The sequence below is a fragment of the Rana temporaria genome, chromosome 3 (assembly GCF_905171775.1).
Source record: "Rana temporaria chromosome 3, aRanTem1.1, whole genome shotgun sequence".
Classification (NCBI taxonomy): domain Eukaryota; kingdom Metazoa; phylum Chordata; class Amphibia; order Anura; family Ranidae; genus Rana; species Rana temporaria.
Window position 1 is genome coordinate 448,674,891 of NC_053491.1, and position 72,089 is coordinate 448,746,979.

Sequence of the window (72,089 nt, forward strand, 5' to 3'; positions counted from 1 at the left end):
TCCCTGTTCTGGATCACTGGTTTGGTAGTTTCAAAGCAGCTTCAGTAGGTGTTAGCTGAGAGACTACAAGTCCCAGGATCCTCTGCTTCAAGTCAGGAAAGAACAATCCTCCCTCTAGAGCAGCGATGGCGAACCTAGGCACCCCAGATGTTTTGGAACTACATTTCCCATAATGCTCTTGCATTCTACAGTGTAGTTGAGCATCATGGGAAATGTAGTTCCAAAACATCTGGGGTGCCAAGGTTCACCATCACTGATCTAGAGGCATCAAGGCGATGCAATGATTTAACCCTTAGGCATAAAGGGGTGTCTTGTCACATTCGGCTCCCCATCACAGATTGCTCCGGAAGTGACGTTCTGTCGCTGCCATCTTGCTACACCCCCACACCATTGCACATTAATGATGGAGAGTGAAGGGGGCAAGCGGACATCTTGTTACACCCACCAGAGTTTTACATTTCACAGTTATTTTCAACACAAAAACGGAGCTTATATGCTTAAATACAGTGTTTGGAAATCCAACGCCGTCGCTCCGCATAGTTATTCAAAAAAGATAGTTTATAAAACTATGTCCACACCGTTGTCATTTTGCTTGTGGGCATTGTGAAGCCCACAAGCACTTACTTCCTGGAAGTCTTGGATGCGGAGTGATAATTGGGTAGCGCACTGCATCCTAGGAAATGATGACACACATTTCCCAGGAGCATTAGAGGGAGATGATGTCAGAATCCTAGGTGATTTCAAAGGCAAATTTCGTGGGACTGCATCGCAACAGGCATTTCCAGATGAGTAAAAACATTTTTTTTTTTTCGGTCTAATGAGCACAATAATGAAAAAAAAATTGGGATGGAAACTCCACTTTAAGCATATAAGCTCCGTTTTGTGTTGAAAATAACTGAAAACGAAAACTCCGGTGGGTGTAACAAGATGTCCGCTTGCCCCCTTCTCACTGTATCATTACTGTGCAATGGTGTGGGGTTCTCGCTCTCTGTAACGAGCGATCGTGGGTGCCCACAACCGCCAGGCATGCGCGCGGGAGTCAGGAGCGAGCGGGAGGCACTATTGGCTGCTGGGAGAGATGACGATCTCGCCCAGCAGAGCCGACCTGCCGCCGTAAAACTGTGACGGCTGGTCGGCAAGCAGTTAAATAAACATTCCTAGACGCGAACGCAGCAAAACGCGGGTTAAATGGACATCACACAATTCCTGTCTGAAAAATCTGATCAGTACATGTACACAGGGTCATTTATTAGTTGTTTCTAGGCAGCTGAATTTAGGGGCTTTTTGTGGAACCCAAAAAATGTGTTCAGAAGCTGTGTTTACAGGCATTCCAAACGCGGTAACTCGTGTTTAGCTGCATTTCGTTTACAGGCGTTTCTCATTTTTGACTATTTAAAAAAAAATATTTAGACACTGCATGTAAACACGGCAAAAGTGATGTTTTTAAACGTGGGTTACTATCTGTCAAGGTAAATCATTCAGGAGAGGTTGTAAAAACGTCCCGTGTACATGAAGCCTTAAACTGAGAAAATTTACCATTTTAACCAGTTAAGACCCTGACCAATATGTAGGTAAAGGACCAGGCCCCTTTTTGCGATTCGGCACTGCGTCGCTTTAACGGACAATTGCGCAGTCGTGCGACGTGGCTCCCAAACAAAATTGGTGTCTTCCCCCCCCCCCCCCACAAATAGAGCTTTCTTTTGGTGGTGTTTGATCCCCTCTGCAGTTTTTATTTTTTGCGCTATAAACAAAAATAGGAGCGTTAATTTTGAAAAAAATGCAGTTTAGGCCGATACGTATTCTTCTACCTATTCTTGGTAATAAAATCGCAATAAGCGTTTATCGGTCGGTTTGTGCAAAATTTATAGCCTTTACAAAATAGGGGATAGTTTTATTGCATTTTTATTAATATTTTTTTTTTACTACTAAATCTGCGATTTTTTTCCTGACTGCGACATTATGGCGGACACATCGGTCACATTTTTGGGACCATTGTCATTTTCACAGTGAAAAGTGCTATAAAAATGCATTGATTACTGTGAAAATGGTAGTGAAGGGGTTAACCACTAGGGGCGCTGTAGGGGTTAAGTGTGACCTCATGTGTGTTTCTAACTGTTGGGGGGGGGGGGTAGACGTGTGACGTCAGTGATAGTCATTCCCTATATCAGGGAATAGATGATCACTGACATTGCCACAGAGAATAATGGGGAAGGTGCACAGCTCTCCCCGTTCTTCAGCTCCTGTGACCCGATCGCGGGACACCCGCGGCGATCAGGTCCGCGGGTCCCGCAGGCACGGTCACAGAGATTTGAACCGGGTTGCGTGCTCGCGACCCATGGCTGGGCTTTTAAAAGGGGGGAGATAAACGTCCCTGTGCCCAGCCGTGCCATTCTGCCAACGTATATAGTCATGCGGCGGTCCTTAAGTGGTTAAGAAAAAAAAAAAAAAAAAAAAAGATTTTGAAATTTGATGGCAGCAACATGCCTCAAAAAAGTTGCGACAGGGCCATGTTTACCCCGGTGTAGCATCTCCTCTTTTACCAGCACGGTGTAGATGTCTGGGCACTGAGGGGACCAGTTAATGCATACCTTCTCAACTTTTTTGAGATGGGAATGAGGGACACCTACCAGCAAAAGTATGTAGGAATGGGACACACCAGCGGATACGCTGCAAAATCACTTTTATTGGTGGCGGGAGAGGGCCACACTCCTGCCACTCTCCAGTGCCCTCCTCAGCTTACCGGAGCCATCGGCAGTGGCAGAGGCGATCGGATCCTGTCCCTGCCTATGTATGGAGATGAGTGAGGGGAAGATGGCCCCCACCCGTCTCCATATCATTGCAGGGTGGAAGCGACGTCAAAATGTCACTTCCGCCTATAGCTCTTAAAGGGCCAACTTTTTATTTTAGAATGACATAAAAAAATAAATTTTATTGCATTTTAGTGTAAATCTGAGGTCTTTTTGACCCCAGATCTCATATTTAAGAGGTCCTGTCATGCTTTTTTTTTTCTATTACAAGGGATGTGTCGTTATGCGATGTTTTTTCACCTTAATGCATAGATTGCATTAAGGTGAAATTTTTTTTTCATTTACAACTCCTTTAACTCAAAACATGCAACCTGTAGAATTTTTTAAATGTCCCCTATGGAGATTTTTAAGGGCAAAAGTTTGTCACCATTCCACGAGCGGGCTTAACTTTGAAGCGTGACATGTTGGGTATCAATTTACTCGGCGTAACATTATCTTTCACTATATATATATATATATATATATATATATATAAATAAAAATGGCTAACTTTACTGTTGTTATTTTTAATAAAAAAAAGTGATTTATTTTTTCCCAAAAAAAGCCCACTTGTAAGACTGCTGCACAAGTACGGTGTGACAAAGTATTGGAACAACCGCCATTTTATTCTCTAGGGTGTTAGAAAAAATATATATATAATGTTTGGGGGTTCTAAGTAATTTTCTAGCAAAAAAAAATTTAAAATCTGTTTTAAACACCAAATCTCAGAAAGAGGCTCGGCCTTAAGTGGTTAACTTTCAGCAGAGGGAATAAAAAAAAAATAAAAAAAAAAAAGAAATGAATGTGCTCTCTTGTTTATATACAATATATCTCCGACCAGAATGCGCGATATACAGTTGAGTTGTGAGCCACACATACAGCTCTATCTGGCAGGACAAGAGAGCAGCTATACAAAGGCTTTATAAAGCGTCTCCTGTATATTGTCCATCTCTAACAATTCTCCCTTGTCAGGCAGGCCTTGGGCATCCTACACATGAAAGCTGCATGTAGAATTGCTGTGCACACCCCAATGAGAAGATTATGTGTAATACAAGAGGATGTAGACTACATTGTGAGGCCCTATAGAGGACGCCGTTCATGTTCATTTTAATGCTAACAAGCCCATTCTCTATACTGAGCCCTCTGGCAATCCATCTCACCTAAGCCTCCATCACTCTATACAAAGCCTTATGGTGCCCCCTGATACTGGATCACCAATAGGGGACAAAAGAGAGAAATCTTCATGTGTATGGCCACAGCTGCCTGAAGGTGATTAGATGCTTGCACCTCCAATGGTTACCTATTGTATATGGTAAAGGTCCTCAGAAACAATTATTAAAGTTTTTAGAGTAAGGCTGGCCATACACTAAGTTCATTCAAAATGTTTCATTTATCAGAACATTGTCTAACTGTTAGCGGGTCAAATCGATGTTTCTGCATCTACAGATGTGAGATTATCATGAATCCAGACAAAAATGATGGTGTCGGTCTTCTGCACCCACTGCAAGAAGGACAGTTGTAGACAATAAGCTCTGTGCCATGGCATGGACTGCTCTGCCACCTGCTGGTGCTCTGTGGAACTTACATATCCCCTTTCATATTTGCTGCCATAGCTCCCACGTTGTACTACAGCTTGGAATAAATGCCTCAGTTGTTGGGCTCTATCTTTACTCGAATAGCTGGATTCAGGTAGGGATACGCCGTCGTAACTCTGAATCTACGCCGGCGTAAATTTAAGCATATTCTGGAAACCAGATACGCTTAAATTAGTTTAAGATACGAGCGGCGCAAGTCTCCTACGCCGTCGTATCTTAGGGTGCAATTTTTCCGCTGGCCGCTTCTGTTGAGTTCGGTGTAGAATATGTAAATTACTAGATACGCCGATGAACGTACGTGCGCCCGTCGCAGTAAAGATACGCCGTTTCCGTAAGAGGTACGCCGGCGTAAAGATAAAGCTGCCCCCTAGGAGGCGTAGCCAATGTTAAGTATGGCCGTCGTTTCCGCGTCGAAATTTGAAATTTTTACGTCTTTTGCGCAAGTCGTCCGTGAATGGGGCTGGACGTCATTTACGTTCACGTCGAAACCAATACATCCCTGCGGCGTACTTTGGAGCAATGCACACTGGGATATGTACACGGACGGCGCATGCGCCGTTCATAAAAAAAAAAAAAAACGTCAATCACGTCGGGTCACCAACAATTTACATAAAACACGCCCCTCATACTCATTTGAATTAGGCACGCTTACGCCGGCCCCATTTACGCTACGCCGCCGTAACTTAGGAGGCAAGTGCTTTGTGAATACAGCACTTGCCTCTCTGACTGACGGCGGCGTAGTGTAAATACGATACGCCGCCGCAAAGATACACACATATACCTGAATCTAGCTATAAAGCAGCAGTTCTGGGAAAGGAGGAGGGTTGCCACCTTTTCTTCATGTAAAACCCAAACACTTTAGCGGCATGTAGCAAACATTTTTATTATAGTATAAACTATACATATATTTTGCTATTAAATAACATTTCTAATCATATGAAGTTAATAACAAGAGCACCCCTTTACATCAGAATTCACAGAGTTCCCCTTTTACATCAGAGTCCACTTCCACTGTAAGGAGGGGGGGGACTCTGCAGACTCTGATGTAAGGGATGCGCTGGGAACCCTGATTTAACCACTTAAGGACCGCCTAATGCCGATATTCGTCGGCAGAATGGCACGGCTGGGCACAATCAGATACCTGTACGTGATTGTAAAATGCCCAGCCGTGGATCATGGGCACGCGCCCGCGCCCCGGTCCGAAGCTCTGTGTCCTGCGATCAGTCACCGGAGCTGAAGAACGAGGAGAGCTGTATGTAAACACACCTTCCCTGTTCTTCACAGTGGCAGTGTCACTGATCGTCTGTTCCCCGATATAGGGAAAGGCGATCAATGATGTCACACGTCCAGCCCCGCAGTTAGAAACACATATGAGGTCACACTTAACTCCTTCAGCAGCCCCTAGTGGTTAACTCCCAAACTGCAATTGTAATTTTCACAGTAATCAGTACATTTTTTTATAGCACTTTTTGCTGTGAAAATGACAAGGGTCCCAAAAATGTGTCAAAATTGTCCGATGTGTCCGCCGTAATGCCGCAGTCATGAAAGAGGAAACTTTCCCCTATTTTGTAAACGCTATAAATTTTGCACAAACCAATCGATAAACACTTATTGCGATTTTTTTTTTTTACCAAAAATATGTAGTAGAATACGTATCGGCCTAAACTGAGGAAATTTGGGGGATATTAATTATAGCAAAATAAAAAGAATATTGAATAGCCCCTGTGACTTCCCATCATCAGATTGGGTGGATTTTCATGCCTACTTGACCCCATCCAACAGGGGGTCCAACTGATCTGGTAAGAGCAATTACTTACCTTTTTACCTGGAGTGACTCTGGGGAATTTCTCTTTTCAATCAACTTGCATTTGAATCGTGGTGTATTGTTTCCTTTCCATTTTTCACTGTCTGGATTATTTTTGAAGTCGGACATTTTTATTCAATGTTTAAACTTAAAGCGGAGGTTCACCCTAAAACAATTATATACCATTCCATCCAGCATACTGCCAACCCGTACAGTATGCTGTTTTTTTTCTTCGCTGTACATACTGTTTAATCACTCTTTTTCTGTTCAGACGCGGGGAATAGGCGTTCCTATAAAGAGGCGTAGATGATTGGCGTGCGGCTAAGGCGCGTTCCGAAAAAAGCTGAACTGGGACTCAGCTCTATACGGCGCCTGCTCACAGACTAGGAGCTGACTGCGCAGGGACTGTATATAGCCAAGTCTCAGTTCGGCTTTTTTTCGGAACGCGTGACGTGCCTTAGCCGCACGCCAATCATCTACGCCTCTTTATAGGAACGCCTATTCCCCGCGGGAGTCTGAACAGAAAAAGAACGATTAAACGGTATGTACAGCGAAGAAGAAAAAACAGCATTCTGTACATGTCGGATGGATGGTATGTAATTGTTTTAGGGGTGAACCTCCGCTTCAACTCTAATCGTTCAAGAGGTTATGTCATTGATCTCTATCACTTAGAGGAACATTTGTATTCATATATTTAAAAAAAAAAAAAAATTAAAATTTTTCTTACTTTTTATACACAACGGTCAGGTTGTGTTGATTTTTTTTAGCACAACATATCCCCTCCTGGTTTTTCTATTCTGTCACATGTATATCACATTTTTTTTAGGTGTTGCAGCTTGATTTATTGATTTAATATATTTATCATTAATTTCACTTATCAGTTTTTATATTTCAATTTACTTCCTTAGCACAATATATTTCCCCTTGTTGATTACATTTACCAAGCTCTGGAGCCAAGTGCACAGTATATTTGCCTTTAGTCATAGATATGCACAACCCAAAGCTCAAACACACGCCTTTCTCTGCCACCTCAGATGCACTGGACAGTGAACGGATGGGAAGTGCTCTGTGCTGAGCAGCTTCCAGTTCATTCACAAATTGAAGCATAGTGAGGACAGTTTACTAGGATTCAGTTATGAATGGACACAGTGAGTTTGCACACCATGTTCATTTAGAAAAGGAAGGGGCGGGTAAAATTACATTCCTTAGGGGTGCACAGAGCGGCGATCGGGCATGAGGCTTGTCCCACCAACACAGAATGTAAACAGACTGCGGTAGGGAGCCGTTACCGGGTTCTCCTCCTCCTCACACGCCAATCATGTGTCAGGAGGAGATTGCGGTAACAGCTCGTTACCGCTTACAGTGCACACCAATTGGCACACCCACCCCAAGTAATAGAGGACCTGTCACCAGCCCATCAGAGTACCTATCTGCAGCCCATCAGAGTACCCAAGTACGGATCTGCAGCCCATGCCTCATAGAACATATACATTGGGGTGTTTGCCCACAAAATTGCCTAATTTTGGAAAGCCATTTCATTGTCCCAGGCCTTCAAAACTGTAATAGGTCATTATATGTGCAATTTATGTTTCTAGAATGCCTAAGGGTGCTCCCTGAATGTTGGGCCTCTAATGTGACTAGGCTGCATAAAAAAGTCACACACGTGGTATCGCCATACTCAGGAGGCATGAAGAATGTATTTTGGTGTTTAACCAAGTATGCATATGCTGTGAGAAATATTTTAGGACATTTGTGCCTGTGTGAAAATTTATATTGAGATAGAGATTTATATAAAATTTCAGCCTCAGATTGCAAGCATAATCCGTTCCAGGAGAATGCTCGTAATCCAAAGTACTCGCATATCAAAAGAGAGTTTCCCCATAGAAGTCAATGGAAACGAAAATAATTAATTCCGCAATTGACTTCAATGGCATGCAATACTGCATGTGACCAAAGGTGGGGAGGGGACGCTAGAGAGCCTCAGAAAACACCCAGAAAGGTCAGCAGGACAGCTCTGTTGAACTTAGGAACAGAGTATTTCCCAGGTTTTCCCGAAGGGCTTCAGGGCACCCCTACCTCAGGCCAAACGCGGTACTACACACCGCTTTGGTTTGAATCCTGCTCATTTGGTGAGACTCGCAAACCAAGTCAGGATTTTTTTTTTTTTTTTTTTAAATACAGCACTCCTATTGCGAAATGCTCGTTAACCGCGTTACTCGCAATCCCAAGTTCCACTGTAATATATTATATAAAAAAAAAAATTACAACTTCCAAAAACTCACCATGCCTCTTAATACCTTGGACTGTCTACTTTTTTTAAAAAGGGATCTTTGTACAGTCCTGGCGTTTCAGGGCTTCAAGAAATGATAGGCCGTCAGTACATCAGGTGTGATCAATTTTCAGCGATTGACACCAACTTTCACACAGACCAAATAATATACACAGACACTTGGATGGGGTGGAACAGACAGACGCTCTTGAAATGTTTTTGGTGATAGAAGACTTGGTTCTCACCAAAACATTTCATGCATTTTGCAGAAAAGAACTACAGTCCATGTAACATGGTTTTCTACGGGACACGTTCACATACACTATATTACCAAAAGTTTTGGGACACCTGCCTTTACTCACATGAACTTTAATGGGCGTCTCAGTCCGTAGGGTTCAATATTGAGTTGGCCCACCCTTTGCAGCTATAACAGCATCAACTCTTCCGGGAAGGCTGTCCACAAGGTTTAGAAGTGTGTCTATGGGAAAGTTTGACCATTATGTTAAAGAGGAGTTCCACCCTCAAAATTGACCTCCGCTTAACCCACTCCTCACCCCCTTACATGCCACATTTGGCATGTAATTTTTTTGGGGGGGGGGTGGGGGCTTCAGGAGAAGGGGGGACTTCCTGTCCCACTTCCTCCTTCCGCCGAGGGGCTGCAAAGGTGATACGTCATATCGCCTTTTGGCAGCCCCTCCCTGTAGGCAATTGCCTAGGACACATGACAGGTCCTAGGACACATGACAGGTCCTAGGCAATCGCCTGTCCAATCAAACAGCGCAGGGCCGGGCCGCTCGCGCAGTGGGTGCCCGGCCATGAAGCCGAAAGCTGTCACGGCCGGGTGCCCACAGTGACAATGAAGACGCCGGCCGGGGGGGGGGGGGGGGGGGGACGGACGAAGGCCTGACTTGCAGTCTCTACTCTAATTCATCTCAAAGGTTTTCTATCGGGTTGAGGTCAGGACTCTGCAGGCCAATGAATTTCCTCCACCCCAAACTCACTCATGTCTTTGAGGACCTTGATTTGTGCGCAGTCATGTTGGAATAGTAAGGGGCCATCCCCAAACTTTTCCCACAAAGTTGGAAGACTTACATTTTCCAAAATGTCCTGGTATACCAACCCTGAAAAAACAACCCCCACCATAACCCCCTCCCCCCAATAAAAGTTGGGTGGGCCAACTCAATATTGAACCCTCTAGGCCAAGACTGGAATGCCATTAAAGTTCATGTGCGTGTAAAGGCAGGCATCCCAATACATTTGGTAATGATGTATATGCTTTAATTATTATTATTTATTTATTTTTTTTACGCAAAATGGCGAGTTTTGGTTCAAAATGAACTTCAATGGAGAAGCTGCAGAAAAGCATGTAGCGTGTTTTGGTCTGATTTTAGCACGGTTTGCATTTTTAATCCACCAAACAAACAAATAAAAAAAAAAAGGCAACACAAACCACATAAGTGTGAACCAAGCCTAATGCCGCGTACACACGGTCATTTTTCGTCATGAAAAGAAAAAGAAACAACGTTTTTCGGCATGTAGAAAAAAAAAAAAAGTTTTTCCCAACTTCATCATTAAAACGACGTTGCCCACACATCATTTTTTTTTTAAAACGCTCTAGCGGTGACGTACAACACGTACGATGGCACTATAAAGGGAAAGTTCCATGCGGATGACGCCACCCTTGGGGCTGCTTTAGCCGATTTTGTGTTAGTAAAAGACGATTCACGCTTTGTCTGTTATAGCGTGATGAATGTGCTTACTCCATTACGAATGGTAGTTTTACCAGAACGAGCGCTCCCGTCTCATAACTTGCTTGAGTATGCGCGGGTTTTTAATGTCGTTTTAGCCCACACACGATAATTTTTTACAACCCGAAAAACGGCAGCTTAAAACGTTGTTAAAAAATGCAGCATGTTCAGAAAAAAAAATTTCGTTTGTCAGAACCCGAAAAAAATGTGAAGCCCACACACGATCATTTTAAATGACTTTTTTTGCAACAACGTTTTCATGTCGAAAAATGATCGTGTGTACGCGGCATCAGAGCTACTAGTCAACGTAGGAGAAAGTTACCAAAAACTGCTGCACACAGAATCTGGTGTAGCTGTGCATAGTAACCAATCAGCTTCTAACTTCAGCTTGTTCTATCAATAAGCCGATTGGTATGCACAGCTGCTCCAGTTTTATTAAATCTCCCCCATTGAGGCTGGGTTCACACTACTACACTACTTTCATCCTACTTTGCTCTGCTACATTGGTCCTACATTTATCCTACATTGGTCCTACATCCATCCTACTTTCATGAACAGGATACTACTTTGGTCCGACTTCAATGATATTCAATGGGCCTGAAGTAGGATCAATGTAGGACCAAAAGTAGTACAGGGAGCATTTTCAAAGTCGGACCGACTTGTGTAGGACGCTACAAGACGCTCTCATAGGGAAACATTGAACACAGAGCAAAGTAGGATGAAAGTAGTGTAGTAGTGTGAACCCAGCCTTAAATCAGCTCTACCATTGCAAGGAAACCAAGATTTCTTGGAAAAATTCAGCAGCGCCATCACTGCACTATACATAAAAGATCATCATGGAGCTTTTCAGCAGAAGCACAAAATCCACAGAAATCACAAGTGATCAGAACACAGGTTTTCTTTAAAATGTATTTGTCGTCATTAAAGTATTACAGAGCAGTCAATAAATAAAACAGCAATAAAGTCATCATTTTTAATAGATCAGCTCCCTCCCCGACAAAATTATATTAATCAGCGAGTCGCTTTCATATATTAGGGGATTTAAACCTTCATTTGGGGGAAACTTGGGGGAGGGCAGAAAAGTGTAGAGGCCCTCCCCCGAGGAATGGAAAGGAAAGAAAAAAGCAGAGTGCTGTGGAGATACCAAATGGACAGCTTGTATTTTCCTGAGTTATATCATCAGCGACATATTATATCCAAGCGATTTGGAAATGAGGAGGAGGATGTTGAGGTATTAAGCAAGGTCACCCCCTCCAAAATCAGTTCTTTCAGTGCTACCGAGACTAAAAATGTGTCTCCTGTGACTTCTCCCTACCCTGAACAGTCTAATAACATGGGGTAGTGCTGTCAGTGTTAATACATATACATTACACACAGAGTAATATACACAAAGTATACACAGCAAGCTGACCACCAGAAATACCTTCACAGCAAATTTTGGTCAACCATCAATCTCCGATCTACTGCCACGCCACGGAAAACACAGGCTGATCCAATACAACGGGAAGGACAGGAATTGGGAGATCACCTTAGGCCTACGGTCAATGGATGGCAGCCATTTTGTCTTACAACAATGCGTACGATGCTGCAGCCTTTCAAATGCTGACACAACTGAGCCACAAAATGGCCTCCCACTGACATATGCACCCAAGGTTAATTGGAATGACAAGTTTACCTTATTACAAGGTATTCTACTTTTTGGTCATTTCTTTAAGTTTTTCTTCAAGTCTAATCAAGCACAAGTGGCCATTAAAGTAGTATCAAACATTCTTGCTCCCCCATGTGGCAAGGTGCATATAGGATTTTGTTCCCATCTTTCTAGGCATGTTAGTCCTGAGATAGCATGACCAGTGCGTTATGCTTCCCCCCAATCACATTCTGCCCATGCACCCAACAGGGAAATATTTTTTGAATGACGCTTGTCTCAGACACCAGGCACTTTCTGGCAACACGTGCCGTTAGTAAGAATGCAGGGGAAGGAAGGTTGTCAGTTCCCCTGTTCCACCCACCTAGTCTTTTGAAGCAGCGATAGGCTCAACTGATCCACCACTTGGCGAACCATCTTTAATGGTTGCTAGGATGCAGGCAGCAAGGTCTTACAGCAACCTTGGGCGCTAGGATGCAGGCAGCGTTTCCACGGTGTGGGAGGCCTATCCACCATCATAGCAACCAGTGCCGCTGCATAGGTCAGCTGTCTGCATCCTAGCAACCAATAAAGCTGGATCGCAAGGTGGCAAAGCCAGTCAAGCCTGCTTGAAAAGGCTTCCAAAAGGCTCCATTCCACTATAGAAAAACTACAGGGGGTGAGGCAAGACCCGTCACTGTGCAAAAGGAGAAAGAGCACCACCTGATAATCCATCTTCAGTGGTTACTAGGATGCAGGTAGCAAGGTTTTACAGTGTTCTTGGTTGCTAGAATGCAGGCAGTGTCCCCATGGTGTGGGAGGCCTGTGCTCCATAATAGCAATGACACTGCAGAGATCAGCTGCCTGCACCCTAGCAACCAATAAAGCTAGATCACCAGGTGGCAAATTCAGTCAAGCCTGCTTGAAAACAGATAGGAAAGGTGGAACAGCGCTCCTGTCAGGTGCATTTACAGAATAGGCTTTAGTAACACCCCCAAATTGGGGGTTCTGTCAGGGAAGGAGTTGGAAAGCAAGAGATGTTCTTCACATTTCAATAGTGGTTCAACGGAGAAGCCAATACAGATGTTTAGACATGAATGCATTTAATTATTTTAATGCTCATGATAGTTCTTCTTTAAAAACCGGCCTCTTGTCTACACCCCCAAGCATCAGTGACCATTTTTTGGGCTCAGGCTATATCCAGCACATCTGTGAAGGGATAACTAAACATGACTCACAATAGCCAAGCTACTTCATGTTTAAGTGACAAAACTAAAAATGGGAAATGACCAGTGCCCATACCCCTCTGGTATGAGCCGATCCTGTTTTTACGTGAAAAATCAAAGCCAGCGTCATACAAAATGGCTGCCTTTGGCTTAATACTTGGTTCAAGCCTGTTAAAGCTTAGCTACGCTATAGATCAGCGGCAGCATTTTGGAGTTAAGCGGTGGAGATGTTTTGCATCAAACACATAAAAATAAAAAAAAATTATAGACGCTCGATTAGATTACAAGTCAGACTTAATCATACAAAAAAAAAAAATTATTAATAAGTTAATACAGAGATTCCTTCAGAAATAAATATATAAATTCTGCTCTTTGCAGATCGTTCCGCTGTCCCGCACACGAATGCGCCCACCTCCACACAGGATTTCTATGTTAAATACATAAAAAGTCAAAGTGGGCCACAGACTGGGATTAAGTTCCTGCAGTTGGGAAGAGGAGAGGTTTCACCAATATTATAAATAAATATAAGTTATTTAACAACAAAAAAATAAAAATGCACAACTTCACCCGGAATTCCCAGGCGATTTTCTTCAAAATTAAGTTTCCTTCAATAACTAAAAAAAAATGTCTCCACCTGCAGGAAGGGCTGTCCAATGGAGAGATACGAGGTATAGGGGAACCTCTCCCCTACTCGTTTATCTGGACCCTTGGTGGGGGAGCAGCAAGTCTTTATTATTTATTATTATTATTTTCTTCTTTTTTTAAACGGTGGAAATCGCCTTCATTGTTTGCTCAGCCAAATCTTTCTCTTACCAAAAGCATTAATTTTTTTTTCCCCTTGTAAGTCTGCTTAAGATTATCCAGAAACTGGGAAAACTGCCGGTGCCCGTCTGGTGCCAACATGAAAGTGTCTCGTGCCTTGGCCAGGAACTCTATAAATTCGCCATAATGGCGCGGGCTGATGTGTGTAAGACGGGAGTGTGTGGTGCTGATGTACGCTCCAACGGCGGCTTCCAGAAGCTGGCAGAGGGGAGGCTTATCAGCCCGGGGTCCGGTTCCTCTGCCCCTTGAGGCATTAGCAGCAGAGAGAGCCTGGGCTAAGCCAGGAGGAGCCAGGCTACAGCGCCGTAGTATGTCCGAGAGGACTGGGGCACACTGTACACTTTTGATCACTAGGGGCACCACGGTGCTCAGCTCCACTTTACCCAAGGAATGTGCCAATGAACAAGCCCACAGGACGTCGCTGACTGCCGGATGAGAGTCCTGGCTGAAGCCAATGTTTAGGTTGGATAGGGCCAGCGTTGCAAGGGTAAACGCCCTCATGGGCAGACCACGGTGCTCCATGTAACGGGCAACGGTGAACAGGTGAGAGTGGGCACCAGGGCCAGAGCTGGCACTGTCCAATACGATTTGGTAGGCAGCTTCAAATGATGTGTGGTCCTTTTCGCACAGAGTCAGAGCAGGCAGTGCACAGCTCTGCGGGTCCTTCATGGCGCACTGTAGGGCGAGCGCCCGGGCACACGAACATAGTTCTTCTCGTTGTCTGGGGTCAGTGCTGAAACGGAGGAGGGTGGCGGGGGATGTACAGGATACAGCGACGATACTTGTGGCTTCTATGGGAGTGAAGAGGGTATACCAGTTCTGCATGATGCTGATCAGAGCCTGTGCCCCTGGAGAGAAGACATGGAGAATAAGGGGTCAGTTATGATCATGGCACAGAACATAAAGGTAAAGTCATACACAAAAACTATTATAGCCCCTTACCAATTTCTGTGGCACACGACACCAGCCAACGCACCATTTCCCTGCGCCTCCATGTCAGAGTGGTCAACGTCATCCTCATAACCTGAACGGGACAAATCTTGTTAGCATGCAGCCTATTTAGCTTAAAGAGCATTCTTATAATAGAAATACTGTCGGTCAGTAACACACGGCTCACACGCATTATACAAGTGGAAGTTTTACCAGGTTCAGATCTTAACCACTTGCCGACCAGCCGCCGCCGCATGGCTCGGCTGGGCGAAACGACATTATGTTACGTCGCTTCGCCCTGTGGCCACTAGCCGATGCACGTGTCCGGCAGGCATGATAACTGCCAGGCACCCGCAGTCGCTTGTGGCAGAGCGAGAACTGGGAGCTGTGTGTGTAAACACACAGCTCCCGGTTCTTTCAGGGGAGAAATTACTGATCGCATGTTCATACAAAGTATGAACAGCGATCTGTCATTTCCCCTAGTCAGTCTCATTCTCCACTTCAGGTAGAAAATGCAGAGGGAACAAAATTAACCCCTTGATTGCCCTCTTGTGCTAACCACCTTCACTGCCAGTGAAATTTTTACAGTAAAAAGTGCATTTTTATAGCACTGATCGCTGTAAAATTGCCAATTGTCCCAAAAACGTGTTAAGAGTGTCCGATCTGTCCGCCATATTGCCGTCCCGGTAAAAAAATTAAACGTTTTTAATTTCGCAGATCGCCATCATTACTGGTAAAAAATTAAAATGCCATAATTCTATCCCCCATTTTGTAGACGCTATCAATTTTGCGCAAACCAATATACGCTTATTGTGATTTTTTTTTTTTGCCAAAAATATGTAGAAGGATACGTATCGGCCTAAAACACACACACACAGTCATCAAATACCACCAAAAGAAACCTATTTGTGGGTTATAAAAAATGAAAGGATGCAAATTTTGTTTGGGTACAACGTCGCACTACCACGCAATCTTCCGTTAAAGCGGCGCAGCGCCAAATTGTAAAAGGTGCTCTGGTCAGGAAGGGGGTAAAATCTTCCGGGGCTGAAGTCATTAAGTAAAGAGACTACCTAGTTCTTGTATATTACACGAGTCAAGGCACCAGTCTCAAAACCACTCTAACCACTCCCCAAATGCGTTTGGCCACGTCTACACTGCGGTTTATCTGCAGCATGGGCGTAGCAGCAATTTTTGTGCCTTTTAGTCATGGTCTCAGACTATCAGGTCATGCATTTTCGCCACGATTTCTGAAAGAGCGCCAAAAGATGCAGCATGCAGGACTTTGTGAACTGTTTCTTCTCAAAGTGCACATCACAGAAAGTCTATGGGACTGTGGCTAAAATGCACAAAAATGAAAACGCAGTGCACCAGTGTGAACCTGGCCCAACACTGTACCAACAGATACCACTACTCCAAAATTTGAGCATTTAGGCCCCTTTCACACAGACGGACCGATCGAGTCTGCCTGTCCTTTTCTCTTCAGCCGGACCTGATCGGACCATCCATTGCTCGCTATGGAGCGGCGGATGTCCTTTGACTCCCGCTATGTGTCACTTTCTACACCTGCCAAGCTGATAAAAAAATACAATTCATTAGTTGCCTGGCTGAAATATCAAGTCACTAGTCGGCAATTCTGAAAGCATTAAAGCCTTTGAATCGGCATAACCAGGCAACTGGCATTTTCAAAATGAGCTGACTAGCAGCCTGCCGATTACTCTCAACACGCGTCTTGAGGCCTTTTGCGTTGCTGCCTTCATTTTGCGTAAACATACGTTTCTGGATCTACCCTAATTTTAGGACCATCATAGCTACCATTTATTTTTAGTGACATCACTGCTCCAAAATATACATCCTGATAATGCTCTCGCCTCATTCAGAGGTTTTGGCCTCTCACCTGTAATCCCAGCTCCAGAGAGATGTTCAGCAGGGTGGTGTCAGGAGGAGAATTGGGGGGTGTTGCAGTCTTACAAGCGTCCTGGGCCAGCTTGAAGAGCAGAGCTGGGGAGTGGATGTGCTGCTGGATAGAGGCCAGGACTGTGTGAAGCCACTTAGGATCTCCTGTGGGAAGAGGAGAAAAGAAGAAGAAGAGCATGAGCTACTGATTAACAGTTATGTAAAAGCATCAATAAAATGACACCTGCCAATAAACGACCAGCAGCGTGCCTCATCGGTTCAGTCCATCAGACCACACTTCTATTTAAAGTGGTTTTAAAAACCCTTACACATACCAAGTGAAGGGACTATCCTCAGGTGATACAGAGATGAAAAAAATACTCCTACACAAGTTGTGCCCGTTTATCTGCAGTCTTAACTTCTCTACATACGTTCAAAGTGCTGAATTTAGAGAGCTTGTCTGAGCTTTCAGAGAGCTGAAGTTACTCTAAAGAAGCTCCGACAGCCAATTGGAGGCAAGGATCACCCCCTTTCACAAACACAGGAACAGAGCCGAGTCTGTCAATCTGCTGGAGATCCCTAGCCTGTCACATTTTATCGCTTGGTGTCAGCAAAAATTGTCAGAAGTGATTAATGCTGAAAGAGGAACGAAGTAGCAGACAGAAATGACACTTGGTGCTTTTAACTGAGGCAAGTACACACTAGAGAGCACAGGTGTCAAAACACAAGGCCCGTGGGCCAAATCTGGCCCTCCAGGCCATTTCATGTGGCCCTCGAACCTCTCCTGCAGCTACAGCCCTCCTCCAGACCTCGTACTTTCTGCTTTCAAGCAATGCATGCAGCTTCTTCCCAGCAGCAGCATAAGGTAAGGGGGGTGCCCTGTGATGTAGGGAGGGTGGGGGACTCAACTTCTAATGGTGGGGGTGGTCCTTGACATCGAATATAAGGGGAGGGGGACGCGCTGAAAATCTTACAGATACAAACGGCCCTTTTGAGGGCAATCATAACGCTGATGCAGCCCACGATGAAATGGCGTTTGACACCCCCGATATAGAGGGATAGGCTTTGTTCAGATTTCCTGTTCGAGGTTTACAACCACTTTAAATAACTGAAAATAGTAGTGTGGTCAACTCTGTCTGGGCAGCAAGACGGACCACCTCATTTGATTTCAAGACACTAGCAACTAAATAAACCAAGATTTTTATCCCACATGTGGATATCAATCAGTGAACTTACCTTTTGCGGTTGTCAACATGGCTGACGCCAGCTCACACTGGCGTGTCTCCAAATGGCCCAAAATAAACCAGCGGGGAAAGCGACTGGTCAGCATGGAGTCCAACGGCATGATGTCCGAACCATGAGGAGGAAGGACTGACTCCAGCACAGGCAGCCTTGAACAGAGAAGAAAATGACCATTACAATAAAATAAAATAAAATATATAGAAACAAAAATCAATCACCTGACAGGACCAGCAGTGAAGGACAGATTAGAGTCCCTGTTCGCACATCAACTCACCTCATAGCTCGTAAAGCAATGCGATAGGCCAAGTCAGAGTCATGCGGAAGTAATGCTGTAAATAGGAAGCGAGCAAATGTATGCATGGGAACGCTCTCTCTATAGATCACTTCGCCAAAACCACTGAATGGACCACCTAGGGGTTAAAAAAAAAGTGCACATTAGTATGTTGTAAATGCATAGAGAGAGGCAGACACACACACTGGGACCTTGTAACGCGGTTAACGAGGGTTTTGCAATACGAGCACTGTATTTTTAAAGATCCTGAACGTCTGCGAGTGTTGTCTCGCAAAAAGAGCACGATTCAGGCCAAAGCAGTGTGTAGCACCACGTTGGGCCTGAGGTGGGGGGCGCCGGTGCCGAACCGCACTGATCCCTGCCGATTGGATCCGTTTGGAAATACTTGGTTCCCGAGCCTTTCGGGCTGATTCCGAGGCTCTCCGTTGCCCCCCCCCCCCCCCTCCCTCTGGCCCCATGTGGTATTGCATGCCATTGAAGTCAATGCGGAAATTTTTGTTTCCATTGACTTCAATGGGGAAACTCGCTTTGATATGCAAGTATTTTGGATTACAAGCATTCTCCTTGAACGGATTATGCTCGTAATCCGAGGTTCCACTGTGAGATAGATATACATCCATCTCTAAACCGGGAAAAAAACAACAAAAAAAAAAAACAACACACACACACACACACACACACACACTTTATCCAAGCCAGGATATTACTCTCCCATTAGCCCCCCTACCACCACCACTTGGTGTTGGGACAGGCCCCTTTTTTTCTTCTTCAATAAAAGCAGGACAAAAAGCATACATAGGAGGTTGATTTACTCAAACTGGAGTGTAGAATCTGGTGCAGCTGTGCATAGTAGCCAGCTTCTAATTTTAGCGTGTTCAGTAAAGTTGACGCGCAAAAAAAAAAAAAAAAAAAAAAGTATAAATAATAATAAATTAAAACCTGGAAGCCGATTGGTTTCCATGCAAAGCTGCACCAGTAAATCAACCCCATAAATCATGCATAATACATACATACATGTAGAAAGGTCTACAGAAAGTCTTATCCCTCGGCAGGACAGACTTGTAACCACGGTTTTCTGCATACCTTCTAGAAGCAGCATTGCCTGCTTCCGTAGAACTTGCACCAGCCTCTCTCCCATTTCCAATGTCCCCAGCAGGCCAATGATCTGTTCTTCACTTCGCACCAGCTTGTCCTGTGCGTATAGTCCTTCTGGCATTGCTCGTTGCTGCCCCAAGCCCATGAGGGCCACTTCCAGTGCCAAGCAAAGCAGAGACTCTCCAGACTGGGATCCTCCAAGAACTGGGACATGTTGGTACATAACCTTCCTCTGCTCCCCGCCTATTTCTGCAAAACAAAAACAGTGTCAGCATGTTAAGAATGAAGATGCATGAAAGATATTCTACATCAGTCAACTCAATTCATCTGGAGGTCACAACTTCATATCAAAGATTTATGAATATTATAATTTCTTGGAAAGACTCCAAAAAACAACCTACCTGGGAATGGCGCTGGTGCTTCATCTTCAGGTAAACTGGCTTCTAAGAAGGTCTTGCAGAGACAGCCGATTGGATCCAGTGGGTGGCCAATCCACCCCTCCAGATTGGTAAGAGTGGTGCTACCTTTCATCTGCAGTTCTAAAAAGAAAAAGAAGGTGATCAGAGGTGGACCCGAGAAAAAGTACAATGTGATTTTCAGAAACAGAATGAAGAGGCTTGCGATCAAAATTAACTGAACAACTTTCTCCAAATCTCAGAATATTCACTAGAAACCCATCACCATCTCATGTATAGGAAGGGTTGCTTATTTTCAGTGTATCGTGAACTTTAATTTCTAGGTATAGAACATTAATAAAAACACCTTGAAAACTGCCCATAGATTACCCTTTCAGCAGATTCCCCAATCCACACAAGTGAGGTGGAAAGAAGAATCCTCCCCATTGTATTCTGACAGCAGGACTTCTCTACTGTCAAAAAGACACCGATCGGCGGCTGCAGCCACTTATCGACAAACTTTCAGAAATGGTAGATCCCAGATTATATTTTGGATAAAATAAACAAAAATATATATATAATCTGTATTTCTCCCCTGAAGACCAATAATTAGAAAGGTCAAAACGTGTAGGGTAAAACTATGCTAATACAATGTGTTTTATGCAACATGTGATTTTTCTATTGTTGACGGGTTGTGTACTCTTTAAATACGAGAGTTGTAAAAAACAATCCTAGCCTGGAAATAAAGTACTTTTTGATATTATAAACTTTTACAAAAAAAAAAAAAAATATATATAATATTGCTATTCAAGTAAAATATACCGTATTTATCGGCGTATAACACACACTCCCAACTTTAAGAGGGAAGTTTCAGGAAGGAAAAAAAATAAATAAATAATAATTCCACAGCCCCCTGCATATAACAGTACTTTTCTGCTGCAAAAAAAAAACCCCTTGAGGGATTTTTCTATAAAATCGACAAACTTTTCCCCAACATTCCTGTTCGACAGAAGTCAAATGTCAAGCAGGAACAACCTTACGTGGATTCGAAATGCGTCTGGTCCTTGGCGCAACCAGTCAGATTTCAATCAGGTTATGGCCAGATTAAAAGGAACGGACAGAACCCCTCCAACTTCAGTTTTCTAAAACCCCCCACAAATTGCCTTCTGTGCATCTGCTTTACCAAATCATTAGAGGGTGCAGGTTGGACCAATCTCTAATTGGTGTCATGGAAGAATTGTAACAGAGTGATGTATACTGAAGGCGTCTCTGAAAGATGGCACAATCGGCTTATAAGATGCATTATGGAAAGACCCAGAGGCATGAGGTCAGTGAAAAACTAGTCAGTTAAGAAATCTACTTTCCATACAGTATGTGCCCAGTGTTTAGCGCCATGTCAGAATTACCATCCATTGTTCACTCCCTCTCACCTTTCCTCTGCTGCTTCAGCCCCTCCATCTGATGCTGCCTTTGAAGCCTCATGGTGTTCACCACAGAGACAGCCAGCCTCAGAGCCTGCTGCGGATACCCGTGGGACCGAAGTGCGTCGACACGAGCGCAGGCCACAGGGAAATGGTCTCCGAGCCATAACGGACGCCCTTGAGGGTCATAGGACAGCTTGTCGGTGTTGTTCTTTACACCGCCTCCTGAAGCAGCGGTCTCTCCGATCAGCACTTTCTGTAGGTGGGGATCATTCCAGCGCAGCTCTCCAGCCTTGAGAGCCCGAGCAAAGACAGTCTGACGGGGTCCCGGAGCTGCTGGCAAAGATACATGGGGTAAAATCAACTGCAAATGGTCACTTTTATACTATACCCAATTTTAAGCCTTTAAAAAAATCTCTAGATATACAGTCCTGTGGAAATGTAACTGCCTCAGTCCCGATGACCAGACAAAAAATAGGGGGTGCCACCCAAGACGCCAGCCTAGTCCTTTCCTGTAGTACACCGCTGAGTGCTGGCAAGGACAGAGCTCATCCCAGTTCCAATTATACAACAGACAAACAAGGTCCTATGTGCCACACATTACTGCAAGGCCCTGTGGATATGTGAAATGACAGCCTCAGCCTGGGCTCCAGCCAAGCCACTCCACCAACAGGGGTCAAGTCACCCCCAGAGGTTATTCATGGGCCTCCATTCTGAAATCAATATTTTTAAATAAACACCCACACCCCATGTAGTGCTACCTGCAACAGTGCTATGCTGTTTTGAAGGTGGTTTTAGCCATAGAAATAAAATCTCCCTTTTGAAGGTTAGTAAAATATTATGCAATATATAGCAGTCTTCTACATGTCCAACAGATGGCGCTCTAGTAAAATTTTTTACAAAATATTGTTTACAGAACTCCCATAAGTCAGAGCAGTGACTTCACCCTCAGATAGCACCTTGAGGTTTCAATTCATCAAGGCTCACTGCAAAGCAAGCTGCTCGCCAAAATAAACCCAAAGAAAAACCAATGTGGATATAAAACGATCGCTAAGATTTTGTGACGGATTAGCCTTTGTGAGAATCCTGTGCCAACCATTGACTACACACCATGATTACACCCTGCACACATCCTCCATGTAGAAATACCTTGTCCTGCAGTTGAAATCTGAGGCATCGTTTGTGTTCCTGGTCCTTCCAGGGAATAGTTCCCTTCTTCCAGAGGACAAATATCAAGCGCGTTCCATCGTCGGAGCAACTGCAACCAAGACTCCCTCTCCTCTGGGCGGCAATGTGGGCTGAGAACCACACATACCCACAATGCACCTGACAGAGAAAAAAAATAATTGAAAAGTTAATGCAATATTCACAAATACATAATGCAAATTGTAATACAGTATGCTGAGCAACACAACAGGAATGTATGCCATTGTTCACTGCAGCCTTAGATCTGCCATCATATAGCTGTAGAAGAAAGACCCACAGATCATTTAAAGCAATGGTCATCAACCCTGTCTCCTCAGGGCCCTCTAACAGGCCAGGTTTGCAAGATAACTGAAATACATCACAGGTGATATCATTTGCTGCTCAGTGATTGCAGTATTGTAGTCTGCATCTCTCCAATGTAATACAGAAAACCTGGCCTGTTAGTGGGCCCTGAGGACAGGAGTTGACCACCGATTTAAAGGGTTGGTTCAACTGTGCAGCTTTGACCAAAAACTTAAATATTGCCCTTGCTATAGGTGTGAATGCAAAGTTCCATCCAAAAGTGGAACTTCTGCTTTAAAGCGGATGTTCCACCCCAAAAAAATATTAAAAGCCAGCAGCTACAAATACTGCAGCTGCTGACTTTTAATATAAGGACACTTGCCTGTCCTGGAGTCCAGCGCTGTCCACAGCAGAGCACGAGCGATCGCTCGTCACCCTGCTGCTTCCCCCCCCGCCATCCACGCTGAGGGAACCAGGAAGTGAAGCGCTGCGGCTTCACTGCCCGGTTCCCTACGGCGCATGCGCGAGTCGCACCGCGCCCGCCGATTGGCTCCCGCTGTGTGCTGGGAGCCGAGTGTTCCCAGCACACACCGGGGGGGGGGCGACGGGATGGGACGGAATGCCCGTCTTTTGCACGTGAATGCCGGGCCGGAAGTGGGTGCAAATACCTGTCTTTAGACTGGTATCTACACCCCCCTCCCCCTGAAATGTGTCAAATGTGACACCGGAGGGGGGAGGGTTCCGATCAGCGGGACTTCACTTTAGGGTGGAGAACCGCTTTAAGGCGTCCTAACCCCCTGACATGCCATTTGGCATGTCATTTTTTTTGGGGGGGGGGGGGCAAGTACCTAGTTTTAAGTAGGTAAAAAAAAAAAACCACACACACACGAAATTCTATATAGGGTTTCCGATGCACAACATCAAGTGATTAAACTGGAATAAATAGGAGCCACACGAAGAATACAGAAATCCTTTAAGTGAAATAGTTGCATGAAATCCAGCCAAACCCAGATCTTCCATTCCAGTGTATTAGACCCCCTGTAGATGCTGCGCAACTCACCTAGTTCATCCCATAGCTGGCGACATTTGTCAGTCATGCCAGCTCCCTGCTGCCTCCAGAGTGCAAGACGAGGGTCCTCCAAAAACTGTTCCGTCATCAAGATGAGCATGCGCGCTCCATTGGAATCTCGCATCCTTAACATCTCCCTTACCTGGTGGAAAACAAGGAATAAAAGTTATAAAACACAATAGGACAGGCGAAAATCTCCACATCAATGCAGATCTATCAGTACTAGTATGGATGAATAAATGTCCGACACGTCACATTATACAGGACAAAAAAAAAAAAAAAAAAAAAAAAAAAAAAAAAAAAAAATTTAGGAAACCCACGCCCTCTTCTAAAAGCTAAACTACAGCCAAACTGCTACATACTCACAAGAAAAAAAAATAAAATAAAACTATTTGCTGCCAAATGATTTGTTGTCATTTCTGTTTATCCGGTCCTGCGATTTAAACAGACCTGCCACAAAATGCAGCCAGGTGCATAACCACATCCAGTTCTCTCTCCACCCTGCTGACTGGACACCTCTATTGCTCACCCTTCTCTTTCTATCCGCATGTCCCTTGTCAGCACAGCGGTATCAAGCATATCTGATGGGAGAGGGAGCTGCAGCTCTCTCTCCCAACCTGAGCACCAACAGCTCTCAAGTTAGAAGGCAACAGTGGGATGGGCTGAGCTGTGCGATGCTTTATCATCCATGCCCCAGAAACTCACAATTTAATTTTTGCTAGGCAACAGTATAAAAATTGGTTTACAAGGAAAATTTGAGAAGGATACCGGGACCACAACAAATGGTAATGCTCACCTTATTGAACATGGATTGCAGCTGCTTGCTGGCTCCATAATATCCTCCATTGGACAGAAGCTGCTTCACTTGCTCCTGAATTTGTTCCTCATCTAAATGCCAACAGTTATCGTCTTCTCGGCCTGCACCAGCAGTGGGGTCTGGGGCTCCTGAAAAGCAGAACAATTATGAGGATTAGATAAATATGAAATACCATTTTCCTAGATTATAAAAAAAACAAAAAAAAAAAAAAAACAACACAAACAGCTAAAATGTTGGTATAATCATTCCACAGAAAGTTCCTGTACTGATTGCAAAATAAACAAAATACTTTTTAATATATATATATATATATATATATATATATATATATATATATATATATATATATATATATATATATATATATATATATATATATATATATATTTCCAGTACCTGTATTGCTAATGTATATATGCATGTATGCTTTTTCTCCCAGGCCTTTATAAATTATGAATTATTCTCCACCTTTACATTTAGGTCAAGCTGTCCAAAAAAGTGATAGTTATACTGTCGGAGGGTTTAAAAAGTCAGCTTTTATTGATGGGACTTGAGCCTTTAAAAGTTCTACCAATGTACAAGAGTCTGTACATGTGATAAAAAAAGAAATAAAAAAAAAAAAGACCCGAGTTTTATATAAAAGAGTTAGAAAAAGTTAGAACCTCCCTGTCAGAGCAGAGAGGCACAAACTGACCACAGTCTCAGGGCTCAGCAGCCATGATATACCGTGGTCAGTTTACAGGGGGGGGGCTGGAGCAGGACAGAACCAGGCAGAATCAGACAGGTATTTCAGCTGATAGAGGGGGCCAAATTACACAGCACAAGCACTGCTGTATAACATGCTTCAAAAAGGAACTGGATTTCTTTTTTTTTTTTTTTTAGGGTAACACACACACACGCTTTAATTTAGGAATACAAAAGTGCTTCCCAAGCTCAACTGTGTCATCATTTATTCTAAATACAGAGCAATACAAATCACTGTGGGAAAAGATAGTCCACGACTAGAGAGAATGCTCGCTCAGGCTCACAGTATTCTATTTCCATGCAGTCTTCCATTAATGTTGTAGATTATGCAGCTAATTAATGCAGAGTAATATTGGCCGGTGCTACTTCAGGGGTAGGATTTAAAAAAAAAAAAAAAAAAAAAAGGCCATTTTTATTTTCTGGAACAGTCAATTTTATTTATGCCATGCGCGTTGTATAAAAAATAAAAAAGGGAGGGGGGGGGGGGGGAATTGAAGGAAAACAGGGGCTGCTGATCATTGTAGTCATAAGGCTTTAGATACAATTTAAGGGGAACTGCTAGCGTGGTCATTGGTTGGCTTTGACGATGTAAAGATGTAAGCTTCAAGGTTGCGATCCTTCCAGTGGCAGCTGGTGGCTTTTTGTTGACGGTGCTCCCTACTAGCACTTACCCCATCTAGGTGATGGGTGGGCTCCTGTGTCCTCTCCTGCTTCAGCAGTGGGTAGCGGCTCCTGCGTCCTCTTCTGCTCGGCTTCAGGGGCGGGTTGTGGGAAGCAGCTCCTGTGTCCTCTCCTGCTCAGCTTCGTCAGCTTCCATCATGTGGCTCCTCCCTCCTCCTAGGCATCCAATAGGATCGCCTGTCCTTTCAGCGCCAATGCAGCCCTTAATAGACAGGCCGCCGTTGGATCCTTTCTTCTACTTAGTCACCTACCAGGAATAAGTTGACGGCCAGGTTAAATCATCTGGATGCACCCATGCTTTTCCAGGGCGGGGACTCTCATACCAACAAAGTCAAAATTGAAGCGAGGGCACCAGAGCCTAGAGCCAGTAACGGCAGCTCTCGTATAGAAAGCTATTTTCAGAGAGCCCAAGAGCAAGTCCCATTCAGAATAAAGCAAGACCTGTAGGAGATTGTGACTTTCTTATACCCCCCTTTCCCTGCAAGGCGCTTCCAATCTTACCATGCACTCTGTTTATCTCAGATCCCAGCTGAAGGATCTCATCTGCTAATCGCTGGGCGGTCGGCAGCACCTCTGTATGATGTTCGCTGATCAGGTACTGCACAAACTTTTGAAGCTGGTCCCGGTTCATCTGGGACAGAGTCTCCGAGATAGGAAGTCTCAGCTCCACCCCTCGTGCCCGCCGGATGCGGTGAAGGGACAGGGCCACCACGTGGGCGCAGTAGAAAATGTCTCTGTTCTCGCAGCCGCAGCTGACCGACGTGATCTTGCATCTGTCAAAACTAATGGATACTTGGTAGGTGCGCTCTGGTTCTCCTGCTTCTGTGACCGATCCGCTGAGGTGAAACCCTGCGAGGAGAGAGGAGGAAGTTAGAAGATGACAATCATAGAAAAATTAAAGAGGGGAGAATCATATTTTCACTATTTTTTTTTTTTTTTTTAACTACTCATTTTAGATGGACTTCTGTTGAGTGTCGATTGGCTGCATGTGCTGATCAAAAACACAACATTCCCCAATAGTCCCTTTCGAGAGGAGTCAATCACTAGGCTGACCCTTCTCGAACAGGAACGGCCAAAGATGGCTCAAAATTCCAGCCAGTTCCTACTGAATCTATGGCCAGCTTAAGTTTCCCTAAAGTTTAAAACCCAAAGTCAAATCTAAACACTACAACAAATGCTTTCCATTAAGGGAATACAATAGGAGAGGGGAGATAAAAGACCATTTGTTTGCTGGTTATCTGTCCCCTCCCTAATCTTCTGTCTCATTGACCTCCCATTGAGCTTCCCACTAGCATAATCTAATTACTGGTTGGTGAGAATTCACATCCAAAAGAGAAATCTGCCCCTGGTAAATAAAAAAAAAAAAAAAGGAAAGAAAGAATCCTAAATTAGGAGACAATTGTCCCATGTAGAACATGCACACACTTTAGGCACTGCATACGCATACAAATGCAGGCATGACTCGAAATTCAAAAGGTCCTTACAAACCCCAGGCTTGCCACCGACGTTCAATTATAGAACAGGCAGACATATTGGGCTGTGGATGCACACAGATGGACTCCTGATTATGATCAGCAGAGGGAGGAGCCCTGACACCAATTTTATCATCTCCGCTACAAATAACAGCAATGGGGTCAGTACGGTGCAACCAACCTTCCGCTTCCCATCTGTTCGCAAGCTCCCCCTAACCCAATTCTCATGCACACGGAGAGGGGGGGAGGGGCCAGTTAATCAGGACCCCTCTATACAGAATAGAGCAGGCTCTGGTTGCATGCTATATTAGCAAGCCATGTGAGATAATCAAGCAGTTAATACATAAAAGGGACACAAGAAAAACGGTAGCTGCAGATTAATGCAACTTTTAGAAAACCCATCTTTCCTTATGAAAAGTTCAAATAAATGCTGCAAGAGCTGGCATTTACCCCGAGCGGACACAAGATCTGCCTATGCAGGGCTAAACAAGAGCAGATTTTCTTTTCCCCCTTGAAGGAACTATAGATAACCATCAGGATATTGGGGAACTGGAGAAAGTGCAGAGAAGGGCAACCAAACTGATAAGAGGCATGGAGGAGCTCAGCTATGAGGAAAGATTAGAGGAAGGCCTCTTCCACACTGGGTGGATCAGTAATGATCCACCCCGTGCACCTCCGCTTGCTCAGCGGGGATCGCTCCGTTGATCCCCGCAGAGCCAGCGGACGACAAGGCGGTCCCCGTACACTGCAGGGACCGCCCTGTCTTTTCTCCGCTCCCCCCTATGGCGGGGATCGGAAGGAAAAGTAGGTTTTTCCTCCGTCACACTTTGGCGGATCGGAGTGGGTCGGATGTCAGCGGGCATGTCACCGCTTACATCCGAGGCTCCATAGAGGAGCACAGAGCGCCCGTACAGGTCCGCAAAAAAAAAAAAAAAAAAACACTGACAGACGGACCTGTACGGGCGCTCAGTGTGAAAGAGCCCGAACTCAATTTCCTCTCAAGAGGAGATTGAGGAGGGGGAATATGGTCAACATGTATAAAATACATAAAGTCATCACAGACGACAAGGGGGCACTCTTTACATCTAGAGGAAAAAGACATTTCACTCAAAATACGGAACGGTTTCTTCACCGTAAGAGCTGTGAAAATGTGGAATAGACGCCATCGGGTGTTGGTTCTGTCTAGCTCAGATTGCTTTAAAAGAAGCCTGGATTCTTCCCTAGATACACATAATATAACTGGGTACCGGCATTTATAGGTAAAGTTAATCCATCAAATATCCAATTGCCTCTCAGGGGATCGGGAAGGAATTTTTGTGGACCAAGTCTTATGTGTATTGGACCCTTTCACACAATTCTTGTCAACGAAGTAGCATTTTTTTTGGGGGGGGGGGGGGGGGGGGGGGGCTGTGGCCATTGGGAGCAGAAAAAGTCCCAAAGTCAGTGGCAATAAACAATTCCCAACCTTTGGTGTCACGTGAGGACTCCCTCTTGTTGTGTCCTTCAGCAGACTTGTGCTCCATCATTGGGAGGAATTCTGCCCCTTCAATGGAATCAATGGGGGAATAGGCCCCACTGCTGGTATTAGTGGATGAAAATAGTGCCCAAGGGCCGGATAAAAGCAAGGAGACGATTGTATTAGACCAGTACTAATAGGCTATGTTGAGCTGGTGGCCCAAGTGGACCTACTTCACCATTCTGACCTTGATCACAACAGGATCAGGAGACAATGGGCATAATATAGCAGCTACCAGGTTCATGCCAACATCTTCTACAGCTCTGAAATGTCAAGTGACTGAATCCATAGATCTACAAAAAGGAAGCCGGCTCCGGAATGTGAGATATGGGGCCACAGTAAAACAATGTTCTTTAGAATATTCACCAAGGAACGCAGCACCATAGCACACAAAAAGGTATTTCCGAGAAAGTGCCAGTTGGCTTTAATTGCAAAAACCAGGCCCAAAGTTTCCTGTCCTACCTCGGTGGAAACCCTACATAATGGGCACAGAGTTGGGAACTCGGCACATATCTTTTTTTTTTTTTTAATCAAGCAGTATACCGGGAGGCCAAAAACACGACTTGAATGTTTAGATGCAAGGTCAGCAAATACAACTTTCACCTCTCACTAGAGAGTGCCTCGCCAGCCTGCGCTCATTCCAGGGTAATATAACCCAGGCAGCGATGTGCGCAGGCTTGCTGGGCCCTCAATAAAGCCATTGAGGGCTCTCAGTCTGTCTCAGGTCTCCACGGTCAGGACATGTGTGGGATCTGTGACGCATGACGGACTGGGTATCAGCCTGGTATTGTCCTCCGTCACACGCCTCGGGCCCCTCTCTGTCAATGAGACTTTTATCTGCTGTATACAAAACACAATCACGACTGAGGGAGGGGCTCCCTGGGGGGGGTCCATGCAAAGGAGAACAGGGAGGGGGAAAAAAAATAGAATAAAAAAGGATTAGTCTTTCAGGTTTGATATCCTAATAAAGGGAATTATACCCAAATAGGCAGGGGATAAAGGGGGGGTTTGGCATATTCATAGATTTGTTGACAATGGGGAAACCACTGCCTTAGTACAAAAATGCTGCAGGCTGGCCTAATACAAGAAAATCTGTCCTTTCATTCTTCTCACCCTACCTCTACCCCAGGTGATACTTCAATGAGAAAATATACAAGTTAACAGCTGTGGCGTGGATAGCTTTTTTTAAATTAACTGGTCAGGTTACAAAAAAAAAAAAAAAAAAGCCAACATAACTCCACCACACAATATGGTTCCACCCTCTAACCCCCTAACATCCCTGTTGACTTCTCCAGTGGGGGGTTAGAGAATAGAACTATAGTGTGGCGGGGATTCAGGTATCTGACACTCCCAAACTGTAAAGACGGAAGCTGCGGAACTGGAACAGACAAAGTAAGAGACATGGTCACCAGAAAGGTATTGTAAACATCCCGATTTTTTTTTTTTTTAATTTTAAACTTGACAGGGTCGCTTTACAAGGCATTGTAGAATTCCTACAGTGAGCACACTAGTCGGCGGCCGTCCAGTGTAACAAAGCCCCACCTTCTCCTCGTTCTCATCTGTGATAGGCTGAAGACTGACCCACTGCTGGGAAACTGAATCAGTGTCCCGTCACGGGCGAGGAGGAGGAGGCGGGGATTTGTCACACTGGACGGCCGCCGACTAGACTATGTCACAGTGCCAGGAGATGGGCACAGTGATGCTGCAGATCGGCACAGTTGACCCTCTTTTCCCCACTTACAGTAGCTGCTGCATTTCTCATCCTAGGCTTATACTCTAGTCCATAAGTTTTCCCATTTTTTTTGGTAAAATTAGGTTCCTCGGCATGCATTATATAAAAAATATATATATTTAAGATCATGAACTTAAATGAATATGAATTTATTGCCTGTCATTATTGCACCTTTAGCTCAAGAAAAGCCCTTTAAAAAAATTCTATGCGTCTTCACAACGGTATGTTGCACTTCCATTGTGAGGTTGTTAAAAATACTCTTTTTCTGACCAAAAAGATTTTTTTTCTTTTATATAAAAATATATAATAAAAAACACCACACACACACACACACACTAAAAAACGCAAGAATGCATCAACACACAGCAGTTACGTTTTTTAATCACGTGACCCATGAAAAACACCTTGGGCTAGATTCAAGTAGCCCGCCGTAAGTTTGTGCGGGCGTAGCTTGTTATTTACGATACGCCGCCGCAACTTAGACGGGCAAGTGCAGTATTCACAAAGCACTTGCTCCGTAAGTTGCGGCGGCGTAGCGTAAATCAGCCGGCGTACGCGCGCCAAATTCAAACGACGTAAAAAAATTCAAAGTTTGACACGGGAACGACGTCCATACTTAACATTGCGTACGCCTCATAGAAGCAGGAGCAACGTTACGCCGGAAAAGCCTTACACAAACGACGTAAAAAAATTCCGCCGGCGGCACGTACATTTGTGAATCGGCGTATCTAGGTCATTTGCATATTCTATGCTGAAAACGCCACCTAGCGGCCAGCGTAAATATGCACCCTAAGATACGACAGCATAAGAGACTTACGCCAGTCGGATCTTAGGCTAATTTAGGCGTATCTTGCTTTCTAAATACAGAAAGAAGATATGCCGGCGCAGCTTTGAATTTACGCGGCGTATCTATAGATACGCCGACGTAAATCATTGCTGAATCTAGCCCCATAAGCATAATAAATTTGCGGCTCAATCGTGTGCGTTTTCAGTACCATTATCTGCAAAATGCCCGATAACATAATTTTCAGCTGATCGGTGTCGGCTGATGAAATTTTGGTTTAACGCTAGTATCATAGTATATTTTTAGAATTGTAAATCATAAATGGGTCTGTTAAATCTCCCTCTAGTGGCTACCTGTATATCAGCAGTACAAATATCAGTCTTGCTGAACAGTCAGAGATTAACAGGACAAGTCACATTGGGTGGTCATAGGGGGGGTCCAATAATTTTTAGCAATGCTTGCAATTCTGAGTATTACAATTATTGGGCTGTATTGAGTGTGTCTCAAAAGGCACCAATTTGTACAAACATTTGGCAACTTTAAGAAAATCTCCCTGCGAGTGTGTCTGGCCCACCGTGGAAGAGAGGAAAGGTCAAAGTACTGCAAATGGCACTCATTAATCAAGGTTAGATAGTTCCCTGCCTGTCGGTTTCTAAGAAACGGCAGGAAATCTTTGGCCACTACAAAGCTAAAAATTGCCAATCATTCGATTTAAAAAAAAATTTTTTTTTCCTAGAAAGACACCCCCGGTGGGGGGGGGGGGGGGGTTGGGTCACAACAATCCATCGGCTGCTGGAAAAAAAATAGTTTGAAGGGGATAGTTTGCTTTTTTAATGATTTTTTTTTATCATTCTCAACCATCTTCAAGCAAGAGTAAATCTATTTCATCCGAGTTTCGGATTGAAAATTTGCTAGTCGATCGAATTTGCTAATGGGGGGCGCTATTCTTTCAAATCAATCTTAATTGCATTAGCAATCTAAAGCTGGCTGAAAAGGCCACATGTATGGCAAGTATAACATACCGTACTTGCAATAAGATTTTAAAACAGTAAAGCCCAATCACTGCACTATCTACTACCAAGGGGCCCAAGAAAGCTTTGTAATTGACGTGGCCGCTCACGTGGCCAGGCTTTGCTGCCAGAAAATTTCCCCCCTTGTATTTTATTAGAGTTCCATTGGTCTCGGAATGTAAAGCGCTGTGTAAATGGACGGTGCTATACGTGTACTAAATAATAAAATCAAATGGCCTCCATAGGTTGGGTGCATTTACACCAACATACTATACATAGGATGGAGGTTTAAGAATAGCACAGAATTGGAATTTAATACTTAGAACAAATACGGATGTTACATTTTCTGTTGGGGATTCAGAAACTGCCACAACCTGTGTGACCGGACTCTTCAATACACACATCACGTCTAATCTAGGCAGATTGTATTTTGGGTTCCTGCAGAGCTCTGGCACATGCACAGGCGTGCCCACTGACTAAATACAGGGCAACAGGCCTGGGCAAGCCACAGCACTCTCAGGCCACTGAGTCAGACGGACAAAAGGGAAAAAAAAACTGGTGTGATGTGATAATTGTCACCAACTGTCACCCGCATGACAAGTCACTGCCTGCAATGTCAGGTGTGGACAGTTACAGGTGAAACTGTCATGATTCCTCCTGAAATCACTATAAATAAATCTCCTATGAGTGTGCACTGCATCTCGTTTCATGTGTTGTGGTACCTGAACTATATATAGAGCATCCACTCTTCAACCAGACTTCCATGGAACCCCGGGAGGATACCAACCCAGAGTCCAGACTTCCATGGAACCCCGGGAGGATACCATCCCAGAGTCCAGGCTTCCATGGAACCCCGGGAGGATACTATCCCAGAGTCCATGGAACCCCGGGAGGATACTATCCCAGAGTCCATGGAACCCCGGGAGGATACTATCCCAGAGTCCATGGAACCCCGGGAGGATACTATCCCAGAGTCCATGGAACCCCGGGAGGATACTATCCCAGAGTCCATGGAACCCCGGGAGGATACTATCCCAGAGTCCATGGAACCCCGGGAGGATACTATCCCAGAGTCCATGGAACCCCGGGAGGATACTATCCCAGAGTCCATGGAACCCCGGGAGGATACTATCCCAGAGTCCATGGAACCCCGGGAGGATACTATCCCAGAGTCCATGGAACCCTGGGAGGATACTATCCCAGAGTCCATGGAAGCCTGGGGGGATACTATCCCAGAGTCCATGGAAGCCTGGGGGGGATACTATCCCAGAGTCCAGGCTTCCATGGAACCCTGGGAGGATACGATCCTAGAGTCCAGGCTTCCATGGAACCCTGGGAGGATACGATCCTAGAGTCCAGACTTCCATGGAACCCTGGGAGGACACTATCCCAGAGTCCAGACTTCCATGGAACCCTGGGGTTCCTCTAGAGCAGTGATACACAATTAGCGGACCTCCAGCTGTTGCAAAACTACAAGTCCCATCATGCCTCTGGGTATCATGCTTGTGGCTGTCAGACTTGCTATATACCTCATGGGACTTGTAGTTCTGTAACAGCTGGCAGGTCCGCTAATTGCATATCCCGGCTCTAGAGCAGTGATGGCAACCCTTGGCACCCCAGATGTTTTGGAACTACATTTCCCATGATGATCATGCACTCTGCAGTGTAGTTGAGCATCATGGGAAATGTAGTTCCAAATCATCTGGAGCGCCAAGGTTCGCCATCGCTGCCCTAGAGCAGGGTAGGCAACCTGTGGCACTCCAGCTTTTGCAGAACTACAAGTCCCATCATGCCTCTGGGAGTAATTGTAACTGCCAACCTTGCAATGCCTCATGGGAAATCTAGTTCAACAGCTTGAGCGCCACAGGTTGCCTACCCCTTCCCTAGAGGATACCATTCTAGAGTCTAGACTCTAGAATAGGGGTCTCCAAACTATGGCCCTTCAGTTGTTCGTGAACTACAATTCCCATCATGCCCAGTCATGTCTGAATCAGTTTTAGAATGCCTCATGGGACACAGTTTCACAACAGCTGGAGGGCCATAGTTTGGAGATCCCTGCACTAGAGGATAGACTGCAGGGATCCTCAAACTATGGCCCTCCAGCTGTTGCAGAACTACACATCCCATGAGGCATTGTAAAACTCTGACAGTCACAGACATGACTAGGCATGATGGGAATTTTAGTTCCTGAACAACTGGAGGGCCGTAGTTTGAAGACCCATGGGATAGAGTCTTCCAGAGGAACCCCAGGGTTCCAAGGAATTCTGTTTGGGTTTCATAACCTCCTATCTGATGGTGCCTACATAGTTCCTGGTTCAATGCCACTTGGAAGAACCTGCAGCATGACACAAATTAACTTGTTAGCCATTTGTAGCGATGGCATTCTGACCGCCAACAATACAGGAGGCCAATCTGCCACACTGGCCGCCAACAATACGGGAGGCCAATCTGCCACACCGGCCGCCAACAATACGGGAGGCCAATCTGCCACACCGGCCGCCAACAATACGGGAGGCCAATCTGCCACACCGGCCGCCAACAATACGGGAGGCCAATCTGCCACACCGGCCAACTACCAATTATTTAGCAGGGGTTCGCCAAGACCTGAAAATGTCAAGCGTCCCTCTTATGTAGAAAGGTTGGGGGGGGGGGGGGGGGGCCAATACAGAGCCTAAAGGGCCTGCTCACACCATGTCCCTTGTGGTGCATTGATAGATCACTGCAAGGGCAGAGAGTAAACAATTGCTTTCCCAATTGTAAATTACAGGATATAGGGTGGGTATTCAGAGACGTGAAGAGTTATGCAAGCCACAGCCAGGAGATTGGCAATATGTGCCTTGGTCACACCATACTGCTGCGTAAAAATCTAGCATGTTAGCATTTGTACACAATGCACTGCTGTAACCTATAATGCATAGAATTAAATGAAGGGTCATTCTTTGACACTTCAATAAAGTTTTTTTTTTTTTTTTTTAAAGGAATATTAATGAGCTGTAACAATGCATTGCACAACACAAGCATGCAAACCAAGAGTCCAAATTCCCAAGTGGTAATATTGCTTTAGAGTATGAACCTGTACAAACACTGGGCAAATCGGATGAATTTTAAGAGTAAAAATAAAATTTCCCTTCACTTTCTGTCCTACAGACAACAGGAAGTAAGACCACCTCTTCAAAAGTAATGTAAATGCCCTCAGAGATGTAGTAGTCATTGGGACAAGTGTCACCATTGGAAGAATTCCCTCTGTTCCTGTTCTGGTGACACAAAGGTTGGGATTTTCTCCAACTAGGACAAATTGCAACACCCCCCCCCCCCCCATTCCCCCTACTGCCCCAATCAGAAGCACAAATAGCAATAAAAACTTGGAGTTTTATCCCTTCTACACATCCAAAAACCCCAAATGAAGGTTAGCCTTTAAATACGCATTAAAAAGGAGCCGTCATCCAGGAAGTACTACTTATTGACTGGTTCTGAACAAACCCATAAGCAGGGAAACCTGGAAATTCTGAATGCTTGTGCTGAATAAAAGTCTCCGAAGGAAGCAAAAAGTTCTTGATGTCTACAGCAACCCGATTATCCCAATACTAGCTGTGCAAAGTGCCAAACCAACACCAAAGAACCCGACCACTAAAGGCAACAGCCACTGCTCAGCCTTCAGACACTTGTGGTTCCGGCCCATTGCTCTTGGCTGCCAGGGTGTCACCCTGAACCAAAGTGGGGCCCTAAGATCCGACAATGCAGTTCATTGATAGAAGCGGCAAGCATCTCGGCATTCTGCATGTGAATAAAAGCTTCTTTCGTGTACATACGCACACAGACAGACAAAACTTGGCACCTGCTATACAGAGGCCTATGTTTGTGTTCAAAATAATTCTGTTAAACCTGATCAGCAAGCATGGCTGGGCCCCTGAGGGACATGCAGGCATGGTGAATGGTATCTAAAGCCCGCACAATAATAACAGATTGTACTCATTGTACACCAGATAAAAGCCTAGTCACTGAGGCAGGGGCCAGTGAGCACAGGATCAGGCAAGAACAGGACTTTCTCGCAGGCTTGTGTCAACACTTACCGACTTGTAGCACTCGCTGCACCGCTCCGGACTGGAAGAGCTGCAGGCCGCGGTTAAAGGGCACCCGAGAGTCACGTTCGCCGTCCGGAGGGTGGTACCCCAGCGAGGAGTACATGCAGATCTCCTTCTCGCTGCGTGGGAATGACCAGAAGACGATCCGTTTCTGGACGGGTTCTGGGACCCTGGAAAACCGTTCTTCCACCTAGGGAGATACAAATTGATTAGTAAATGATGATCACAACAATCCTCTATATGTATATAAAAAAATCACATGACCCTTGTGAGCCACCACATGTCATTTCTGATCACTTGGGACCCACTTTGCCTGCAATAAGAGTATGTGGTCCCTGGGGGTTCCCAGAACATGACTAGAATGTGATCTGGGGGGGGGGGGGGTGAATGATGTTCCCAGGACATGACCAGAATGTGATCCTAGGGGGGTTCCCAGGACATGACCAGAATGTGGTCCCGGGGCTCTTGAAACATGATCTATATGCGACTCTGGTGCATGACCAGTATGTGATCCCAAGGTTCTCCAGACATGACCAGTATGTGGTCCCAGTATGAAATCCCAAAACTTCTGATACATGTATTGCTCTAAAATTCAAAGTCTCTTTAGTAAACAAACCCTTCATAAGACAGGGGCTTCCACCATTGACCTGAAAATGCTAGCAGACTGCCTGTTATCCTTACCCTCCAACTTTTAGCACTGTGTGTCCTTGCTGGAGAGATTACATCTCACTTCCTTTCCTGCTGACCAAACACAAAGTAAGGGGGACCTCCCTTTTATGGAGTGTAATAAGAAGCTCTCACCCTTCCCCACTATCCTAAAGAAGTCCAGGTATGCTTTTTATTGCACAGTCACATTGTTCCAGCGTATTCCATTCCTGAGAGCCTTTGGGCACCATTTTCATCCACTGAAACAAACCACGGGGCACAATTCCTCCCAAAGACACCAACCACGTGGGGACAATTTCGCACAAAGACACCAACCACGGGGCACAAATCCACCAATGATACCAAAGATGGAGCACAAGGACACCAAAGATAGGGCACAATGCTTCCAAATGACAGCAACAATGGGACGCTAGTCCTCGGAGACCAAAGATGGACAATTGTTGTTTATTCCCACTGACATCAGGACTTTCAACTTCCAATGGCCACAGCCTGGGCCCCCCCCCCCCCCCCCCAAGTCTGAAGGACAGTAAACTGCCCCCCCCCCCTACAATATGCTCTTCAATTGGACAAGTTGCAAAAAAACTAAAGCAAAAACATACCGAGTTAAGCTTTAAATTACTGCATCTGCACCCAATGGAGAAATTTTGCTCAACATCCTGTATCCTGACCACAAGCAACAGAAGGGTTGGGGGCCCTGAAAGGACGTTACTGTGGCCTGTGCCCCTACTGGAGCGATTCACACTCATTGGCCTGCTGGATGTTATGGGCACAGGAAGTTGGGAGGGGGGGGGGGGGGGGTGTTGCCATCATGGGAGATTGGTTGTCACTTCCTATTTCCTGGGACAGGAAATAAGGGGGAAGCCCTGCTAATTGGGGACAGCAAGAACAAAAATAAGAAAAAACCTGACAATTGTTTGACCATTGTTCACTTTGGATACACATCAGGCAAGGCCTTTGATCACTGAATCTCGGTTTCAGAGAGTAAAGCATTGTGCGTCACACGAGTGCACACGCTAGTGTTTAAAAGGAGAACTCCATTCTACATATTAAAATGTATTCAAGTCCAACAAAAATGGGGCAGAAAACATCTGCGCACTGATGTTTTGGGGCGCCACTGGACCCCTTTCTCAAAGTGATAAACTGACAGTCACGGGAGCGGCAACGTTCCTCATTAACTGTGCATGGCTCACGTAAAGCAGTGTCTGCAGTGCTCAGTCTTGGCAGTACTACAGGGATTTCTTCACGGATTTCTTCACGAAGGCGGCCAGAAAGCCCCACCAAGCGCTCCGCTAAATTCTACCATTGCTGCCTGACAGGGCTGTACACATGCCATGAATGCATTGTTTTAGAACTTGGCTTTCAGAGTACGACAGGCATCACCACCTGTCAGATGGACCAATCTGGAGCAAATAGCAACCGGCAGCTAAACACTTGATTCACACTTTGCCGAGGTATTTCTATACAAAACCCCTTGGGAGTAAGAGATATAGATATAGATATAGATATAGATATAGTTCCCCACAATTTCCAATGACAACCATTCATATTAATAGGACTTCAAAGTAGACCCTGCCCTACTTTTGGTCTGACTTTAATGCAAGTTTCACAGGCACTCTGAAATCGTGGCAAAATTGCACGTCTTTAAAGTCGCACAAGTGTGATAGGGACCCAAGAGCCGGTTCACACTGGGGCGGCACAACTTCGGGGGCGACTCGGCAAGGCATCCTGAAGACGACTTCAGAGGCGACTTGCAAAGTGACTTCTGTATAGAAGTCAATGCAAGTCGCCCCCAAAGTCGTACAAGAACCTTTTTCTAAGTCAGAGCGACTTGTGTCGCGCCTATTAGAACGGTTCTATTGACTAGAATGGGACGCGACTTGTCAGGCAGCCGAGTCGCCCCAGTGTGAACCAGCTCTAAGGCTCCATTTACACTTTATGACTTCGAAGTTGTGCCAACTTCGGAGTGCAACTTTCACACAACTTTGGATGGGTGCAACTTGGATATGACTGACCAGTGATAACGGACAACTATATTGCAGAACATTCAGGTACATTTTTCATGCAACTTGAGGGTTAACATTGAAGTCTATGGCCCTCAAGTTACATGAAAGTCGGACCAAAGTAGTGCATGAATTACATTGAAGTTGCTGCAACTTTAGGAGATATAGATTAGCCATCATTGAAAAACCATGAGGAACGACTTGTCATGCAACTTTGATGTCCAAAGTCGCATGACAAGTGTGAATGGAGTCCTAAGAGCTGTGTAAAATGGTGTGGGGGGGGGGGGGGGGTTCAGGAATATACATAAAACAAACCAACGAAGGGTTAGAATGTTTATTGGCTTCTTCCTTTTGTCAGTGTTCCCATTGGATATTTATAGTCTCTACTTGTCCTGGTGAGAAAGTGAAAGGAAATCCAAAGAGGTTACATTTGGTTTTGCAATAGGAAGTGGCGGGCAGAGTCCTGATGGGGACACCTGTTGAGGAAAGGATTTCCCTTCACTTTGTAGACATTTCCTCACTTCCTGTTGTGTGTCCAGAAAAGGAAACCCAATCAATGAGGCACCGACTGACAAAAATTAAATAAACAAACCCACACACACACACACACACACACACACACACACACACACACACACACACACACACACACACACACACACACACACACACACACACACACACACACACACACACACACACACACACACACACACACACACACACACACGTCAGTGATAGCAACCTTTCCCAAGCTAAACAAGCTCGGCCTTGACTAGATTACGTTTCATTTGTTAAGCTGGTATATATAGCCAAAAAAACTTGCCAATTTTGGTTTGTTTCCCAGAAGTTTGTGAAATGTTTACCTCATAAAAGAAAGAACAAGTCATAGTTGTACTTTATTCTGTGAAAGGACACTCCGAACCCTCCGGTATTTTCCCCGAACCCTCATGTGAAGGATCACTTCAGCACACCTTTTGGCACAAACATGGCCCCCCGTTGCTGTGTTGAGGTAAAAGGACATGCAAACCAAAACCAAACCATGAACCAAACACCGAGCAGGTGATCTATTCCTCGCCGGTACTCCATTAACATTTCAATCTTCATTCACTATAAGGAGTCACACTGCTGGACATGAAAGCAGCTCCTCTGCAGCCATCTCAATACTCTAAACCAGGGATCCTCAAACTACGGCCCTCCAGCTGTTGCGGAACTACACATCCCATAAGGCATTGCAAGACTCTGACATTCACAGACTTGACTAGGCATGATGGGAATTGTAGTTTCTGAACAGCAGTAGGGCCATAGTTTGAAGACCCATGCTCTAAACTGACCCCGGCATTGTAAAGCCCCCCAAAATGGCAGCCAAGTGCATCGAAAAATATTGCAAGGAGACCTCTGTGCTAAACAAATGTGGAAGCAGTTCCTGCTGGCTCTCTTCTGAAAATGCCAGGTGCCTGGCCATCACACAACTTCTGGCCCCACACTTTAACTTCCCTCATTTGCATCATTTCAGTGACCCCGAAAAGTCGAAAATCCTTGTCCACGTACTTCTTCCAGGTCACTGCGGCAGAGGGGCAGTATCCCAGCCAGGCAGCCGTAATTTTGTGCAAGAAAAGTTGCCAACGGCATCCTCCATGTTCCTCCAATGAGACATAAAATGGATGGTTATCGATAGGTTTGCACCAATACCGAGTACTCAAGCAAATGCCCCAGAACTCGAAACCGATAGCTTTGCTGTGCGACTTGAGCCTACGCAAAGTGGACGGGCTCAAATCGCACACGGTTTGAACAGGAATGGAGCGCAATTCTGGTCCGAATCGCATACAGTTTCCTGAACCACTCCTGTGTGAACCCAGGATTGTCATAGTGACTTGAGCCTGGGCACACACAGGAGCGGTGCTGAAAACCGCATACTATTTGGACACTGCATTCCTGTTCAAGTCGCATTTGATTCTTTGCAGTGCGATTTGAGCCCATTCATTTTGTAGCTGTGAGTACTTGACCAAAAAAGTATCTGCAATGGCAAAAAAAGTAGTATCGGTGCAACCCACCGTGATGTCTGGTTGCTATTGGTTACCGAACGTGCACAATCCCCACAGGTCAACCAACAAACGAATCACCGTACAAGCTCATGCCATTTGTGGGCGCATTGTCTTGACACTAGGGTTGCCACCTCATCCCTTTAAAACAGAACACATATGAATTACACAGGTTCTGTGGCTAATTTAATGCAGGTAAGGCACCAAATGAGTCTAATTACCACCTTAATTAGCCTCAGAACCTGTGTAATTTATATGTGTTCTGTTTTAAAGGGATGAGGTGGCAACCCTACTTGACACACATTGAGACGCCTGGACAAGTCAGTCACGCGACCAAACAAAGTCGCCAGATTTAGCGCAGGCGAATTAATTTTGGATCTGCAATCTCCCCAATGTGGTGAAATTGGCCCGCGGCGTCCTTACAGGTGCAGAGGAAGGCGACAGGTGACAGACACTCCCGAGGTGATGGCATGCCGGGAGAGTCCGGGGAGGGTGGAGCGTTATGAGGAATGGTGAGGTCATGACGATACTATGATCAACACAATGACATGAACAAACACATCAATTCACTAAGAAGTCTCAGCGTGTGGAAATGGCACACAGGACACACGTTACTCCCTGCCGAGTGTCACATCCTAATCTACACCATTGTATAGAGAGAGGGGATCAGCACCTGTGTGCCCGGGCTCCGATGAAAGCAGACATCAACAGATTGCATACTAGAAAAGTTGAATCCAACCCATAGACACCAGTGTGCAGCATGTCAGATAGTGGAATGACTGCTTCCATCAGAATTTTCCCACACAGGTGTTCCTCATCAGAACCCTACGTTAAGGTGGGCAGCGGCATATTTCTCCTGCCATCACTTTAAAAAAGGCCAACCAATGGGCAGATGCTAACCCCAAGTGCTCTTTCACTCTTTCGGTGGAGTGTAGTGCCCTTTGAGGAGCGACCTGCATTCAGATCGCTCTTCAGAGGGCATTTGACAGGTTGTGAGGCAGCATTACATCTCCTCCTCACCGCCCGATTTAACCCTACGATGCCACACTATCCTGTCGCAATCACATGCATTGCGCGCCGGTAAGACGTAGCCCTATTAGACTCAATGGACAAGTTTGACAGCCGGAGACATCTGTCAAACTCAGTACCTGGAGGGTAAAATAATGTCACAGCCGTGGAATGTGTACAGCCCCATCCAGCTGTTATTTTACAGATCGGGTGGGTGGGGGTTGTACAATCGCATCTGAAGACGACCTAATAGAGTCACACACACATTATATCAGGGCTATGCAATTAGCGGACCTCCAGCTGTTGCAGAACTACAAGTCCCATGAGACATAGCAAGACTGACAGCCACAAGCATGACACCCAGAGGCATGATGGGACTTGTAGTTTTACAACAGCTGGTAGGTCCAATAATTGCTGATCTGATAATCTAATCCAGGGATCTGCAAACAGTCAATCGGTCACAACTTTGATCCAATCCAGTCTAAATCAATTGGAAGTAAACTGAGTCGACTGATGGAATACGATAAATGTATTTGCATCAAATATCGGCAGCAGCAAGATACTTTATTCATGAACACCATTGTATTTTGATTGATCAGATGAGATCACATGGTGAAGACAGATGTGATCAATAACTACAATAGTCGTTTATAGATCAATTATTACTAATGGAAGAGATTGATCAGAAAAGTCATAGATTTATATCAAAGCGTGTATAGCCACCATAAGATGAGTCAACGTGCGTTATGATACATGCCGACATTCAATACAAAATGCGCAACATACATTAACCTCTTCTGGACCGCTGTGTGTACACACACACACACACACACACACACACACACACACACACACACACACACCCCATTACTTTGAAGTTATATACCGTTATGGCAGCTGCCAACCCCACTATTTATTTTTATTTTTTTAATATAGCGGGCGATTCCTGGTCTGATAAAAGTGGTCCCAGCGGCAGATTCGCCACGGAATCACATAGACAGCGAGAGGGTTGCCGCCCCCCCTGCTTACCAGAGCCGTTGGTAAAGAGGGAAACTATCCAATCCCCTGGAGCAATAGGCAGGAAGTCGAGTGAGGGAAAGATGCCCCCCCACTCTACTCTATGGCTTTGGTGGCCCGGAGTGACGTCCGACTTCTGCCCAATAGCGTTGAAGGGACATTTTTTTTTTGTAAATGTTCATAAATAGCTTTTTTTGCTTTTAAAGTGTGTTAAGTCTTTTTGACGCCAAATCTGGCAATAAAGAGGACGTGCCTTGTATTAGGAATAAAAGCGTAATATATATATATATAATCACTTTTATTCCTATTACTCCTGCGGGCGAGCTTTGAGGCACAGAGCGCATTATTATTATTATTATTAAACTGTTCCCCCCCCCCCTTTTTTTATTCGCTTTTATTCCTATTATAAGGTATGTCCTCTTTATTGCAAGATTTGGGGTCAAAAAAAATTAAGACACTTAAAAGCAAAATAAAAAAGTAAGCGTCTTTTTGACCCTCAATCTCACAATAAAGAGGACATACCTTAGAATAGGAAAAATAATAATAATAATAAATAATAATAATAATAATAATAATAATAATACGCTCCGTCCCTCCAAGCTCGCACGCAGAAGTGAGCGCATACACAAGTCGCACCCACATAAGTAAAACGGTGTTCAAACCGCACGTGAGGTATTGCCACAATCATTAGAGCAAGAGCAATAATTCTAGCCTTACAAACTCTAAACAGGCAACATGGTGCGACAAAAACATTTTTTTTTTAAATCATCTCCATTTTAATCTCCAGGGTCTCTGCTACACAAATAATTATATATATATATTTTTTTTTTTTAAGTAATTTTCTAGCTATTTTTTTTTTTTTTTAAATACTGATTTTAACTTGTAAACAAATGTCGGAAAGGGGCCTGCATTGCGTGCAACCCCAAACACAAAAGGTACACGTTCAATTATTAATAAAAAGAACAAAAAAAAAAATATAAAAAAACACTAATATGCATTTCAAAAAAAAATTGTTGCGTGAAATACAAAAATTATAACAGCCAAACAGGTGAAAGCTTTTCACTCTTCAGCTCAGCTGCTCTTTCATTGGGGGGGGGGGGGGGGGGGGGGATTGGACTCTGAAAATCAGTAGTGCCCATGCAGACAGTTCCACCCCCTTTTCCCCCAATAGTAATATGAATACAAGTTGGTATAGCAAATCAAAAGTGGATTAGAATAAAGATATAAAAAAAATATATATATATAATAGACACACAGATTAGTAACTCCTCCTACTCTGCACATACTGATACATGGGTTACAAGGATCCCCTTCTACTCACAAAGCTCCCACACAGGAGACAGAGTGACAGTTCTTCTCAGTGGTCTCCAATGAGGTGTGAAGTGACAGTCACATGTCTGAAATAAAGATACCGCACTTCACTTTTTGTTGAGGATTTGGGAACGGAGCCAATTCTCTACAATGTAACAAATGCTGCCAACCCATCCATGTGTATCTATGTATTGTTACATTGTCACTGACCCCTGCTACATAGAAGTCATAAAACTGACACCATACAATGTGATGTATCCATATTAGTTCATTGATCACATGATCAACATCCAAGAGAGATACACATACTATCCCCTCCCCCCCCCCCCCCCCTATCATTTGTAGTAAATACAACAGACTAGATGTAGAGTACATAATTATTGTAACTATTCAATTTATTTAAATAAAGGAAAGCAAATAAATATTAACAAAACCCATTTTCTCCATGTAGTGCAACATCAAAAATAAGATTTGATATATTAATAGAGATTGTACTAGTTCCTCATGGAAGACATAACACACAAGATATTCTCATCTTGTATCTGAACTGATGCTTTACATGATAAACACACATCTCTATATAAGATTTTTTTAAATAAAATGTTTCACTACATATAGTATACAACATACAGTGCAGAAACCTGAAGAATTAGAATATATATATATATATATATATATATATATATATATATATATATATATACATATATATACATATATATACATATATATATATACATATATATATATACATATATATACATATATATATATACACACACACACACACACACACACACACACACACACACACACACAGAATGTTATAGTAATTATGTACACTACATATAGGTTATACTACCAATAACACTATCTATTCATTTACTATCAATAATACTACTGCCAATAATAGCACCTATACCAATAATTTATTAATACTACCTATACCACTAATAATAGCAGCTATACCAATAATGATAACACCTATACCACTAATAATAATAATAATACTAATAATAATAGCACCAATACTACTGCTGCTAGTGGTGGTATTGGCTGGTGTAATATTATTGTTAGTAGTATTGGTAAGAGTAATATTGTTGGCAGTGGTATTGACAGGAGTAAGATTATTGTTAGTGGTATTAACAAGTGTAATATTAGTGTTAGTAGTAGTAGTAGTAATGGAATGATTAGTAGTGATGGAAATGCCAGGAGTAATATTGTTAGTAGTAATATTATTCCCAATAGTATTGGTAGGAGTAATATTATTCCTAGTAGTAATAGTGGTGGTATTGGCAGGAGTAGTAGTGGGGGTGGTAATAGCCAGAGTAATATCAATATTGTTAGTAGTAGCAGGAGCAGTATTGGCAGAAGTAATTGTTGGTAGTAGTAGTGATGGCATTGCCAGGAGTAACATTGTTAGTAGTAATATCCCTAGTAGTAATAGTGGTGGTATTGGCAGGAGTAGTAGTAGTGGGGGTGGTAATAGCCAGAGTAATATATCTATATTGTTAGTACAGTAGTAGTGGCAGTATTGCCAGGTGTAATATTGTTAGCAGAAGTAGTGGTAATGGAATGATTAGTAGTGATGGTATTGGCCAGAGTAATATTGTTAGTAGTAATAGTAATGGTAGGAGTAATATTATTCTTAGTAGTAATAGTAGTGGTATTGGCAGGAGTAGTAGTGGGGGTGGTAATACCCAGAGTAATGTCAATATTGTTAGTAGTATTAGCAGGAGCAATTATTGTTGGTAGTAGAAGTGGTGGCATTGGTGGTAGTAGTAGTATTGGTAGTAACAATGGACGTACTGGGGGCAGCAGTATTGGTAGTTATATGATTAATAATAACAACAAATATTAGGCCCTGCCCACACTGACAATTAGGAATCAGCGGCCGAATCACAACGATTCCAAAAACGCACCCTGAACATTTGGGTGCCATTCATCCTGCCAAATCTGGTGCAATTTTTGACGCAATTGTCACGCACGTGGATCGTGGCAAAAACGTGTGTATTTTTTTGGGGAGAAGAAGCACAGAGCATCCAATTCAAGTAAACAGACAACCCTGTGAGCACCAAGCTCCATCGTGTGAAAATTGCACTCACAAAAACACACAAACAGGAACACTTCTTCCTGATATGGGAATGGGGCCTTCATAGTATACTACTACTGTCATCATCATTATCGCCAACATGACTACTAATACCAATAATAAAAATCATCATCTACTGTCACCTATACAAAGACATTGTAACATTCAAAAATAATAGTTTAAAAAATAAAAAAAAAAGTAAATCTGCATGTAATGTACACAATACTACGGGAACGTTACAATATATATATATATATATATATATATATATATATATATATATATGTATATATATATATACACACACACACACACACACACATATACACACTTTTTTTTTTAGTGTGTGGGTATATAAACACACTATATATATATATATATATATATATATATATATATATATATATATAAAAATGTTTTGTTTATATACCCATACATAAAAATTATATATATATATATATATATATATATATATATATATATATATATATATATATATATATATATATATATATATATATATATATATATACATACATACACACACACACACACACATTTATTCTCTCTCTATCACAGTGTAGTTGTTATCGGTCACATGACCCCCTCCCCTCCCCCTATCTATAATGGATCTGTGATGTCCGATGTGACATTCTATATAGTGATCGGAGGGGTCTGTCGGCACACACAGTACGGACGATGATTGATCGGTTGGTTGGTGTCATATCCGATCCACACATCGGCCGATCTGTGATGTCCGGCCACCCTCCTCCCTCGCCGTCCCCCGGGTGTCTCTTACCTGCTCGAAGGCCCAGGTCTCGGCCACTTTCTTGGCACTGAGATCCAGCAGGGAGTCGGGCTTGTAGCGGGGGCTCAGGCCGGAACACCTCCTCTTAGCGGCCGGCGGCTCCATAGTCCGGTATGTGCGGTGTGTCCCCCCTTCTTCCCCGGGATCTTCAACCAACGTCGCCGCTTCACCCAAATGACAATCCACTCGGACGAGGCCTACTGTACTGTACGATCCCCAGCCTTTCCCACGGGGCGCGGCCGGCTCCTACGTCCCACCGCCCGGCCTCTCTCTCGCGCTGGCCTCGCTCCCACGGCCCCTTTAAATCTCCTTAACAATGGGGAACGCGAGCTTTATCCCAGGAGCCTCGGACACGCCTCCGCCCAGCGGCTCCCGGTCGCCTATTGGGCGGCGGCGGCTTGGGTTTTGCATGCGCCCCGCCCCTTTCCTTTGATGTTGGCGTGGAACGAGGAAGTTAGCGGCCTGTCAATCAGCGGCGGCCGGGCCAATGGGGTGGCGAGCTGAGGCTCTTTAACTGAGCGGATGCTCCATACAAGGGAAGGGTGGGCGGGGCCGGTGGCTGGGAAGTTATTCATTCATGTGGTTGCCCAGAGGTCAAACTGTCACATGTGTGTGTGTGTGTGTGTGTGTGTGTGTGTGTGTGTGTGTGTGTGTGTGTCTGCAGGGACAGATTCCTGAGTGCTCTGCATGGACAGGAGGAAGCATGGCCCAGGCCGGATACACACTACTTGCGCCATGCTTTGCGCATGAACACGCGTTTCTTTAATGCATTATATATTGCATTGATGTGCAATGTTTTTCTTTATTTTTTTCAAACTTTATTTATATATATATATATATATATATATATATATATATATATATATATATATATAAAAGAGAAACTATGAAAAAAGTAAGAAAAAAATATTATTATTAGTATTATTTAACCACTTCCATACCAGGCACTTACGCACCTTCCCGCCCAAGCCCATTTTCAGCTTTCAGCGCTGTCGCACTTTGAATGGCAATTGCGCGGTCATGCTACAGTGTACCCAAACAAAAAAATGTTTTGCGCAACAACTAAAAAAAAAGACTGAAAATTTGGAAAAAAATTAAGTTTTATTTTTCTGTTAATTTTTTTGTAAATAAGTAAGTTTTCTCTTTCAATTACGGGCACTGATATGGCGGCACTGATGGGCACCGATTAAATGGCACTGATGGACATTGATGAGGTAGTACTGATGGGCACTGATTGGCGGCGCTGGTATGCGGCACTGATGGGCACTCATAGGCGGTACTGATGGGCACTCATAGGCGGCACTGATGGGCACTCATAGGCAGCACTGATGGGCACTCATGGGCGGCACTGATGAGCACTCATGGGCGGCACTGATGGGCACTCATATGCGGCACTGGGTACTTATGGGTGGCACAGATGGGCACTGGGCATGGATGGGCACTGTGGGGTGGCACTGATGGACACTGTGGGTTGGCACTGATGCAGCCATTTGTGGGCACTGATTGGCATCTTTTTTTTACTGCCCTTTTTTTCTTCTTTTTTTTTAACTGATTTTTTTTTTATTGTCCCCCTTTTTTTTGCCCTTCCCTGGTGGTCCATTGTGGGCTTCCCTGGTGGTTCAGTGTGGCGATCCGAGGGGGGGCTGCGCTGATAAACAATCAGGAGAGCCGCCAATCGACTCTCCTCTACTCGTGTCTGTCGGTCACCTCCCCCAGTCAGTTCCCTTCCCCCACAGTAAGAATCACTTCCTAGGGAACACATTTAACCCCTTGATCACCCCCTAGTGGTTAATCCCTTCCCTGCCAGTCACATTTATACAGTAATCAATGCATTTTTATAGCACTGATCGCTGTATAAATATGAACGGTCCCAAAAATGTGTCAAAAGTGTCCGCCGCAATATCGCAGTCACGATAAAAATCGCACATCGCCGCCATTACTAGTAAAAAAAATTAAATGATAAACATGCTATAAATCTATCCCCTATTTTGTAGACGCTATAACTTTTGCGCAAACCAATCAATAAACGCTTATTGCGATTTTTTTTTTACCAAAAATATGTAGAAGAATACGTATCAGCCTAAACTCAGGAAAAAAAATCTTTTGAAAAAAAAAATTGGATATTTATTATAGCAAAAAGTAAAAAAATATTGTGTTTTTTCAAACTTGTCCCCTTTCTTTTGTTTATAGCGCAATAAATAAAAACCGCAGAGGTGATCAAATACCTCCAAAAGAAAGCTCTAATTGTGAGGAAAAAATGATAAAAATTTTATTTGGGTACAGAGTTGCATGACCGTGCAATTGTCATTCAAAGTGTGACAGTGCTGAAAGCTGAAAATGGCCTGGGCAGGAAGGGTTTGAAAGTGCCCGGTATTGAGGTGGTTAAAGTCAGTGTAAACAATGACCTTGCAAAACAACCCTTTCCATAAAAAAAATTAAAGGCAAAACATTTGTGTATAGATATAACAAAACATTATAAACTGTGCTCATAAGTTTACATACCCTGGCAGAATTTATGATTTCTTGCCCATTTTTCAGAGAATATGAATGATAATACAAGAACTTTTCTTTCACGCATGATTAGTGTTCGGCTGAAGCCATTTATTATCAATCAACTTTATTTACTCTTTTTAAATCACAATGACAACAGAAACTACTCAAATGACCCTGATCAAAAGTTTACATACCCCAGTTCCTAATACCGTATATTGCCGCCTTTACCATCAATGACAGCTTGTAGTCTTTTGTGGTATTTGTGGATGAGGCTCTTTATCTTCTCAGATGGTAAAGCTGCCCATTCCTCTTGGCAAAAAGCCTCCAGTTCCTGGAAATTCTTGGGCTGTCTTGCATGAACGGCACGTCTGAGATCTCCCCAGAGTGGCTCAATGATATTGAGGTCAGGAGACTGAGAGGGCCTCTCCAGAACCTTCACTTTATTCTGCTGTAGCCAATGACAGGTGGACTTGGCCTTGTGTTTGGGATCATTTTCATGTTGGAATGTCCAAGTACAACCCATGGGCAGCTTCCTGGCTGATGAATGCAAATGTTCCTCCAGTATTTTTGATAACATCCTGCATTCATCTTGCCATCAATTATGACCAAATTTCCTGTGCCTTTGTAGCTCACACACCCCCAAAAACATCAGCAATCCACCTCCGTGTTTCACAGTAGGGATGGTGTACTTTTCATCATAGGCCTTGTTGACTCTCCAAATGTAGTGTTTATGGTTGTGGCCAAAAAGCTAAATTTTAGTCTCATCACTCCAAATTACTTTGTGCCACCAGGTTTGAGGCTTGTCTCTAGACACACTCCTAAACCGTGTGGACAACCTTCCCAGAAGAGCTGAAGCGGTTATAGCTGCAAAGGGAGGGCCAACTCAATATTGAGCCCTACGGACTAAGACTGGGATGCCATTAAAAGTTCATGTGCGTGTAAAGGCAGGTGTCCCAATACTTTTGACATTACAGTGTATGTGATGCTTGAGAGGACTATAAGAAACTATCAGAAACTGCAGACCTGATAGGGGCAATGAGGGTCAGAGAGTGTGGACCGGATACATTGTTGGCTGGGGATATGATGCAAAGGACAATTCCAAACAGGGAACATGTTACATGAGGCTAGTGGAGGTCAGTGCTATTCCAAGGGTAGTCCCAGCATGCCTCTGGGAGTATTTGTAACTGCCAGCCTTGCAATGCCTTATGGGAAATGTAGTTCCACAGCTGGAGGGCTCCAATTTATTTTTTATTTTTGCCATCTATCCAATTGTGGAAATTTCCCTTCACTTCCTGTATTTACATTTTTTGCCATCTATCCAATTGTGGAAATTTCCCTTCACTTCCTGTCCCATCACCAAAACACGAAGCGTGAGAGCAAAATTCCTCCAAAGAGGGACCGCCTCAGAACTCGTGTCCCCATTGGAAGATTTCCCTCTTTTCCTGTTCTGGTGACAACCCAAAATTCGGGCTTGTCCTTCACTTTCAATAATAAACAGGACAAATAGAGAGGGGGAATCTCCCTAACGGGGGCACAAACAGCAATAAAAACTGTCAGGGGTTCCATTCCTTCTCCAGTGCATCCCACATGAAAACAATGAATGTGGACCAATAATGGGGCGGTCCTGTGATGATGTGTATGACAGGGACATCCATGTACAATGCTTCCTATAGAAGATGTCAGGAGGACGCGGTGGGAGGTACAGGCAGGCCTCTATTACAGAGGGAGCTTACAGTGTAATTGGCTAATGGCTGACTTATCCAGACAAATGGGAGTGTAATTAGTCCTCTAAGTAGCAGGGCTGGACTGACTGACTGACAAGTGGATGCAGGCTCGGAGGAGTCATCTATTCTCTGCTCAGACAGCTCAGATCTCTGAATATGGATCCCGTGCCCAGCCACACTGCACCCGACAACTCTACCACCCACAATGTGGCGCTATGGGCATCCATACTGGTCACATCACATGACCCCAATGTCGTCATCCCTTTCTGTGAGAGCTTTAGGTTTGGTTCACACCGGTGTGATTTTTAGTGTGTTTGCTGAAGATCAACAACGTGCAACAATCCATTTTACAATACTTTGTATGGGGGCTTATTCACACCTGTGCATTTTCCTGAAGAGCATTTTTGGAACAGGAAGGTGCGATTCTCTGTTAGTGCAGGAAGGTGCGATTCTCTGTTAGTGCAGGAAGGTGCGATTCTCTGTTAGTGCAGGAAGGTGCGATTCTCTCTTAGTGCGGGAAGGTGCGATTCTCTCTTAGTGCAGGAAGGTGCGATTCTCTCTTAGTGCGGGAAGGTGCGATTCTCTGTTAGTGCAGGAAGGTGCGATTCTCTCTTAGTGCGGGAAGGTGCGATTCTCTGTTAGTGCAGGAAGGTGCGATTCTCTCTTAGTGCGGGAAGGTGCGATTCTCTGTTAGTGCAGGAAGGTGCGATTCTCTGTTAGTGCGGGAAGGTGCGATTCTCTGTTAGTGCGGGAAGGTGCGATTCTCTGTTAGTGCAGGAAGGTGCGATTCTCTGTTAGTGCAGGAAGGTGCGATTCTCTGTTAGTGCAGGAAGGTGCGATTCTCTCTTAGTGCAGGAAGGTGCGATTCTCTGTTAGTGCAGGAAGGTGCGATTCTCTGTTAGTGCAGGAAGGTGCGATTCTCTGTTAATGCAGGAAGGTGCGATTCTCTCTTAGTGCAGGAAGGTGCGATTCTCTGTTAGTGCAGGAAGTTGTGAATCTCTCTTAGTGCAGGAAGGTGCAAATCTCTGTTAATGCAGGAAGGTGTAACTCTCTGTTAGTGCAGGACGGTGCAAATCTCCCTAAGTGCAGGAAGGTGTGATTTTTTGTTAGTGCAGGAAAGTGTGATTCTACACTTAGTGCAGGAAAGTGTGATTCTACACTTAGTGCAGGAAAGTGTGATTCTACACTTAGTGCAGGAAGGTGTGCTTCTCTGTTAGTGCAGGAAGGTGCAAATCTCCCTAAGTGCGGGAAGGTGTGAATCTCTGTTAGTGCGGGAAGGTGCGATTCTCTCTTAGTACAGGAAGGTGCGACTCTCTGTTAGTACAGGAAGGTGCGATTCTCTCTTAGGCCCCATACACACGAGAGGATTTATCCGCGGATACGGTCCAGCGGACCATATCCGTGGATAAATCCTCTCGAGGATTTGCGCGGATTTCCATGCGATGGAGTGTACTCACCATCGAATCGAAATCCGTGCCGAAATCCTCTGGCGATGACGTGTCGCGCCGTCGCCACGATTATGACGCGGCGACGTGCGCGACGCTGTCATATAAGGAATTCCACGCATGCGTCGAATCATTACGACGCATGCGGGGGATCCCTTCGGACGGATGGATCCGGTGAGTCTGTACAGACCAGCGGATCCATCCGTTGGGATGGATTCCAGCGGATAGATTTGATAGCATGTCATCAAATATTTATCCGCTGGAAATCCATCCCAGGGGATAAAAATCCGCGGAAACAGATCCGCTGGATTGTACACACCAGGGGATCTATCCGCTGAAACCCATTTTTCAGCAGATGGATTCTATCGTGTGTATGGGGCCTTAGTGCAGGAAGGTGCGACTCTCTGTTAGTGCAGGAAGGTGCGCTTCTCCCTTAGTACAGGAAGGTGCGACTCTCTGTTAGTGCAGGAAGGTGCGACTCTCTGTTAGTGCAGGAAGGTGCGCTTCTCCCTTAGTGCAGGAAGGTGCGACTCTCTGTTAGTGCAGGAAGGTGCGCTTCTCCCTTAGTACAGGAAGGTGCGACTCTCTGTTAGTGCAGGAAGGTGCGACTCTCTGTTAGTGCAGGAAGGTGCGCTTCTCCCTTAGTACAGGAAGGTGCGACTCTCTGTTAGTGCAGGAAGGTGCGACTCTCTGTTAGTGCAGGAAGGTGCGACTCTCTGTTAGTGCAGGAAGGTGCACTTCTCTCTTAGTGCAGGAAGGCGTGACTCTCTGTTAGTGCGGGAAGGTGGGATTCTCTGTTAGTGCAGGAAGGTGCGATTCTCTCTTAGTGCAGGAAGGTGCGCTTCTCCCTTAGTACAGGAAGGTGCGACTCTCTGTTAGTGCAGGAAGGTGCGACTCTCTGTTAGTGCAGGAAGGTGCGCTTCTCCCTTAGTACAGGAAGGTGCGACTCTCTGTTAGTGCAGGAAGGTGCGACTCTCTGTTAGTGCAGGAAGGTGCACTTCTCTCTTAGTGCAGGAAGGCGTGACTCTCTGTTAGTGCGGGAAGGTGGGATTCTCTGTTAGTGCAGGAAGGTGCAATTCTCTCTTAGTGCAGGAAGGCGTGACTCTCTGTTAGTGCAGGAAGGTGCGATTCTCTGTTAGTGCAGGAAGGTGCAATTCTCTCTTAGTGCAGGAAGGTGCGATTCTCTCTTAGTGCAGGAAGGTGCGCTTCTCTCTTAGTGCAGGAAGGTGCGCTTCTCTCTTAGTGCAGGAAGGTGCGCATCTCTCTTAGTGCAGGAAGGTGCGCTTCTCTCTTAGTACAGGAAGGTGCGCTTCTCTCTTAGTGCAGGAAGGTGCGCTTCTCTCTTAGTACAGGAAGGTGCGCTTCTCTCTTAGTGCAGGAAGGTGCGCTTCTCTCTTAGTACAGGAAGGTGCGCTTCTCTCTTAGTGCAGGAAGGTGCGCTTCTCTCTTAGTGCAGGAAGGTGCGCTTCTCTCTTAGTACAGGAAGGTGCGCTTCTCTCTTAGTGCAGGAAGGTGCGCTTCTCTCTTAGTGCAGGAAGGTGCGCTTCTCTCTTAGTGCAGGAAGGTGCGCTTCTCTCTTAGTACAGGAAAGTGTGACTCTCCGTTAGTGCAGGAAGGTGCGCTCCTCTCTTAATGCAGGAAGGTGCGCTTCTCTCTTAGTACAGGAAGGTGCGGGTGGCGGGCTCTGCACCTGTATTATGCGAACACGCTGAAGCTCATCCTTAGTGGGGACATGTCATTTATTATGGGGAGTCATTGCTCTAAAGTGAGAAACATTGGTAGGGCCCAGGAGCCTCACATCTGAGAAACACTGGACCTTGGGTACACCACTTTTCTAATTAGGGATGACATATTCAAATATACAGATCAGGGGTGGACACATAGGGCCAGATTCATGAAGACTTACGACGGGCGTATCAGTAGATACGCTGTCGTAAGTCCGAATCCCTGCCGTCGTATATATTTAAGAGTATTGTCAAACTGAGATATGCTTAAATATTGCTACGATACGACCGGCGTAAGTCTCCTACGCCGTTTGATCTTAGCTGCCTATTTACGCTGGCCGCTAGGGGCGTGTACGCTGATTTTTTGCCTAAGAATATGTAAATCAGCTAGATACGCCTATTCACGAACGTACGCCTGGCCGTCACAGTAAAGATACGCCGTTTACGTAAGGCGTTTTCAGGCGTAAAGATAAACCACCAAAAAGATGGCGCAGCCAATGTTAAGTATGGACGTCTGGACCGCGTCAAATTTTTCACGTTTTACGTCCAATGAGTCTTTTCGGCGTAAATTGGAGCATGCGCACTGGGATACGTCCACGGACGGTGCTTGCGCCGTTTGTAAAAAACGTCATTTACGTGGGGTCACAATGAATTTACATACAACCAGGGCCGGCCTTTGGGGTGTGCAAGCTGTGCGGCCGCACAGGGCGCCATGGGCAACAGGGGCGCCGTGCGGCCATCACGGCTTGCAGAATGTGAGTCGCAGCAGGGCCCGGCCAGCGCTACCACTAGGCGGATTAGGAAGGCAGCCACCTAGGGCGCACTGCCACCTAGGGGTGGCGCTGACTCTTGCCTCACCTCTTTGTCATTGTTGCTCCCCAGGCTCCAGGCAGAGGATAGAGGGGCCCCGGACAGCCTCTTTGTGTATGTTTAGGTGACCGGGGGCGAGGGGTGAAGATGGGGGGGGGCAACACAAGATTAGCTTGCGCAGGGTACCTGAACACCTAAGGCCGGCCCTGCATGCAACACGCCCACATCTTACACATTTGAATTAGGCGGGCTTACGCCGGCCCAGTTACACTACGCCGCCGTAAGTTAGAGCGCAACTTCTTTGTGAATACAGGACCTGCTGCTCTAACTTATGGCGGCGTAGTGTATCTGAGATACGCTACGCCCGCCAAAATCTCTCTGAATCCAGCTAAATGTTTGTACAGGCTCAAGGGCCCTTGTGAGGTTTAGAAGCCCATTTATATTAGAGGTGGGTCAGACAGGTGCTGGGACTTCCTCTCGTAGATCTGGACATTGCTCCTTGTATGGCTGAAGACATTCCTCATGATTCCCTTTCCTTTGAATTGGAGTGGTGAAGGCCAAATTACATTTCTTTCCCCGCCATCCTCCTAGCCATAGAAGATGAGTGTGTATTAGGGGAGTAGTGGACTGGGGGAGAGACATGCAAATCTACAATGAATGGCTTTGGGTTTTGGAGCTCCTCACCAAGCGGAGGACATGGTGCCTGGACCAGACTGTATAGAAAGTGCCATTGTAGAAATGTGTATTTATCAATCAATATACACAACAACGAGGATACACACCCAGCAGGGGGGATGATCTCAAGGACACGTGCTACAGATCATGTGCACAGACCTGGCAAGACATGGGCCAGCCCTTGAACTTACTGTTTTGGCTGGCAGGTGTACATGGGGTGAATTTCTCGTTCTCGTTTTACCATAAAAAAAATTGTAGTCTGTGTGTGATAATAAATAAAACAAAGGAAAAGGTTTTGACCAGAGTTGGCCTTTTATTGTTGTCTGTGTCCCCATTGAAGAGGTTAACCCTTCTCAACATAGGCGTGCGCACAGGGTGTGCAGAGTGTGCCTGGGCACACCCTAATCACCCCATGTGTATTAGCATTAATCAGGGGCAGCACCGGGTGGGTGATTGGGGTGCCAGTGGCCAGTGCAAATGTCCCCATTATATTAAAGGCTAGGTTCAACTTTAGGAACACGTTACACCTGTATTTAGGGTGTAAGGTAATATACCGTATTTATCCGCGTATACCGCGCACTTTTTTGCCCTGAAAATCAGGGCAAAATCGTGGGTGCGCAGTATACGCCGATACCCGCTTTCCCGCGCCGAGTTTTAAATACTGTGCCGACATATACCGAGCGCAGTACACTCGGGTATAGTCGGGCAGTCTCGGGTCCTTCCGCGCTGACGTCCTGGACGTACAGGACATCAGCGCGAGAGTTGCCGAGCATTGCCGACAATACACGAGTGTACTGCGCTCTGTATATGTCGGCGCAGTATTCAAACTCGGCGCGGGAAACGAGCGGGGAGGACGCGAGGACGCCGCAGAAGGATGCCGCACCCGACGAAGAGGACACCCGAAGCCGAAGAAGGACGCCGGACCCGACAAAGAGGACACCCGAAGCCGCAGACGAACGTCGGACCCGACGAGGCTGCCGATGGACGCCGCGCAAGACACCAAAACTGTAAGTACAAAAAATACTTTTTTTCCACAGGATTGGGGGCAACTTTAGGGGTGCGCGGTATACGTGGGAGCACGCTATACAGCGATAAATACGGTACTCCCAATCATCTGTCTCCCACCACCAGAGCCTCCTCCCTGTGACAGCAGGTGGGGTTCATGTGTGTCTAAGCTTTGGGGTGCACACCCTAATGCAATAGGCTGCGCACACCTAGGGCACCTCACATTGGGGCATTTCCTCAAACTTCCTCTTCCCTACTCTGTCTGAAACTTCAAAATAGTTTTGGTTATACTTAGGCCCGGATTCTCAGAGGAATTACGACGGCGACGCGATATGTACGTCGTCGTAAGTCCGAATCCGAGCCGTCGTATCTATGCGCCTGATTCTTAGAATCAGTTACGCATAGATTTCTATTCAATCCGACTGGCGTAAGTCTCTTGAAAAAATAGTTTCATGAATTACAAAAATAACAAAACAGTAAAGGTAGCCCAATTTTTTTGTAAAATATGAAAGATTAGGTTACACCGAGTAAATAGATACCTAACATGTCACGCTTTCAAATTGCGCACACTCATGGAATGGCACCAAACTTCGGTACTTAAAAATCTCCATAGGCAACGCTTTGAAATTTTTTACTGGTTACCAGTTTAGATTTACAGAGGAGATCTAGTGCTAGAATTGTTGCTGGCACTCTAACGCACGCGGCAATACCTCACATATGTGGTTTAAACGGCGTTTACATATGTCGGCGGGACTTGCGTGTGCGTTCGCTTCTGCGCGCGAGCTACCGGGGACAGGGGCGTTTTACATTTTTTTTATTATTATTATTTATTTTTTTACACTTTTTTTATTTTATTTTTTTATTACTTTTATTCCTATTACAAGGAATGTAAATATCCCTTGTAATAGGAATGTGTGTGACAGGTCCTCTTTATGGAGAGATGCGGGGTCAATAAGACCCCACATCTCTCCTCCAGGCTGGAAACCATGAGATCGGTGAAAAAAATTCACTGATCTCATGAATAATGTGGCTTACAGCCGCAATCGCGGCTTTGTTAACTTACGGGACCCGGGCGTGACGTCATCACATCGCGCCCGGGTCCTCCGACGGTCATAGAGATGACTGGTGACCATCTGGTCACCAGTCATCTCTATACTTCCTGCCAGCGCTGGACGATTCTTTCTCCGGCCCCCCGATGGCACGGGAGAGCCCGGAGAAGCACCGGATGGCGGCGGGAGGGGGGGATGTCCCCTCCCGCCGCCTGTAAGAACGATCTAGCGGCGGAACCGCCGCTATGATCGTTCTTATGTTGTGCAGAATCGCCGGCACAAGAGATAGATATCTGGATGATGCCTCTAGCTGCAGGCATCATTCAGATATCCCCCTTCAAAGTCCAGGACGTCATATGACGTCCACTCTGGATGGTAGAGCCACTTTGTGGACGTCATATGACGGTGGCTGGTATTGAAGTGGTTAAGCCAGGGACCTCCAAATTTTCCAAACAAAGGGCCAGTTTACTGTCCTTTAGACTTTACTGGGACCGAACTGTGACCAGTGGGAGAAGAAAATGCCCTGGTATCAATGGGCATAAACAATGCCCCATCATTGGTTTAAATGGAAGGAATGGTGCCCCATTGTTGGCTTCACTCCCTGGGAAGTATAGTGCTCCGTTGTTAGTATCAATGGGAAGAATAGTGCCCCATCCATGGTGTCAGTTAGTGGAATAGTGCCCCAAGGGCCAAATAAAGGCAAGCCAAAGCCCACATCCGACCCCTGGGCCATAGTTTGGAGACCAGTGCTTTAAGCGAAACCTCATATTTCCTATTCCTTACGCCATGGGTGTTCAACCTGTGGCCCTCCAGCTGTTGCCAAACTACAATACCCATCATCATAGGCATGCGCACAGGATGTGCCTGGGCACACCCTAATCACCCCATGTGCATTAGCATTATCCATGGGTGGCACCAGATGGGTGGTTGGAGGTGCCAGTGTAAATGCCCCTATTATGCCCCTGCCTTTGGGAGTCATGCTTGTAACTATCAGCTTTTCAATGCCTCATGGGACTTGTTGTTCTTCAACAGCTGGAGGGCCACAGGCTGAGTACCCATGCCTTACTCTAACCTAATCCTTACACTTTTCCCTAAGATGGGCTTCAAACCTTTGGTGGTACAGTGGCGTTGAATCTGTTGAATATGTGCATGTAGATCTGGATAGAGTGGCAAGGGGGTTAGAGCTCCTTCAAGTGTTTTTTGCTGTGTCCCTACTGGGGGAATTCATGCTTTCTTTTCCGTGGGGGCCAATGTCACCAAGACTGGAAAGGAGAGAAAATCAAGAATTCTGTTATCACCAGATAAAGTGTAGAGGAGAAATCATCCAATGAGGACACTTGTTTCAGTGGTTACCGTTCAAAATGAGAGTTCTCTCACTTCCTGTTCTGTCTCCGAGACAGGAAGTGAATAAAAATCTCCTCAATGGGATAAAGACAGTAGAAAAAAGCCCCAAAAATTCAACAGGGACTTTAACCGCTTGCTGAACATTACATTTACATCGACAGAATGGCACGGCTGCGCAAAGTAACGTATATATTTACGTTACTTTGAATATCGCACCGTGCAGGCGCGCACCCCTGCCGCGAGCTCCGTGACCGTGGTACCCGCGGACTCGATGCCGCCGGTGTCCCGCAATTGTGTCACGTAGCGGCAGAATGGGGAGAAGCCACTGTAAACAAGGCATTTCCTCGTTCTGCCTAGTGACAGGACACTGAACGTCTTCTCCCTGTCATCGGGAGCAGCGATCAGTGTTTTGTCACAGTAAGCCCCGCCCCCACACAGTTAGACTCACTCCCTAGGACACACTTAACAACTTCATCGCCCCCTAGTGGTTAACCTCTTCCCTGCCAGTCACATTTGTACAGTAATCAGTGCATTTTTATAGCACTGTTCGCTGTATAAATGTGAATGGTCCCAAAATAGCATCAAAAGTGTCCGATGTGTCCGCTATAATGTCGCAGTCACGATAAAAATCGCTGATCGCCGCCATTACTAGTAACAAAAAAAAATATTAATACAAATGCCATAAAACTATCCCCTATTTCGTAGACACTATAACTTTTGCGCAAACCAATCAATATACGCTTATTTCGATATTTTTTTACCAAAAATATGTAGAAGAATACATATCGGCCTAAATTGAGAAAAAAAAGTTTTTTTTAAAAAAATTGGGGATATTTATTACAGCAAAAAGTACAAAATATTGCATTTTTTTCAAAATTGTCGCTCAATTTTTGTTTAAAGCGCAAAAAATAAAAACTGCAGAGGTGATCAAATACCACCAAAAGAAAGCTCTATTTGTGGGAAAAAAAGGACGTTAATTTTGTTTGGGAGCCACATCGCACGACCGCGCAATTGTTAGTTGAAGCGACGCAGTGCCGAATCGCAAAAAGTGGCCCGGTCATTTGGCAGCCAAATCCTCTGGGGCTTAAGTGGTTAACCATCCCAACTCTAACCAACTTTGGCTTCAGATATATTTAATTGCATTGGGAAGGGTTTCTCTGCATTAGGGTTCTTTCACACGGGTGGTCCACCCAGCAGACTCTGCTTTGCTCAGCGGGGGATTGATTGGCTGATCCCCGCTGAGCAGGCAGATTACAGGTCGGTCTCCAGTCACTGTGCAGAAACAGATCTGTCAGAGTCCCACTCTCTTCTATGGGGAGATCGGATGAAAACGGACCGTCTGTCCGTCTTCTTACGATCCGATCGAGGGATGGAAAATAGGGTCACCATCCGTCTCGATTTCATGGACAGGATCGGATCAGATAGCAGCGGGTGTCAGCGGACAAGTCACCTCTGACATCCGCCCATCCATAGGAGTGAATGGAGGGTTCCGACCAGGTCCGTCTGAAAAACTGACAGGCGGACCTGATCAGTGGCGGCTGGTGCTCAAAATTTTTGGGGGGGCGCAAACGAAAAAAAAAATTGCAGCCTCACTGTGCCCATCAAACGCAGCCACTGTGCCATCAATTGTCACCACTGTGCCATGCCATCAAACGCAGCCACTGTGCCATCAATTGTCACCACTGTGCCATGCCACCAAACGCAGCCAATGTGCCATCAATTCGCACCACTGTGCCATGCCATTAAACGCAGCCACTGTGCCATGCCATCAAACGCAGCCACTGTGCCATCAATTGTCACCACTGTGCCATGCCATCAAACGCAGCCACTGTGCCATCAATTGTCACCACTGTACCATGCCACCAAACGCAGCCACTGTGCCATCAATTCGCACCACTGTGCCATGCCATTAAACGCAGCCACTGTGCCATGCCATCAAACGCAGCCACTGTGCCATGCCATCAAACACAGCCACTGTGCCATCAATTGTCACCACTGTGCCCTTTAATTGTCGCCGCTCTGCCCTTTAATTGTCGCCGCTGTGCCCTTTAATTGTCGCCGCTGTGCCCTTTAATTGTCCCCACTGTGCCCATTGATGTCGCCGCTGTGCCCTGTAAAGTGCCCCTTTCCCCACCCCGCCCGGCACTTACCTTTACTGGAGTCAGCCATCCACGTCCCTCGATGTCTTCTCCCGCCCTCGATGACTGACAGGCGTCTCAGCCAATCAGGTTACCGGTAGCCAGAATCGGCCAACCTGATTGGCTGAGACGCCTGTCAGTCTTATCCAAGGAGCACATCCCTAGTGCGTTACTTGTATAAGCTTCCGGGACCCGAGGGCTGTACTCGGAAAAGCCTAGGCACTTCCGTACAGCCAACCAGCTGCCGTTATTCAGATGGCCGGACATGAGCGCCGACCAACAGCGGCAGCGGCAATAATAACATAGATTCGTGCAATGCATGAATCTATGTTATTAGACTCAGTGACGGTGAGAGACAGAGGGGGCGGCGCTCCAGCGCCCTCTATGGACGAACCGCCACTGGACCTGATCCCACACCGCATGAAAGGGGCCTTATGTGTTTGTGGTGAGGTTGTGTTGTGCTAATTGATTGCAGCTTTTTCAGAGATGTTTTAAATCTGAACTCCAGCCTTAAAGTGTAAGTAAACCCCCCTATGGTTTTCAGCAAAGGAAGCTGCCATCTTTGCCTCTGTTTAATCTACAACTGCCATGATGCTGCACATGTGATCAGTTTAGACACCAGTCATTGGATGGTTTGACAGTTTAATTGAGAGCACAACCAATGGGAGTGTTGCATTCCTGGCACGTGCTGGAAATTAAACTGTTTTATGGATGGGTTTACTTCCACTTTAAGCAGCACATAGATGATTCGATTTTTTCTTCCTTCCACCACAGGTAGAAGGAAAGAATATTGCTCGGTTCCTACATCAACACAATCAATATTGATGGGGGAATGCTTCCCGCGATACTATTGTGTTCTGCAGGCAGAGGGAGCCTTCCTGTCCGGCAGCACACAATGATTACTGACGGTGGCTCTAGCCACCGGCAGTAATCACATACAAAAAAATCTGATTCGTCTGATTCAGAAGGAACCAGCCAGGATTCAATCCATGTATGGGCAGGCTGATTGTACCCAAGTCAATACATCGATTAACTTGGGTACAATCAGCCGACCTATACATGGATTGAATCTTGGCCAGTGCCTGCCAAATCAGACAAATTTCGAACCATGTATACCAAGTGTACTGGCTTCTCTCCTGTAATGAAAGCGCTTACTCTGATTTCGCTGCACACTGGGAGCTTCTCACAAGGTGCATTAGAAGCTATTTACATACAGCCTGCTTTATTTCCTGACCTGGAGGACTTCCGACATCATCTAACACTTTCCTCATCAGCCTGATGGTTCCTGTCCCGAACCCTTTCATTGGGAGTCAGTTCTTTCAATCATAGAGGCTCAGCATCACATGGGGTTGTAAACCTTTGTGTTTTTTCACCTTAATGCATTCTATGCATTAAAGTGGAGTTCTGCCAATTTTTTTTTTTAAAGTCACCAGCTACAAATACTGCAGCTGCCGACTTTTAAAATAAGGACACTTACCTGTCCAGGGCACCCGCGATGTCGGCACCCGAAGCCGGTCTATCCCTCGGGTCTCGGGGTGCTGCGGCCACCATCTTCGGTAAGGGAATGAGGAAGTGATTCACTTCCTGGTTCTCTACTGCGGATGCATGACTCGTGCTGAGCAACCCCACTGGTCCCTGCTGTCTTCTGGGACCTGTGTGTCTCCCAGAAGACAGCGGGGGGGGGGGCAGAGAAGGCGCCGGACGTGGCGTAGTTACCCGCAGGTAGCTCGGGTATCTATGCCGGAAGTGGGAGAAAAATACCTGTATTATACAGGTATCTACTTCCCCTCCCCCCTGAAAAGTGCCAAATGTGACACCGGATGGGGGGAGGAATCCGAAAAGCGGAAGTTCCATTTTTAGGTGGAAGTCCGCTTTAAGGTGAAAAACCTCCTGTGATGCAACAGCACCCCAGAGCCCCTCTTTTACTTACCCAAACCTGGTCTTTCCAGTGATGGGGGCAAGAATACCAGCTCCAGCCGGTGTTTCGGGTCCTGATTGGATAGATTGATAGCAGCGCAGCAATTGGCTCCCGCTGTCAATCAAATCCAATGACATGGAAGCCGGGGGGTTGGGCCTGAGTCCTGCTGTCTGTGTCAATGGATGCAGCAGCAGGATTCAGGAGCGCGCCCGCACGAATGCCCCAAGGGAGAGCGGCTCACCGACGGGGCACTCGAGAAGAGGAGGAGCCAGGAGCATCGCTGAGGGACCCCAGAAGAGGAGGATCGGGGCCACTCTATGCAAAACCAACTGCGCAGAGGAGGTAAGTATGAGATTTTTTTTGTTAAAGGAACTTTTAGATATCCTTTAAATAGGCGAGTCTGAATGTAAATGAAGCCTGCCTAAAAACAACTACTCCTCCAGACTGACACCAACCCATCAAGTAGGGTTTCCATCCTTTCTTCAAGCCAAACCCGAACACTTTTGTGGCACAGGGCAGTAAACACTATGGGCCATATTCTCAAATAATTTACGCCGGCGTATCAGCAGATACGCCGACGTAAGTCCGATCCTATGTTTAAGTGTATTCTCAAACTGAGATACACTTAAACAGGCCTAAGATACGACGGCCTGCGCCGTTGTATCTTAGGCTGCAATATTTACGCTGACCGCTAGGTGGCGGTCAGCGTAGAATATGCAAATGACTAGTCACGCTGATTCTCTAACGTACGCTTGCCCGCCGTAGTGTTTTAACGTCGTTTCCGTAAGCGATACGCGGCGTAAAGATAAAGATGCCCCCTAGGTGGCGTACTCAATGTTAAGTATGGCCGTCGATCCCGCGTCGAAATTTGAAAATTTAACGTCGTTTGCGTAAGTCGTCCGTGAATGGCGCTGGACGCCATTTACGCTACAGTCAAAACAAATGACGTCCGTGAGACATCATTTAGCGCAATGCACGTCGGGTAATTTACCCGACGGAGCATGCGCATTACAATTGGCGCGGGAGCGCGCCTAATTTAAATGATCCACGCCCCCTACCAGGATCATTTGAATTAGGAGGGCTTGCGCGGGTGGACTTTACGCGACGCCGCCGCAAGTTTACAGGTAAGTGGTTTGGGAATCAGGCACTTGCCACTTAAACTTGCAGCGGCGTAACGTAAAGGACATACGTTCCGCCACCTCAGATCTTTAGGAATATGCCCCTATAAGATTATAAAAGACCTGGGACACATTTGGGTGCCCCAAGGAGAGTAGTAATGTAGCACACAGAGCGTGCCAGTGGGTGTGGCCAAATTGCTCTTGCTGACATCATCACCCCACCCTTCAGTGATGCCAAACCTGCCCCCAAACAGCCACCCGCAGCGGCAAAAGATTTGTGTATGACTATCTTGGTTACTTGGGGAACCACAGCCTGGTCTAAATGTGTCCGGGTTTAACCACTTCAATACCGGGCATTTTCACCCCCTTCCTGCCCAGGCCAATTTTCAGCTTCCAGCGCTGTAACATTTTGAAAGACAATTGCGCAGTCGTGCGACATTGTACCTAAATTACATTTTGATAATTTTTTTCCCACAAATAGAGCTTTCGTTTGGTGGCATTTGATCACCTCTGCGGTTTTTATTTTTTGCACTATAAACAAAGAAAGACCGACAATTTTGAAAAAAAAACACAATATTTATAACTTTTTCCTATAATAAATATTCCACATTTTTTTTTTAAAGCAAATTTTTTCCTCAGTTAAGGTCGGTACGTATTCTTCTACATATTTTTGGTAAAAAAAAAACAAAAAAAACGCAATAAGCATATATTGATTGGATTGCGCAAATAAGTTATTGATTTATGGCATTTTTATTTTATTATTTTTTTTTACTAGTAATGGCGGCGATCTGCGAATTTTATTTATTGAATGCCACAATGCGACGGACATATTGGACACTTTTGACAAGTTTTTGGGACCATTCACATTTATACAGCGATCAGTGCTATAAAACTGCACCGATTACTGTGTAAATGTGGCTGGCATGGAAGGGGTTAACACTAGGGGGCGAGGAAGGGGGTTAATAGTGTTTCCTAGGGAGTGATTCTAACTGTGGGGGGAGGGGATTCACAAGTGGAGGAGATCGATCGGCGTTCCTCTGTACTGGAAACACACCATCAGTCTCCTCTCCTATGACAGGATGTGGATCTGTGTGTTTACACAATACACACACAGATCTACGGTCCTACTGTGTTAACAGGCAATCGCCGGTGCCCATGGAGAAAAGGAGACATCCTGGACTGCCGCACTCTGAAAAGGCCAACGCGGTATCCTGGCCCAGGCCAACAAGGCCCAGGCCTAGGGCAGCACTTTTCAGGGGGGCAGCACGGAAGAGTCCCCGTCGGCTTGTGCACCATGGTTATATCTTCTTAGTCCTCTCCATAAAATTATCAGAAATTTGTGCTTAAAGTAGAACTATAGGCAACACTTTTTTTTTTTATTTTGCATAGAGTAAGGGAGGGTTATAGCCCCTGTCAGTTTTTTTTTACCATCCCTGTCCCATTGCAGAGATTTCCCCTCACTTCCTGCCCCATAGTCAAACAGGAAGTGAGAGGAAATCTATGCAAATTAAGAGAATCCATTGCCCCCCCCCCCCAGGCCCCAAGAACTAGTGTCCCCACTCGAAAATTTCAGGGCGGGTCTTAAACGGAAAGGGGTGTGGTCTTGACAGGAAGGGGTGGGTCATATTTAAATGAGGGGGTGCACGAGTTTAGTCAGGCCTAGGGCAGAACAAAACCTAAATACACTACTTGGAAGGGTGAATTTTATTCGAAAATGGCAAAGAATGAAATCCAAAAAAATACAAAAATATAATCCAAAAATCATTCAGACAGTCAAAGCAAATTGTGGACATACAGGGATAAAAATGGCTGACGCGTTTCACATCATAGTTTGATGCTTACGCATAGCTGAGTACGTCACGGCCACCAGGCACGCGGTTCCCGAGGGATGTGGCCAGCGGCGCACGCGCACTCTCTACAATGCCGAGAACGTCATATGACGGCGGCCCAGAGGGACGGAGGGTTCCTGCCGCCATCATAGGGCTATGCCTCAGGCGGAAAGTGGTTAAAGTGGAGTTTCCATCCCAAATTTTTTTTTCATTATTGTGCTCATTAGACCTAAAAAAAAGAAAAAAAAAATGTTTTACTCTTCTGGAAATGCCTGTTGCTATGCGGTCCCACGAAATCTGCCTTTGGATCCACCTAGCATTCTGACACCATCTCCTTCTAATGCTCCTGGGAAATGTGTGTCATCATCTCCCAGGATGCAGTGCGCTGTCCAATTATCACTCCCCATCCAAGACTTCCAGGAAGTAAGTGCTTGTAGGCTTCGCAATGCCCACAAGCAAAATGACAACGGTGTGGACATAGTTTTATAAACTATTAGGTAGATTCAGGTAGACTGGATTAAATTTAGGGCGGCGTAGCCTAGCCTGTTTAGGCTACACCGCCGTAAATTAGTTAGGCTAGTAGTGATTTTCAATCTACTTACCTGCTAATCTACGGCGGTGTAGCCTCAAACGAGCGGACGTAAGGGCGCCTAATTCAAATTGGTTGGAGGGGGGCGTGTTGTATGGAAATGAGGCTTGACCTCACGTTTTTTGATGTTTTTTGCTACTGCGCATGCGCCGGCCGACTACATTTCCCAGTGCACATTGCGGCTAAGTACGCCGTACGGGCCTATTGATTTAGACGTGGACGTAAACAACGTAAATCCCGATTCGCGGACGATTTACACAAACAATGTAAACATTTCGAATTTCGCGGCGGGAACGGCGGCCATACTTAACATTACTAGTCCACTAGAGCATAGCTCTAACTTTAGGCGGCCTATCTCTTAGGGAAACAACGTAATTCGACTGCGTCGGCCTGGCGTTCGTTCGTGAATCAGCGTATCCCCTCATTTACATAATCTACGCTGGCCACAATGGAAGCGCCATCTAGCGGCCATCAACAACATTGCAATCTAAGATAGGACGGCGCAAGCCGTCGTATCTTAGATATGTTTAAGTGTATCTCTGTTAGAGAATACACTTAAACATAAGTCGGTGCAGATTCAGAATTAGGTCGGCTTATCTGTAGATAAGCCAGCCTAACTCTTTCTGTATCTTTTTTGAATAACTATGCGGAGCGGCGGCGGATTGTAAAATAGTAAGTGACCGGATTTATATTATAAAAACGCATGATGAAAGGACATACGTTTAAAAATTGCTAATTGTGGTTGGAACCCTGCTTTAAGGTGGACTGAAACCCGGACTCAAAACCCGAAATGTCTGGGTGAATCCTGGACAGGCGGCAACCCTACCGTCAAGACATTTTGATATTGGCATCTAAGACCCATCCCACTCCTTGCTTCAGGACTGGGGGCTCTTGAGGCACGGTGCTGTGATATTTTCAGGAAGGTATGTACAGCATCCTGCTGGCCCCTCCCACCATCCATGATCTGCCTGCATTGCATAGAGAAGCACCGAGTCCCAGCAATAACAAAACCTAAAATAAGGGGGCAGATTCACAAAGCGAGTACGCCGGCGTATCTATTGATACGCCGGCGTACATTCAAATTACCCGCGTCGTATCTTTGTTTTGAATCCTCAAAACAAGATACGACGGCATCTGGGTTAGTTCCGACAGGTGTATGGCTCTGTACGCCTTCGGATCTAAGATGCAATTCTTCGGCGTCCGCTGGGTGACGTTCACGTCGTTTTCCGCGTCGAGTATGCAAATTAGCTATTTCCGACGATCCACGAACGTACGAGCGGGCCGTCGCATTTTTTTACGGTGTCTCTAGTCGGCTTTTTTCGGCGTATAGTTATAGCTGCTATTTCGTGGAGTATAGTTACACCTGCTATGTTAAGTATTGCCGTCGTTCCCGCGTTTAATTTGAATTTTTTTTATTCGTTTGCGTAAGTCGTCCGTGAATCGGGATGGACGTAATTTACGTCCACGTCAAAACAATGACGTCCTTGCGACGTAATTTAGCGCAATGCACGGCGGGAAATTTAGGAACGGAGCATGCGCAGTTCGTTCGGCGCGGGGACGCGCTTCATTTAAATGAAACACGCCCCCAACTCGCCGCATTTGAATTCTGCGCCGTTACGCTGCTTGAGATACACTTACGCCGCCGTAACTTACGGCGCGAAATCTTCATGGATTCGAACTAAAGCCAGGTAAGGTACGGCGGCGTAGCGTATCTCATATACGATGCGCCGGGGCAGATCTTTGTGGATCTGCCCCAAGGTGTGTAATAAAACTTAAAAAAAATCATCATTTGATAAAAAGGGAGGGGGGAAAAAAGAGTGAATTCAAAACATAACGTCAGCTGTAAAATGTTGTTAATGACGGCTTCATTGAACGCTTCATCACTTTTACAAAAGCCCCATCCGATATGCTTTAAACGCTGTTGAAAAGTGCAGCCGGGGATGATTATGGGGAATGATCAAAGCCGCCCTGCGTTGGGGGGAGGGGGGGTGCAATCCTCCTCCAAGCAGAGGTGCGTCTGCGGCCTTGTTTCCTTGTTTGTAAGAGTAACTTCATTTGAAACTTTGCATATTAATGGCGCCGTCGGCGCCCCGAACAAAGGCTCATCCCCTTGAGAAAGCTGCAGGCCTCACAGAAGATAATATCGGCCAATGTACTTTAGGATTTCCAAGCTTTGAACTTCATGGTCAACCAGCATGGATCCCATTTAAAGATTAGCGCTGCGCATAATTCTCTTTGTCACCCTGAAAATCTTCTGTTTTATCTGCTTATCACGTGCCCGGGTGGTGCATGTGTAAGCTGGAACACCTGGTTGGGTCTAAGAGAACTCATTCACTGACCATATCTTTAGAGTAAATATGTTTTCGCTTAATTTGATTAGCATGGAGACTCAACCAACACTCAGGATTCCTCCTCTGACCAGCAAACAATGTTCGTGTCGTACGTGATAGTAGTGTGATATATAGGAGTAAAGGTGCCTGTGGGTCCTGTAAGACCTGCCCATACTAACTTTGACCCACCAGGCTTCAAGGCAGAAGGCGTTGTTCAGATTCAATTGCCCTGGCTCACTGTTTCTGTTCTTATAAGATTAGGTCGGGGGACAGGGGGTCTGTACAATCCTCTCCACCATTACAAGCAGTGGCGGCTGGTGCAGTGGCAAACAAACTGAAAAAAAAAAATACATAAATTGCAGCCACTGTGCCCATCAAACACAGATACTGCACCCATCAATTTCCGCCACTGTGCCATCAAGCGCAGCCACTGTGCCCACCAAATGCAGCCACTGTGCCATCAATCACATTCACTGTGCCCATCAGATGCAACTACTGTGCCCATCAGATACCGCCACTGTGCCATCAAACACAGCTACTGTGGCATCAAAACGCAGCCACTGTGCCCATCAAGCACAGTCACTGTGCCCATCAGATGCAGCTACTGCGTCCATCAGATGCCGGCACTGTGCCATCAAACACAGCCACTGTTCCATCAAACACACCCACTGTGCCATCAAAACGCAGCCACTGTGCCATCAAAACACAGCCACTGTGTCCATCAAGTGCAGCCTCTGTGCCCATCAAGCACATTCCCTGTGCCCATGAAGCACAGCCACTGTGCCCATCAGATGCAGCTACTGTGCCCATTAGATGCCGACACTGTGCCATCAAACACAGCCACTGTTCCATCAAACACAGCCACTGTGCCATCAAAACGCAGCCAATGTGCCCATCAAGCGCAGCCACTGTGCCCATCAAAACGCAGCTACTGTGCCCATGAAATGTAGCTACTGTGCCCATCAATTTCCGCCACTGTGCCATCAAATGCAGAAACTGTGCCATCAAACGCAGCCACTGTGCCAATCAAGAACAGCCACTGTGCCCATTAAACGCAGCTAATGTGCCCATCAATCACTGCCACTGTGCCCATCAAACGCAGCCACTGTGCCCATCAAGTGCAGCAACTGTGCCATCAAATGCAGCTACTGTGCCCATCAATTGCTGCTGCTTTGCCAATCAATTTGCTGCCAGTGTGCCCATCAATTGCTGCCAGTGTGCCCACCAATTGCTGCCAGTGTGCCCATCAATTGCCGCTACTGTGCCCCATCAAATGCTGCCAGTGTGCCCATCAATTGCCGCTACTGTGCCTCATCAAATGCTGCCAGTGTGCCCATCAATTGCTGCTACTGTGCCCCATCAAATGCTGCCAGTGTGCATCGCCCGGCACTTACCTGTCTCGCAGTGGGTCAGCGGCGGTATCCTGCACGCTCCTCGATGTCTTTTTCCGTCCTCTCAGGTGTCCAATCGCAGCGCCTGACGTTTCAGCCAATCAGGTGACAGGTAACAAACCTGAGCACCTGATTGGCTGAGAGGCGATTCAGCACTAGCAAAGCGAATTCCTTCGCTTAGCTAACACAACGCGCATGGTGCCCGCTGTTGGCCCTGCCACAAACAGGAACCTAGTGACTTTCTTTCTTCAGCTCTTGAGCACCATCCTTTCGTGTTTGGTGAGCACTGATTCCGAGCATGCATGTTTGTACTTTCGACTTTTGTGTGACGGATTTGTGTACTGGCCATACAAAAATCAGACGTGGAGCCGTTGTTCGCCAAAAATTTACTAGCCTGTCATATCCAACATTTGTTGGCCGAAAACTGGACAACAATTGTCAAAAGGAGCGTACTAACGGTAAGTATTTAGGACAACAGTCTGTCAACAGACAATCCCCTTCCAACATTAGTCGCCAGGGCCGGATTAACAATGGGGCTGATGGAGCTGCATCTCCAGGCCCCTTTCTCAAGATAGGCCCATTTGCCCAAAAAGATTTTTTTTTTCTAAGATCGAATTTGGGGGGTTGTAGCTCGATGACCAGAGGTCACAGAAACCCCACATGTGGAGGTAGGCATGGGAAGAGCTACCCCACAACTGGTTAAAATATGGGACGGCTATCATTTATGGTTCCGGAGATACGGGCCTGCTTGCACAGCCTGTCAGAAACTACATTCAGAGCGGCCAATATAAATACAAGCTGACACACTGCAGCAGACTGATAGGATCACAGTGCTTATAATAATTATTTGTATATTACTCATGGTAATTAACCCCTTGCCACCCAGGCCAATTCTGACACTTCTCTACTACATGTAAAAATCATCATTTGTTTTTTGCTAGAAAATTACTCTCTGGTGGTCTTTGCACTTTTTATGTTGCACGGTACAGAGCTGCACGATTCTGGCTAAAATGAGAATTGCAATTT

At 45.5% G+C, this 72,089-nt stretch overlaps 1 protein-coding gene across 2 annotated transcripts; it reads right to left on the reverse strand.

The window, feature by feature from the left end:
- Positions 1–11,082: 11,082 nt before the first annotated feature.
- ZSWIM4 (zinc finger SWIM-type containing 4) lies at positions 11,083–47,801 on the reverse strand. 2 transcript variants are annotated; one of them, XM_040346607.1, is made up of 14 exons: positions 47,473–47,801; positions 36,526–36,727; positions 26,443–26,790; positions 24,496–24,644; positions 23,691–23,841; positions 22,292–22,468; positions 21,152–21,475; positions 19,728–19,865; positions 19,315–19,575; positions 18,214–18,349; positions 17,934–18,088; positions 16,699–16,862; positions 14,817–14,898; positions 11,083–14,722 (listed from the first exon to the last, which is right to left on the reverse strand). In XM_040346607.1, exons 1-14 carry the CDS (start codon positions 47,584–47,586, stop codon positions 13,845–13,847), a joined length of 3,279 nt encoding a protein of 1,092 aa, XP_040202541.1. In that variant the 5' UTR covers positions 47,587–47,801; the 3' UTR covers positions 11,083–13,844. The 2 variants fall into 2 exon arrangements, with proteins under 2 accessions (XP_040202541.1, XP_040202540.1); XM_040346606.1 differs by having other exon boundaries at positions 21,152–21,478.
- Positions 47,802–72,089: the final 24,288 nt, after the last annotated feature.

What these genes read in the sequence shown, in the direction of transcription:
- ZSWIM4 (XM_040346606.1), bottom strand. Translation starts at nt 47,586, where the DNA reads ATGGAGCCGCCGGCCGCTAAGAGGAGGTGTTCCGGCCTGAGCCCCCGC. An exon ending in AGACCTGGGCCTTCGAGCAG is followed by an intron (nt 36,728 to 47,472) that starts GTAAGAGACACC and finishes GTATCTCCCTAG; the next exon opens with GTGGAAGAACGGTTTTCCAG. An exon ending in GCAGCGAGTGCTACAAGTCG is followed by an intron (nt 26,791 to 36,525) that starts GTAAGTGTTGAC and finishes CTCTCCTCGCAG; the next exon opens with GGTTTCACCTCAGCGGATCG.